We start from the raw sequence: 58,046 nt of genomic DNA, 5'->3' as shown, positions 1-58,046 counted from the left end.
AAAGACAGAGCTAATATAGAGTGAATATTGGACTTAAATTCATCACATGAACACAAACACAAATCCAAATGAATGATAACGTTGCTCTGTAACAAACATAACAAACATTCTCAAGCAAAGTCTTGATAATTGCATTATTGCCTGGAACTGCATTTTCCCCCAAAGTAGATATATTTGCATCCATTCCCTGCAGGAATAAATGTAAACAGGAAGTGACATCAAGTTAAATGTCAGTTCATTGTTTTCAAATAGTAAAAGTAGCATTACATTATCACATTAATATGTTTAGAAGGATCAGATACCCATCTTTAGAGAGCTGGACAGGTTGTAGAGAGGGTAATCTTACTTTCTGCATATTTTATTTTATTATTAATAAGATAACTGAATACTGATGTGGTTTACATAGGATGCCTGTGGCTCATAAGCATGAGCCATTGAGCTCATCCCTCAGTCCCTGTTTACCTTCTTCTGGAAGGAGCTGCTGCTGTTAGTCATTTCTCTGGTTTTCCTTCTAACAACTGATACTGACTGAAACAAAGCCTCACTGACTCTGCCAGACATCAGTCCCATTGTTAGTGATGTATCACATTCACACTCAGAGTTGACAGGAAAAATAGCACAAATTTCCCCAGAAATTCAACTAAAATGTTCAGAATTAAATTAGCTTAATCTCAGATTTAACCGTTGCCACCCCAGAATCCTCTCACTACCAAACACAGTGTTGTGTTGTGCTTGTGAAACAAATCTCTTTGGCCCGAGGTCCTGCAGATAATCTTAACTCCTGCCTTCATCCCCTAAGTAATGGCTTTCTGTGGCTCCAACCATGCAACCCATAATCTGGCCGTATGGTAAAAGGCCACATGGCAGATACATGAGCAGCGCAAGAGACTTTAAGATCCCAAGAGTCCACACCAAAATAGACACTTTATGGTCTTCAGACCTATTTCTGTCTCCCAATTTCTGAAGTTCAACTGTATAGTTTTGAGAGATAACTAGCAGGTACTGACCAGCTAAAAGTGACATATAAAGTTATTTTTGAGCATGATGAAGCTGCTGCACATCCATTCATCCTAAACATCTCATCCCACACATGAGGCACTAGCCTGATGAGGCAGTTAAACTCATTTAATGCAAACAAAATCAGAGCTGTCTGTATTCGGTTTTGATGTGTGCTTATGTTGAGTTTCAGTAGTAACAAGATGTGATGCACAAGACACAATATAGCTTTGTTAAACATGGAGAATTTTAATAACTTGGTTTTTGAGTCAGTAATTTTGATGCTGTCATGAAAGCAAAGCAACCAATGAGTTTCAAGATCAAGAAAAACATATTTTAAAATATTATTTCAAAAACTGTTTAATTTTTGGACATTTCTTGCCTTCTGTTCAAGGTCATTGGTTCCCATTCACCTCTGTACAGTATGAAATTCTTAGAAGCCGACTCTTGCTTGAGTTGTGTAATCCTTTATGATACACATCACCTCTGAGGTTGTTTGTTCTTGTTTCTGTCAAAGTTAAGACCAAATAAGATAAAGTTTATTGATATCAAGAAGTTAAATTTAAGTGTTACTGCCACAGAAATACAAGAATGTAATAGTAACTTTATACATATCATGAGTGTCTATGATACGCAGATAAAAGCATGAAATATGAAAATAAAAGGATGCAAACATAAATAGTTGCTATTAGGTGTACTGAAACAAAATATAGACAAACATAAAAAAGAGACAAGGAAGTTATATCAGTAATTAAATATTAAATACTCTACTGTTGTGAAGTAATGTGCTGCAAACTTATTTCAAATCAATCTGCTCTTAAACTGCATCATCAACAATAACGATGACACAAACTTGATAACAGTGGGATGGATTATACAACTACAGCTGAAGCAAATTTCTAGAGTTGACTTTCAAACAGTGCAGGGGTGAGTGGAAAGCAATGGCTGCCTGGAAAATGATACTCTGCAGCATGCATTTAAAAAAAGGAAACACAATTTATATTTATGTTGCTAAAACTTGAATATACACGGGAAATTCTCTTTTTGCTGTTTAATTTGAAAAATTAATGTCATATTTTTTTTAAATGACTTGAACATTAAATATTCCTCAGTCCTGGCCATCCCAGTACAGTTGCAGCAGTATGCATCCTTTCAACAGTGTAATTCAGCGTTGTACTCATGGAGTAATGCCCTGCAGTAGCGATGTCACACTCCTGTCAAGCCCAGTTTAATCCTATTACAACCACTTTCATCATCACCAAGATATCTAGATTAAATTTCCTGTGTCAACAGAGATTATACTGGGATGGCAACGGGATTGCTGAAGCATCCAGATGGGCAGAAGCAACTGGAAGTGATCAGTAATAGCATAAGTATAGATTATATAGTTCACCACTGGCTTGGGATGCTGCACAAGCCACCCGTTCTGCTACAAATACCGTTCAAATATCCATTTGAAGCAGTAAATCATATCCATGTGACTTTTCAGTTAAATTTCAAGACTGCAAAAAAAAAAAAAAAAAATTTCATCTCTTCATGGGAAAAAGAGGAAATTAAGAGAAAAGACAGGAAAATCTTGACCAGATGGTCTGGCCAAGATTATCCTCTAAACATGGCCTCGCAGTCTCTCTGAGCCCCCGATGGCAACACTGTCGTTTCAAAGAAGCAGGAGAGTAAACACATGCAGCTCTGTGTCAAGCAGGTCTCTCCGCTGGGGGGTCTCCATGTTTAGTATCTGTGTGTGAATGTGTTCCTGTGTACGGATGTGTGTTTGCTCACACGCGGTCACAGAAGGGTTACTTAAATAAGTGTGGTTTGTCTTTTGACCCAGCTGCATCGAAACACACAGCACCACCCACACTTGTCTTGAGCTGTATTCCCACATCTGTGCTGTGGCTCAAATATCACTGCTTCCCCCCACAAGTGACAAAAGGTCTTCCAACAAGCAGGATATAGTATTAAAAAACACACACAATCCCCCTCCTCTGCTGGGTCATCCTGAGCTGCAGGAACGGCCAGTTTCACTTCACTGGTGGCCATTATTTTGGCCATCTGATGAAGACAGAGAGGATGGTGTGAGGACTGTCAGTGAGCGGAGGTAGAGTGGAGCGGTTGCCACGGTGAACGTGCTCCGTTTCACCAAGCTGGCCTCTGATTGGCCGCAGCCACGGCTGAGGGAAGGAAATTCTGCCAATTGGAAACAATTGATGTTTTGTTGCCGGGCCAAGCTGTCCTGACACAAAGCTGACACTTATTGGCAACAAGATTGCTCCTCAGGTTTGAAAAGGTGACACTTAAAAAAGGGCTCACAAATAAGGCCACTGGTGCTGCTGTTTGAATAGGCAGGTTTCTTTATATCAGTGGTGGGAGCAAATATTCTGACCTTTTGCTTCAACTAGTAAAAGTATCAATACTACAATGTAAAATACATCCTGCATTCCTATTTTCTTTTTCAAAAATACAGAGCAGCAAAATATATGCATTATGCAAAATGTCCCATTTCATATTATGATATCATTACCGATGATGTATAATTATCATTTTATATTACTGCTTCATTGGAGTGTAAGCAGCATTTTAATAAGATAAGTGGTGGGCGAACACCAGCCCCTCAGCCAAATTCGGCCCCTTTACATCAAATACTTTTACATGATTTTTCACAAGTTCACTGTAGCTAATATTGCAGATAAAAGGTTGCTATCAATCCCAATAAAGCATTCAAACTGCAGCTGCTCCGCCTCGTGCTGCACCAGGTTATTCGAACCACATGAATAACACAGATAAATAATTCAATGAAGTAGTCCTTGAATTCAAACGCTGTTTTAATTCTACGTCTTTAGCCTATAGAGTAGATTTAGGTGACAGCTGAACAGAAATGTGGTGTGGATGGCATTTATTTCAAAGGCAACAACTTCAGTCATAACTGCAGCAGGCCATGTGTAGATAACATGTTATGTGCATCTGTGGTCTCCAGTGCAGCACAGAACAAACATTCAAATGCACGAGTCTGTTTCAAAAAACAGACATGTACTTTATTCCACACATATATCTGCACTGTCAAACATGACTCTTACATTACCCATAATGCAACCCCAACTGCCGACAGTTCAGTCAGAGCTTCGGGTGTGTTATGCTAACAGCGGCTAATGTAGTTTTGAACCACTACCATCAAGCAGAGATGAGGAGCAGGCTGCAGAGGTATGGCAAGCTCCCAGATTTTTTTTTTCATTTTCAAAGCTGTAGTCTTCATCGCCAACCGACAATGACTCACACGACATCACTTGAGGCAATTTGTCAAACTGCACGCAGCTCCATCTTGATCCACAAACGGATTCATACAACTTTTTCACATCACAGTAGAACTCCCTAAGACCTGTAAACAGACTTTAAAATCAGTTCAGTCCTGCTGGGTATTGATTACTGAGGGCTGCCAGACAAGAAAAAATCAAATTTCTGCATTAAGTACATGTGGCATATAAAGCCTGTGTAGCATCAAACCCCTTGAGATAAGCAGCTAATGCTTGTATGATGCATAAATATTATTATAAAGTGTTCGCTGTTGCAGGTTAAGATGCTGATCTCATCTAAAAATGACTGCTATTGCCTCCAAATTCAGCTGAATATGTCAAACAAAGCTACATACTGTATATTTCAGGTTTCAGGAATTATTTTCATACTTTATTAAATCTGTGCAGTTCATACAAACACAATCTCCCTGCTTTTAATAAAATCACATCCCTCTGTGATTTCAGGCTGTTTGAAACTGTGGGACATGAACTTTCTGAACTCTGTGCATAAGATGAAAAACAATGAGCTCAGTGTCCTCCTCCGAGGTTTTTGTCCACCCAAAATATTCTTACTTTTTATTACCTCCTTTATAACTCGGGTGTGAGCAAGAAAACATATTTACAAAGACTTTTATTTCCTTCTTGCAATGTAAAACTGAAAAAAAAAAGAAGAAGCTGATAATAAAAGCCCTCTGGATGTATCATTAAATTAAATCTTTGCTGCTCCTGGTCTCACTTACTAGATCATGTTGCACTTTTAAGAGGGCAAATTGCAGTCACGCCACAGATTTCTCCATGTGTTGCTTTGAAGGAATCTGGTGTTATTTTGACACTGTGTCTGTGGAAACTCATGCAAGGGTGCAGTAATGCAAGGTGGAAGCATGTCCTGATGTCATTCATTAGTCGTGCATCTCACACAGCCAGACAGTAATTGCCAGCTGCACATGAGTAATTGAATTGGGCGGGCGTGCTTAAACAATTGGCTCTAATTGCATTACTCTTTTGGACCATGACAACTATTGTAAGGCTGAAATTTGCCCCTTCAGCACTGCTAATTGCATATGTAAATCGGCAATATTTGGCCGTTAACAAGAGGGGAGAGTTAATGCGATAAAGGAATTCGTCCACTGAGGTTGATTTACAGCAGGACTGGCATGCGTCCGCTGGTGGAGGTTGAAACAGACCACAGGGATCAAACTGGTTCAACATTGTTTGATTAATGTACACATCAGTGTATCAATCACAAGAGGGGATTTCATTGGCTATGTATTGGGGACTGTATTTAAATTATAAGGGATGGAAAGAGGGAGGGTATGGTCGTTTTTCCTTTGGTTAAAGGGTGAGTAGTTTGATGTTTTACTAATTAGGGGCATAGAATGGTAAAGTTATGCTACAATTCCATTAAGATATAAAGTGGAGTGCACCGTCTTTACGAATTGAAAGAAGGGTTTCGTAACTAAATGAATATATTTGACGTAGTGTGCATGACAGGAAAGTTGAAGAGAGTGGCAATTAGATCTCATCATGGTGGCATACTTTTACACGGGTCGTCGCTAAATAAGACGGACAGGCACATCAGCCTGATGGGGCCTAGACACTGCTGGTGGTGACAGAGTAAAGAACACAGGAAGGACCCACTGGACTGCTGATGAAACTGGAGGTGATTGAGGTGGAGGTAGGTCAAATAGATCAGACATTGTGATGAAAACTGACAGCATCAGATAAAGGAGAAGTTTGACTCTTGAGTTAAATGAGTTAAACCAATTTTACGTATTATTTTGCGGTTTCAGTCAAGAGGAGGGTCCCAAAAAGCATCAGTAACACTGGGCAGAGCCTTTGAAAGCTCCGACTTCTCAGAGTGAGTTATGTGTCACACTGGGCGGTGCAGGGAGCGTCGAGGACGACGGGGCGGAGGAGGAGGAGGAGGTCACGTTTCAATTTCCCCGGAGCAGTCTCCCCTCCCTCTCAATCCTGCTGCACAGTTTTCTTCATCCTCTTCCTCTGGGTGTGTTGAGCAGTCCTTCGCAGAGAGAGACAGATCACATCTGGAGCGGCAGCCATGGGGCCAAACACGGCGCCAGCCAACACCACAGAAACACACACAGAAACACACACTCGTCCCTGCATGTCCCAAAATGTTGTTCTGTGGTGGTACAAAAGACTTTGTTGCTCACACTTAACTCCTTATTCATGCGTACAGGAGTTCTGAAGTACTAGACGTACAGTTGGTTCAGTAATGCAAGGAGCGGTTCTCACTTGGCTCGACAAAGCAGGAAAGGAGTCACTCTTCTTTAAAAATTCCTCCCACTGAAGTGCCCTTAAAAGCTTCTTAAATTAATCCTGAGAAATTAACATAAGCAGATACCATTCCTTCCGCACTGAGGCAGGGCAGACACTCATGCATGTTAATTGTTCACAGCTTTTATAATCCAGTCTTCCACATGTGGGACCTGATCCAGCCTGCCTGTTTCTGATTAAGACCGGCCACGTGGGACGAGCGATGCTGAGAGAGGGATCTGTGGTACATTTTTCTGGGTTTGTGGGATTCAGAACTATTGTCTTGATTGGCCGGCCGAAACTTCACTGTCATGCTCACAACTTGATTTTTGCGCATTTCCCCAACTGAATGACAATGAAACATGCCAAATACGGCCGGATAATTACATCTGTGGAAAAGGCATATTGTGCAGATCAGGATTGGTTAATTACTCTGTTTTTAGGGGGAATATTTTGATCCTGCACCACCCTAAAACCTATAGTCTTGTACTTTTATGGGAATCCATTGTTCAGGGACTGTCTATCCAAATTTGTGTCCCTCTGTGGGAATGAAAATAAAAAGTATATGGGAAGAAAATGTCTAGCATGATGGTTAACACATGTTTATGTCTGTACACTGGGTCATGAAGGTACAATAAAGAGGAAACAATGGCAAGCAACTACTTAAAAACTTGCATTTTCTTTGTATGAATAACTGACCAAGCATAGACAGTTTCAAAAGATTTTTAGCTACATGGTTAGCACCACTAGCATGACATCTTAATCATCTGGTGAGTTGGTCCCCCATTGTGGTCCAGACCGAAACATCTCAACAATTATTGGATGGATTGACATGAAGTTTGGTACAGACATTCATGGTCTTCAGAGGTTGAATCCTACTGACGCTGGAGATCCCCCAACATTTCCTCTAGCACCACCAGCAGGTTGATATTTGTGGTTCAAGTGGCTCGACAATTAAAAGCAGGATTGCCGTAGACTCTGGTGATCCATAAAATCTGCAGGTTTACATTTGAATTTGTTAATGCATTGATTTATGACCAAACACCTCAGCTATATTTTGTGTTTGCTGCCAATTATCAAATTGTTGGCATGCACAAATGCTAAAATAAGATGCTTACACCTGCTAGCATTAGCATGTTAGCACAGAGCTGCTGCATTGGCTGTGGACTCGTTTTTAAATAGCAAGTGTGGGTCCATCGTTCAAAGCAATCGTTGCAAGAAGAAATTCTAACATAGAAGAGGCAAAGATATAAATGTCATTATTGACACCTCAATTGGCCAGAATGCAATATATATATATATATATATATATATATATATATATATATATATATATATATATATATATATATAAAAACTGAAGTAAGCTATAGCTGCATGTGTTTTTCAAACCAGCCTATTCTCCCAACCTGAGCTTACAATCCTACAGCTGCCTCTGTTGTCATTGATCTAAACATATTGACTTGCATCAAGTTCAGGTGTTGTTTGTGTATATTTTATGTTGTCCTGCAAAAGGCTTTTTTGGGAACTGAAAGAAATCAGTAAGACAGTGGGTACAAAAAACAAACAACTTGAGCATGACCAAACACATATATATGAGGTCTGACCAAAGTATCACACTTTGCCAGCCAGCGCCATTTACCAAATGATGACTGTGAGACATAGTTGAAAGCTCAGAAAAAGGTAGTTGAGATGGTTACAGAAAAAGCTGCTGAAATGAATGTAAGTGACATATCATCTAATATTCTAATCTTTATATTCTCTTTTTAAAAACGGACAATAATCAACTTCTATTTAAGTATCTGAAAACTTTTCTTTAAAAACAAAGATCAATGGCTAAAGTTAGTTGTCAACTGAACCCTGCCCACTCTCTCACTCATAGTAAGAAGAAGAAAATGAGTAGGAAAAGTAAGAAATTAGATTTTTGGGACCTTTAACTATGCAATCTATTGATGCCTGTGGCCCCTGTGGCCCCTTGTTTTATGTCCCCTGGCTGTAGCCTGCATGCTGGAGGCTGCATGTCTTGGGCAGGCTCGGTGATGGAAGATGAAGAATATGATCATTAGGCAGTGCTGTTGTATATTGATGGGTCACCGGGGAGCCTTCCATCACTGACGAGGCCATCCACGTTGCCTCCGCTCTCGGGCAGTGTGTCGAGTTTCATGCACATGGAGTGGATTAGCCATGTGTGACACTTCACTAAGGCGACGTCCACCTCACCCTGACTGAGCAGTGACTGGTTTGTTAGGAGGTCCTGCTTTGTTTTCTCTGTAAACACAGTGCACATTTAAGACTTGTTGTTGCAGGATGGTGCCCATTTACTGCAGCCGAGGCTACTGTTGTAAAGCAGCGTGAGGAATGTTGCTGGAATTTGGCACCTATTGTACAGAGAAGAGTAATTTCAGTAGGAGTAAACCACCACCAGCTTGTGGCTCCAGCTTCAGGTTTTACTTTTTCTTCCCTCAAATTAATGTAGTTTGCTTTTCTTTTTGATACAACTAATCCAAGTACATTGCGGATTGAGGACCGTAAGCACTTTAATGCAGTTTTTATATATATTTTTTTGGCCACTTGGGTCAGCAGAAGAAGCTGAGAACACACCAGTGACATATTATCCCCATATGAAGCTGATATGCCAAATGTCTGAGCACACAGTTTACTCATTCAGCAAAAATGATGCCAACATTAACATTTATTTGCATTCATAACATGCATAACATTCATTTTTCAGGCCAAACATCAAACATAAGTCAAATATTCTCTCTCTTTTAGCTCTGATTTTTTTTTGTCTCTACCAACTCCAGAGGCAAATATTTGGCTCTTTAGTTCAGTAGCTAAATGCTAGAGATAACTGTGAGTGTACAGTTGTCTTAGCAGAGCAAAACAATGACCTGAAAGATGCTAAAATGCTCAGCAGAGCTAACGGAAACTGTCAGGTTGGGTGATAATTCTCTGTGGGTTTGTCACTATAAGCAGCCCCTTTCATTTTACACATAGTAATTTCATCCATTGTTGACATAAAAATATTGAAAAGTGCAACTTTAAAGCCTCGATTACTGTTTTCTGAATATCCATCCATGAAATTTCATCATTTTGTGAGGCCATCAGCCACACCACTGCTTTTATAGAAACATCAATCTGTTTTTATGCTATAACTCAGGATCACTCTGGCATCCTCTTCTCCTTACATAGCAAGGTTTACAAAAATGTCTGTGGTATGAAACACAATTGCTCCATCTAAAGGGGAATATATAAAAGGGATTAAAGCGTGGGGTCAGCCACAGCGCAGTGTGTGTTTTGCTGAAGGACACTTCAGAAACCCTGTGAGACTTCATTTAGCTTTTGTGTACATTGCACGCTGACTTCATGGTTTGCTTTCATCCTCCGGTCCTGGACTGCATTCAACATTCCTGCTTTTTTAACATACTGTAGTGACTCCAGCGTCCTTTGTGTCACAGCAAAAGCTGCTCGGCATGAATCACAAATTCCATTTATATAGACGCAGACTTTACAACCGGGGGGAAGAGTAAAACATTAAACCACGTTCAACGGTCGAACAACTCAGGGACTTTCTGCCTGCATCATGGACCACCAATGAAACCGTTTATTAGCACAGCATCAGTGAACTCCCTTTCAGAGAATGCTTGGCTGCAGTCCCAGAGCATGGACACAATGGACCTGAAACTGCAAGGTGCTCTCCCACACTACAAAATGTTGTAGTCGAATTAAATGAAATAAGTGTTCTGTGAAACTCCCATGAAGGAGGGGGAGGTGATGAAGCTGTGAGAGCTGGTGAGTGTGTCAGGAGACAGCAGCGTAACGTCTGGTGTCCAGTTTCAAGCCGCACTCGGGTTTCCTTTTAACAAACTGAGCTCTTTGCCTGCTTGGCTTAAAATCAGCGAGCCGTTGTCCTTAGGCTAACAACACAAAGTGCTTTCCAAACATTTTGAAGGGTCAGTTCACCCACATTAAAATAAAAAGGATGTTTTTATCAGTTATGTTGTGTGGTAATAAAATCAAATTTTCACATCTGGGAGCACAACAAACAGAAGCTACATTAACTTCCATCGTATTTGCGATGGCGTCAGAAACCTCAGCACCAGATACCATAAAGGAATAGTTCCACATTTTGGGAAATACACTTACTTGCAGTCTTGATGAGAGTTAGCTGAGAAGACTGATACCACTCAAACCAGCAATCACTTAGCTTAGCTTAGCACAAAGACTGGAAAGAGGGGGAAACACCTCTGTCCAAAGGTAACAAAATCCACCCACCAGTACCTCTGAAGCTCAATAATTAACATGTTATATCTCATCTTTATGTAACCAAAGTGTTAAAACGACACATTGTGGTTTTGCATGGTGTGTTGGGAACGGTGACTCCCGGAGTCACAGTGAAAAGATAAGATAGAACTTCATTAATCGAGGGGAAAGTTGTTGTGCAGTCTCAGTACAAACTAGGAAAGAGTGCAAAGAGTACACAGAGTGCAAATATACATTAAAATGTGAAACGTCAACAAGGTGCACATCCAAAATACACAAAATGCCAATAAAATAAACAGGTTAACAGTAAGGATCATAAAACTTCAGGAATTTATTGCAGCCAACAAACGAGGTACAACATGTTAATTAGTGAGCTTTAAAGGTGCTGGGGTGTGCATGTTGTTTTACCTTTGGACAGAGCCAGGCTAGCTGTTTCCCCCTACTTCCAGTCTTTGTGCTAAGCTACACATGAAAGAAAACAAGCATATTTTGCACAATGTCTTGAACTCAAAACTTTTCCTTTAAGACTTTTCTTTTAAATGATTTAAGCAAAGTTGCACCTGATAATTCAAATCTAATACACAATATAAACATTTGGAGTAAAGAGAAAAGTGCAGGACTGAATCTGAAACAGAAAACAGGAAGAACAGTGTTCCAGCAGAGCAGTTTGCAGCCTGATTACAATCTGGGATATAAATCTTTAATAATCAGCAGTATAGATGGAAATGAGGTGATCAGCCCTGCAGAGGAGTTTTCACATTCTGCAGCACCCGGAGGATGAAAAATTGTGCCTTTGTCACTTCCCTGTCTATAACCCCTCTCCTCCACGTCTCCACGCTGCATACATAATAACAGGCTGAACTCAGTAAAGCCAACTGAAAATAGATAATGATGTGTTATCTCACTCGCTGAGGCTGTACAGTATGTAACCCTGGAGAAAACGTCAGCGAGGATGTCTCACATTTCCATCATGTTCCTTTAGATGCAGCTACGCTCTGCTGTGGTAATATTAGCGCTGTCTCATCAAGTCATATACGTCTGTAACAGTGTCACAGTGACAGGATGTACATGTGAAGGAGGGCACAGCTAATGCTGGCTGGCGTGGGATCTTTGAAGCGGGCTTATGAGTGACTCAGAGATGGTTATCTTTCGCTCGTGTTTATTTCAGGGGCGTAAACATGAAGATGAGGTCATTCACGTTCTCAGATTCAGTCAATCTCGTGTAGCACGAGAAGGGTCAATTCTACGCCCTCACACAAAAAAAATAGCTGCTCATGTGTTGTCTCGCCATGCGGATGGTTTTGGATTTATTCCCACAGGTTTTGAGATATGTTTCTGAGATTTCTGCCTGCACCATGGAAGCAAACAGACTCCTCTTTGTGGAGCTTGCAGCGCTGAAATAGACCTATAACATTAAAATTCAATAACTTGTCTTTCCAGAAACAGTGTCGTGATTACTCTGGATAATCCACTGGAAAAAAAAAAGATGGTGCTTGTGAATTTTTAAAAGTGTTTTTTCGTTATTATGAGCACCACAAACTGGGTGGAGGCAGAAATCTCAGAGGCAGACACGTTAAAACCTCAGCAGTTAAAACCAAAAGACCAAATACCACCAGAGGAGTGTGATACAATGTGCGGTTTTTGGATATTTATATGCATTTATTTATATATTTATAGCCAATTCCAAGCATATAAGAGTTGATTATTAGCATTCAGTATTTCTGTTGATGTGTGTGGTGAGCTGCTGCATATAATTGATCTTACGGGGATAAATCAAGGCACAAGTGTAGACCAGAAGGTGAGCTATGACATGATCCTCAAATTTAGTAACAAGTCAACCTCGAATGGAAGCGACAAAGCCTCTTAGCAGCCGTAGGAATTACAAAGCATTCAGAGACCGCTGTTCATTTCCCCGTTTCCAACCGCGAGCTAACGTTGTCTCTTTTAAAGCGTGACCAAGATTGTCCCTGAACTTTAGAAGAAGCCATTTTAATCCAAACCATGATCCTTTCCCAAACCCTAACGTGGTCGTTTTTGTGCCGAAACCTAACCAAACCTCAACCATACGATGTTGCCACATCATAAAATGCATCTATTTTTCAACAGTGATTTGTAAGCTCTTTGTAAGGCTCAGATCAGATCAGAAAACGCTTTGATGCGTCGCTGTCGAGGGCGCAGACAGGCACGCGCGATGCATTGTGCTGTTAAATTTGGAGGATTTGTCAAATTGCTGAAATTCTGTTATTGTTAATCTCTCCCCATATGTGGAGGTGAGGAGTTCAGCCTCTTTCGCAGGGATCTTTCCAACCTATAGCACATAATAGTGAGAGTGAGAATTCAACAACTGCATTTTAGTTTATCTTAAAGCACTTCATGAATCATATTATTAATTTATATAAACCTTGTTTGAGTCAATAAAAAGCACTAAATATGGCCTCTTCTTACAACATAGAATTCACCTGTACAACAGTACGTTACATTACAGGCATCATAAAATTTGACTTAATGGAGTTGGATTGCATTAGACTGTACTCTGCATCATAAAGTGGCCACTGAGTCCATTACAGCTGCATTAATTAAATTAAATGGTGAATAAAGAATAGTTTTTGGTCTTACACCAGATACAGTGATTGTTCACAACAGTCATTACTTCACCTTTAAGTTCAGGCTCAGGCTCTACATGAACTGTCCCACTGTAGCTGTCTTTCATGAAGATGTAATTCAAGATTCAGTCTTTTGCGGCAACCGCAGATTGAAACCATTTCACAATGCGTTCACAGTCTTCTCTCTCGCCTCCTCTTAAAGATATATGACACGTCTTAAAGCCACAAGGGAAAAGGACGTCGTCTCCAACTCAAACAAAGACTCCACTGTGGGCATCTCTAAGAAAAGGTTATGGTGGAAGACGCGACTGAATACTCAGCAACTCGCCAGTACATCAAAAGGTGGCGAGAAATTAGGACAATAACGTTGTAATGGCCTTGAGTGGATATAAATCTCGGTCCGCTGAGCCTTTTGAGGCAGCTGAGGATGAAGGAGCTGAGGTTGGAAGGTCATGAACTGTCTTTATGAGCTTTGTGGTGACAGACTAAATAAAGATAGATGATAGGTAGAAGAGGTGACTCACTCCTCGGCCTGTGAGTCAATCCATCTTCTGTCACAGTCACCAAAATAACAGTAGTTGAAGCCAAAGCCACTCCCCCTAAAGACATGAGTGAGCAGTTTCTGAGTAGCGCTGGAGGGGGGGCACCTGACAGAAAACACCTAACATTATCATAATGATGCAAAGATGAACTTGTGAAATTCTCCCTCGAAACAAAACAAACTGGATTATTACCTGTCCAACAGGAACGCACAACCCCATGCCTCACTTCCTTCACTTCAGATCCTGAACTCTACACTGAAAAGCTATGTCGACTCTGGTTGGACCGGTTTCTATATGCAACCTCTTTTTGGTCATAGCCTTTTCTGCTTCTGTCTTTCTTTTCTTGGTTTGTGTAGCAGTGCAAGCTGTTGAAGGTAAAGGTGGAGCTGGAGGGAAGGTGGCTGCACTGCGACCAGCTCGACACAGCTTTAGCAACATATCTGCTTTGCCTTGTGAGTCAGTGAGTGCATGGGCTCAGTGTGCACAGGTAGGCATGTATGCTGGACTTATTACAGCATTATTACATTGTTATTGATTGCTGTTCGGATGTAAAGAGATTTTCTTTAACACAATGAAACCTCTTAGCTGGGCAGAAGCAATCAGAAACAGAGCAGAAACCATCGAGGGAGGATGAAGAGTTGAAACCTAAGCTGTTGGTTTGATTCCAGCTTGCAGATGGATGCTGCCCTTTCCTCTGGCTGGCAGGGAGGGACCTGACCTTTGACCTCAGCTGAATGCCTATTCTTACAGGGGGGTTCCTCCCTGCTGCTGCTGAGCTGCTGTTTTGACAGCATAAGGAAAAAGTCTTCCGTCAGGGGAAACAGCCATATGTCTTTTAAAACCCCCACCCCAAACACCTCACATCTTCATCTGCTTGAGGCAGGACAGTATTGATTCCCTCTGAAGAGATTTACATCATGGGTCACATGTGAATAAGATTTACGTGATGGCAGTCCAGTGGCTGCTCTGACAAATACGCCTCACAGAGAGATTCACATGGGCCGTGTGTTCCTGTAATCTGCAGGCGAAATATTGAACAACAGGGTTGGGATTGAGGAGATAATGCCGTAATCCCCACCTGCAATTTTGAAATCCATTCAATTCAGGGTAATCCTGGTTAAAATGCGGAGTTGCGGGTTCGTGTAAGCACATCAAAACATTGCTATCTGTTATATGTTTAACCAGTGTGACACTATTTCTCCCCATACAGAAAGTCCCGTCCTGCATGAACAGCCTTGTTGTGATCTTATTTCTCCACTGACCATTCTACTTTTATGTTTGTGTGTCAACTTTCATTTTTATTTTAATCTAATTTAAGAATATGTACAATATCTAGTTGCATTAATGAAGCTTTAAATCTGGGGGAAGTGGGAGGATGCTGTGAACTTGTTAGCTAACACTCATTTGGGCTACGCATCCAGCAGTGATGGAGCAGCATTGGAATTCATTTGAAGTTGTATTCTCTCTCTTTTATCTCTGGTTTTGGTCTCTACCGACTGCTGAGGGAGGCATCTGGCTGTTTAGCAGTGAAAAGTTCACCAACTAGTCGGTAACTGTGTCCGTCTGTTGTTTTGTTTGACAGCTGCCAACTGCAGCTAAAAAAGACACTAATGCCAGGATCACCTGCATGATTTTTTTCATCTTTGTCGATGGTCGCTGTGTCAGATCTAACAATCGCGGCGCCATAAACTCTCGCCGTTTCCTGGTCGGGTGACTTGCAAGACTACACGTATGACCCCGACTAATCGCAGCACGTCTTACCTCACGATCACGCACCAGTTCAGATGTCATCAGGGAGGCGGTGAAGCAACTGTCACACTGACAGAAGCATTGTGTGAGATGCTGGCTGGTCTTTGGGACCAAAAAAAGAAGGAAAAGAAAGACAGTGGATGCGCTATAACGTTAAAAGCAAATGCAACAGGCAGTGTAAACTTCGGCTGTGTGCCACATCAAACAGGCTACTTTAGCATTAGATCTGGAATTAATCATAATTAACCTTTTTCCTGCAGTGAGGACTGAGGATAATGTTATGACAGCATAGCCAGCTGCCTGACATTTGTCTTTTTTGACTCGGTCATGGTAGTCCATCAAGGAAGCATCAAACAGATAAGAGCACTGTTGCCACACCTCAATGAACCTTTCCTCTCTTTCATTGTCCCACCTGACAGCAGCAACCTCAGCATCCCTCCTCCTCCTCCTACTCTTCGCCATGGTTAAATGACTTACTGTTGCTGGCTGTAGTAAACACAAGTAAAAAGTTTGTCAAAGTTGGGACAAACACGTCTTCATTTTAGAGGTCAAATTACATTACAGCCACCACAGATATCAGACGAAAAAGATGATCTTTGGGGCAAAGTTTGGCTCACAGCTAGCTCAACCAACCTAATTAACCTAATGATCGTTACAGCAGCAGCTTGATGTTTCTGTGGTGAAACTTTTTACAGGCTCTGACACTGAACTTATCAGTATGATGATGCGGATAATTAAGTTATACATGATTTTTACGGGCTGCACGGTGGCTCGGTGGTTAGCAGCGTCGCCTCACAGCTAGAAGGTCCCCGGTTCGATCCCGCCAGGGGTCTTTCTGTGTGGAGTTTGCATGTTCTCCCTGTGCAGCGTGGGTTTTCACCGGGTTCTCCGGCTTCCTCCCACAGTCCAAAAACATGCTGAGGTTAATTGATAACTCTAAATTGTCCGTAGGTGTGAATGAGTGGTGTGTGTGGTTGTATGTCTGTATATGTAGCCCTGTGGTAGGCTGGTGACCTGCCCAGGGTGTCCCCTGCCTTCGCCCGAGAGACGGCTGGGATAGGCTCCAGCCCCCCCGTGACCCTGCAAAGGATTCAGCGGTGTATAGATAATGGATGGATGGATGATTTTTACTTCACTGGTCCGAAAAAATCTGCATGAATTAAAGCACACATTTTCACCAAACTATTACAATATAATGTGAGTTGGATTTATTGTTGTTATACTAAAATTTCCCATATGTCATGATAGTTAACTGGTAATTTATCCAGTGATTCCCAGACTGACCATTTCCCCACCTGGACGTGTATCGAGGTAATCTCTCTGTGAGGTTCACGAGGACCTGAAGCTGCACGATTACCTCTCTGTGTGAAGCACCACTTCACATGCACTCAGGCAAAGTGCAGCAGCTCGCTGAATAACATCACCGGTCATGGACGACAGCACAAAGTGTGGACAAGTACTAAAAACAAGCTTTCACACAAAAAAAATCCCACTACCTTCATGTTTGCAGCTGTCAGCCTGCCTTGTGTGTGTGTGTTTTTTTTCCTCAAAATGCTTTTTGCTCTGCACTTATGTCACCGACCTCCAGCGTTAAATAATTGAAGTGGACACATTCTGGCATGTAGTCATGTAATACAGGGTTTTTTTTCTCCTCTGATACATTTAACTTGAGCGTTAAAGCATCAGAAGGAGTCGTGGCCTCTTCATGAATTAAACATTGTGCCATCAAAGCCCAGAGGGAGTGTTACCTTGCGATTCGCAGCAGCGGAGGAGCGGCCGGGTCTGTCTGTGCAAGACTCTCCAAACTTTAAAGTCAGACATCGCACTTTAGTTGCATCATCTCACCGACTTTGGTATTTATAACCCGCTGTAGTGCATCCTAAGGCTGATTTGCAACATTAAGCTTTATGAGCAGCCTCAGCACTTCTTCCCCCTGATTAACACACAAGATCAGCACTTTCATACCACACACTAACTTTTGGCACACTTTCTTTCTCTCTTTGTTATTGCAGAGAGTTTGCTGTGGTGAAGGTGCTGCTGGTGGTCCTGGTACGCCCGCAGCCTTTCCTGATGGCCCAGAACCGTGGGGTCCTAATGATAGTAACTTACCGCTGAAAGGCTGAGGGAGAGAAGCAAACAAGAGACGACCCAGCGGCCCAAACCGTGAGAGATCAGTCAACACAGTGGTAATATGTCAGTGTCAGCAGATACAGGAGACGGTGGGGAAGAAGGACAAGCGCAACAGAGAAAAGTTAAATACACACAAGGTTTGGGTTCAGAAGTCAGAGGTTCTTCAACAAGTAATGCTATTTTCCACAACTGTAGTTAAATAAATCTACAAGATGCAGCTTGTGGTGTTTTGGTGAATGAATCAAACTGAAACTATAAAAGTGAAGGGGGCAAACAGAAGATTTTGAACAGTTAGTCCCTGGAGGAAATGATGCTCTTGATCTCACAAACTGAATCTCATGACTGATTTCTTGTCCAGCATCTGTCTACTTTAAGTTAATGATTTATGGCTTAGTTTCATTGAAGAGTTTCAAGAAGGTTTACTGTTGGAATGTGTTTTATGTGCGTGAACCAGTGAGTCTTAAGGCCATGCTTGTGTCGCTGTGTGCTGAGCAGATAAGCAGACTGTTGAGAGGTTCAGTGCATCCACGGGGCTGTGAGGGAAGTCCTCTGGGTTATACAGGAAGCATGTAAACTGAGCTGGAGTACAAACAGGAAGCGGGTGATGAATTTCAGGTTTTGTTGCAGCGGAGACAGGAAGCGCTCGAGAGTTCCTCAATCGCCTCAGCACATGGTCGAGTTGTTAGAAAGCTGTTAAGTTGAAGGAGTTTCTGAGCTTGACTCAGAGGGTCACAGGGTCGCACCATGCAGTTCTTTAATTGATAAGACTTTGTACTTCAAGTGTTTTGTTTTGTTTTTTTTGTTATTTGAATCATGAATTTCATTTAAAAAACAAAAAATTTTACCAATAAAATATGAAGACAGCTGCAATTGTAGGAAATACTCTAATACTTGTACTACAGCAGTGTTAGCAGGTCTTGGTGGTCTAGGGGTCGTGACCCCCTGGACTGCAGCAGAGACAGGTGCTGCCACATTTTTCTCATCCCGATGCATCTGCTGCAGACAGTCATCCTCAAATTGAAGCAACCGTCTTAATGTGCGACTGGAAGTGTCCCCACATTCTCACCTCGAGTTAAACCCTTCTGCATGAGTGTTTCATTTGTTTGTCAAACTGTCTGCACCCATTGTAGGTGCTGTTGTATGATTTTACTTGAATATTATAGTCCGTTATTAATGTTCAAGAGAAGAATTTCCAGTCAAGAGTTTGGGATAAAGGGACCTTAGAGAGGAAACAAAGGGCGAGAAAGGGGAAGTGACATGCAACAAAGGTCCCTGGTCGGGCACCAAACAGGCGACTAAATCACTATCCTGCCATGATGTCACGATAGAAAGTGTTTTTTATAGTAACAAGCAACAACAACAACAACCTCTGATATTGCCATGGTATTTTCATTGATTTTCAGATATGCATTATCTCCCACTAGGTGCCTCAATATCACCGCTGTATTGAATACAAACTGGTTCACACTGAAAGCTGAAAGAGCACGAAACATAACTAGCCGGTACCTTCTGTAATCATCTGGAATGAAACCAATCAAAGTTGTCAAAAAGAAAGTTCAGCTTGTTTAATCAGTAACTTCAGCCGTTTTTTTTTTTTTTTTTTTTTGTAGTCAACAAAACAACCTTCATCATTAGATTGAACAACAAATGATGTCATTCGTGTGCCAAGCAGCTTCCTCTCAATTTCAACGAGTTGATTATTTGTGATGAATTCAGGATCTAATTAAATTTGGTTTGTGCGAGCCTGAGAAGAGAGCAGGAATCTGAATGGAAGGCTGATGCTGTCTTTTTACTGTCAGGGTATAAAAACACAGCTTCATGAGCTCTGTTTCAGAGGATCAACAACTGAGCCAAACCCACTGATGAGACAAACAGAAAACCCAGAGGTGGCTGGAGGCTCTTGATAACAGTGCAGCTTCCATCCTGGTTAATGTTAAATGCACCCATTGTATTTGTGCACATTTCTTTATCCCTTGGCTTGTATTTCTATACTTATATATGTGCACTGGTAATCTGTCTGGAAGACAGAGAAACACACCGCTCAGTCAAGTCTGACAGTTTCTGAAGCCTGCAGGCAGACACCTGCATGTGAGCTTTTTGTTCACATAGCTGATGAGCTCTCTGAGCACTGACTGTGCTTCTTTACCCTCAGTCGGAGAGTTCAGAGGTCAGATTCATACCTCTTTTTTACTTGTCTGTCTCTGGTGTCACATTCCCCTGAAACAGGTTCAGCTGACACAAAAGGTGGACCCATTCACAACTGACACACTAACTCACACACACCGGATTTGTTCTTTTTGCAATCAAGCACCTAGGATTCTGCTGATTACTATACAATCCACTGGCAAAAAAGAGTGAGTCAGTATCTCCTGTGGGAGCTCTTGCTCACGTAACCTGTTGCCATCAGTATCCAAGGAAGCAGTACACACTGAACAATGCTGCAGCAGGAACCTACCTGCTATCCTATTACAGTGAGTAGCATAATAATGACTTTGAGCATATCTGCGGCGCTGTGGAGGTAGATGCACATCCATGCTGTCTCTGACACGGAGAAGGATGAATGTGCATGCCTGCACAGTCCCCCTGTAATCAGCATCCTGGCTGCTGGAGATAAGACACAGTGGCACAGTGTGCAGGCTGCGGCTGGCTCTCTGCCAGGAGACTTCAGGCCAAAGCATCCACACCAGCAACACCACTGTGGACCCCTCTGCCAGCGAAGATAGTCGGACAATATACTGCTCCTCCACCATCATTATCAAGCACATTCCACCACCGTAACGTCTTTGCTGTATAAAATAATTACTGAAGAAAACTCACACAAGACTAAATCAGTCATCTAGGTCAGTGATTTGCAACCAGGGGAACGCTGCAGGGCACCTTTGCAGCTGCCAGGGGATACATGCAAAGATTCTCAGCTAATTTGAAAAGATAGAGATTATGATTTCATCAAAAAAAAAAATGATATCCGCACATTGAGTCAGCCACAGTGAACATCACTTGTTGCGATTGAGAATGGATGAAAAGCAGCTGGCAACCAATCCAGCAGGTAACAGCTAGTTCGCTACAATGGATGGACAAATGGTTGAAACGGCTAAAATGAGTAAATAACTGAAGCATTTGGCTTCTTGACAAATAAAAATGCAAAACTGGCCTTAATTTACACTGACAGTTTAATATGAAAGGAATTACTCTAATAATAGCCACTTTTAGATAATTACTATCAAATGAACACATCCAAACGTGTCGTCGATGAGAGGTCTGATATGGCTGTGAGGGTAACACTAACAAAAAAGGTTGTGAATGGGATCGAGTTTCTTTCCTCCCTCTATTATTCCAGTCAGTAAAAGCTGGAGATGCAGAATTTGTTTACCGTTTCCCCCAAGCAGCAATGAATTAAATTTTTTTAAAGAACATCTTCCAAAGATTTCAGAATTGGCTGACCGACAGCAGACGATTCACCGCAGTCAGACACAAAGGCTTAATTTGATTTTGTCATTTTCTCTGTTGCCACTGTTTCATCACACCTGAGTTTTGCGTTTTCATGTCAGTGCACGCATTATGATAGGCTGAGCTTCCCGTCCATCATCTGACGCAAGAAAAGAGAATAATCCCTCAAAAACAAGCCACCTGACAAACCTTTGTCTTACTATTTAGAGCATTTTGTCACCAGACATCAGTTATTTTTCACTCATAAAGTTTGCATTCATAAAAACAGCACACAATGAGCACACTAAAGGATCTATATGTACTACACACTTAAAAAAGTGTAAACCACATACAGGCTGTATGTGTTACTCAAATTGACACTACTATTCTTTAAACAGGAGGTTTGTGGAGCAAATGAAGAGCTTCAGTCATCTCTCCGAAACAGTATCTCTGTAAAACATCTTTTAGCACCTCGAAACAGTCATCTTTCCCCGCAGCTTTGACCCTAATTTACTTTCAATAACTTCCATTCCTCTCTGATTGCTGTTGGACGATCAGCACAAGGAGAGCTATTAGAAAAACAAAGCCCCGCTCCTCTAGCTTCACTTCAACAACAGCACTGTGCTATAAATCAGCTCCCAAACCCCTTAGTCAGGGAAAATACACTCCATGTGGAAGTTGTACTACGTTGCATCAGCCAAGAGAGTGGGGGGAAAAAAATGTTTTTTACATGCAAAGAGGGCTCTGTGTGGTTGTGTGAGCCAGGGGCAGCTCTTCAGCCAGAGCTCCATCTTTACGAGCCCACAGACACAATCACACTGGAACATGTGGTTTTGATCGGCTCACGTGCAAGGCCGAGGCCAGTTAAAGCGCCAGTACACAATGATCACTCACTATGCTGCAGCAATGAGAACCACATGCCAGATCAAACCCAAACGGCCTGATCCCAGTCCCTGTTTTCAGTCATGTCCTGTCCCGTGGGAGCCCTGTTCCCAAGCTTACAAACAATGGCTCTGTATTCATTCAACTTTTTCAAGCAGAGCCCCTCCCAAACATGTTTTATTGTGGTTCTGGATTATATATGACTGATGTCTTGAATATGGAATTTAGTAATTTGTCTGCCATAGTTTCAGGATGTTTTTTCTGACATCACCACACCTTTTTATCAATTAAGGTATTAAGATGATACTGGAAGTTAAATCAGCCTGACTGTGTTTGCCTCTGTGAGTATTTTCACTGCGAGATCAGACACGTTGAATCCAAATCTGACAGGCTCGACAACCCTCTGCTCCTCACGCAACAACAAACATGACGAAATCATTGCTCACCTGTTTATTGTACATCTGCCTCATTCGTGTCGTCCAGCCAGATATTGTTTAATCCTGCAATTAACAACTTTTTGCAGAAATTAATTACAAAGACTGTAAGCAAACAGTTGCTTTTTTACTCATCCAGCAGTTACAGGACAATACTTTTACACATTTGGACTTGTGTTTCTGTTTCCATCTGGATCTAACTCCAATATTCACTCTCATTTTAGCTCTGTTTTGGTCTCCAGCAACTCCTTAGGGAAATATCTGGCTCTTTAGCTGCTAAAATGCTTCACTGTGTTCACCAGCTAGTTGCTAACTGCGTCTGTCTCCGTAAAGAGGAGCAGCAGATTCAGGTGATAGTTCTCTGCAGGTTTAATCGTTATGACAGAGCGAGATCTGTTTCCCCCTCTTTATGCTAAGCTAAGATAACTAGCTGCTGGCTGTAACGTCAAATCAAAGAACAACATTTGATATGTTTTTATTATGAAAACATTGATCATAGCAGCTTTAAACACACGGTTTATTTCCAGTTCTTCTGCAGATGTGTATAAAATGAATGTGTAACATCCGGACATCCGGAATATTACATATTTCAATATTTTATGGAATTATTTAGTCATAAAAACATGGCTTCTTAGTTTTGAGTATTTACTCTGTGTAACACCATATAGTTTCAATGAAGTGTTGCAACAAGCTGGCAAGCAGAGCACATAATGAGTGTGCCAGACAGTCTGGATATAAGAGGATTTTTCCAACTTAAGAGCCCTTCCAGAGTAAATAAAAGTGGAAAAGTGGATGTTAAGGGGTTAAGTCAGAACAAATCCCAAGCCTTCTCTGTTTCCAGCTCCTCGAATGTAAGTTTTTTCTTTATGCTGCTATTGTATTTCACTTTTATTTTACATTACATATAATTATTATCAAAAATGATATAGTACCAGTATGAAAATCATTAGTTGCATCCCTAAGAGGCACATGAAATGCTGTGTAACAACACAATAACAAAACATCACTAGTAGGTCAGTGCCTCACATCACACCTTCTAACTGTACCACTGGGATGTACTAGTACATTCACCCCATTTGCCCCTGTCTGGGTTGTGACGTCTGCAAGTTGGTAACAGCATGTCATTACACTGCATCCACTGACCACAAGCAGATTGTTTCAATAGCACACTTCGTACTCTCGTAAACTGTCAACTGGGGAGGAAAAAAAACCTTCAAGTTCCCCCACCCAACAGCTGGCTAATCCCCTCCAGTGATCTGGTCCCACAGAAAACCCACAGCGGACACCCAGGCTGAGGCCAGTGATATACGTTTCTGCTGTGTAGTAGAAAGTGGCAAAGCCGACAGGTCGTAACCCTGAACTGGTGGCTGTGTGGGAATTCTGGTGATGTCTCAGCGACATGCCTCGGTCTTCGTCTTGCTGTCTCTGTCTGCCTGTCTCTCTCATGCTGTTGTCACTGCATTCCTGCTCTGACCCTGACAGCCATCCGCTGCTCGCTTCAGCACACGTTCGCTTCTAAAGAGCAGGTGACAACCAAGAATACTTTCTCTCTGTTGTCAAGCTGCGTGCCACTGTGAGGGGAGAACATAGTGATGACACGACACATATTTAGCCACCCGGTAAAAAGAAGACATTATAGATTAATGCGAGGCTCTACATGGTGTCCAATGAGGTCATGCAGTCACGCTCTGAGGATATTATTCTTCTCATTGAAGCTGTAGCTTGAGGGCTCAAGGCCATTCATGCTCCAGCTACAACAGATCAGCCTTTTATAATAAACTTTTTACATTGTCCCGCGTGACCCATCACTGTTATTTCTGTCCATTCTCCCAAACGCCACCATAGATAATGCATAATGCACGTCATCATTCTTTCCCCAGATTAAGCCGAGGGGTATATTGTGTTAGGGAGCCCTCTCCAATGCGCTGAGACCCAGGCAGGCTGAATGGGCTGCAGGGAGCGGGACTAAAGCAACAGGCCTGTGGAGTCTCTCCAGTGCGCCGCTGGGAGAGCCCGAGTGTGGAAACCATCAAGGCTCCAGCAGCTGATGCCTTGTGACAGTGTTGTGGTAGATCCGCTCTGCCGTAAGAGGTACATAGGAAACACGGTGTGGTTCACATGGGGAGCTCTTTTTCCATCCACAGCTCGGCCTCAGTGGGGTACCTCGTCTATGTGTGTGCCTGTGTGTGTGTGGGTAAGGCAACATTTCCGCATTTCAGCCACAGAAATATCTCCTCTTGGCTCTCCCATCATTTTCCCATTTCCGCTCTGCCCTCGTCAAAATTTTTCCTGCAGTGGTGCAAAGTAACTAAGTGCTTTAGTGCAGTTTTGAGTTAGTTGTGCTTTATTTGAATGTTTCTGTTACGTATATACTTTTTAATCCACTGCATTCATCTGACAGCTATAGTTACATTTAAGTTTTAGAATTTACATTTCAAAAAATGTATATGTCTATTAAAATTCAATAGACTGTTAAAGTGGTTCATAACCTCTTTGGATCGTGACACTTTACAAGAAAAAATCAGCATGCAAGCATGCTAACAGTGATGCTAACATGCTGATGTTTTGCATGCATAATGTCTACTATGTTGACCACTCTTAGCTAGCATGCTAATATAATAATATAATTAGCATTAAAGACAAATTACAGCCAAGGCTGATGGGAATTTGTTTTCCGGAAGTGGAATTTTGGATCACCAAAATTATTACAATTCGTGCTCAAGGTGATGTGGATGTGTGTACCAACAGTTGTTAACACATTCCCCTAAAAACCACACATGTCTAAGCAGGGTTGTTAAAGAAAACAATGGACTGAACAAGTGAAGTGAATACAACATATTTAAAGAGGAACTAAGCGGAATTTGCACTTCGAAGTCTGTTTACAGACCCTGAGCAGTACGACTGCATGTGTGAAAAAGTTGCATACAGCCTTTTGTGGCTCCAGGGGGCGCTGCATTAAGTCTATTATATTACCTCTAGTGATGTCACTTGAGTCAGTGTCTGTTGAAGACTCCAAGTTTGCAGCCATGGTCCTCACCTTTGAGGCTAGCAGCTTGAGGCTACATTTGCCGCTACTAGCACAACACGGCAACCAAACTGCCAATTGTTGCATTGTGCGTAATGAGGCTCCAGGTTTTTACAATGAGGAAGAATGGCTGCAACAAAAAAGACGATATCTCTGGTTCTGCAGCGTTGATTTTGATGCTTTGCTCTTTATCAAAACTCAGTCACAGCAGGCCATTTTTCTGCTGAGAGAGAACTTTCACTTTTCATACTTGAAGAACATTTTGCTGATAATACTTTTATACTTTTACTTAAAGGTCCGGTGTGTAGGATGTAGTGCCATCAAGCGATGAGGTTTGTTTGTGTTTGGTCCACGCAACATGGTGGACTCCATGGAAGCTCACTCTAAGGTAACAAAACATACATCCTGGCCACAGATCAGCCTAAATCTCATACACTGGACCTTTAAGTTGAGTTTTGAGTGCATGACTTATAACCGAGCATTTTTACATTGTTATATTTGTACTTAGGTAAAGGATCAGAGTACTTCCTCCTCCGTTGTCCTGCTCCCCAGAGTGTTTGAATTAACTCCTCCGGTTCCTCAGACACTTTGGATTAAACTTCCGAGCAGACCTCATGGAATTCCAGTTTGCCGTGCTGAGGCTGCACACATGTTTTCTCAGGGTTTGTGTGTCGAGGTACACCGCGTGGGAAATCCCTGCATTCCACACCCACTTGTTGACCTCCCTGAACTCTCGCTGTGCTGATTCCTCGGTGTTACCTTGGCCGTGGGGAGAGGATGTCCACCGAGCTCACGGGAAGGAGGAACATATGTAGGGGGGAGCCTCTCGCTCAGCAAAAATAAACTGATGACACATTTGTGTGGGAGTCATCTGTTTTCATTAATTTATTCACATCTTACACTGCTTGAGTGATTTGTAGATACTGAAAGAAGTGAGGTCACTCTGGATCATTATTGAAATTTAAATGGCCCTCGGTGCAGAGTAATCTTCATTTGTTCAACACCTCATGGTGTTGCATGTCATGTCCTTTTCAATCCCACTCAAAACTGTCATCTTAACACAAAGCCTACATGAAAGCACCACACACAACAGCAAAATGAAGTCCAACAGCTGCTCCCGCAATGATAAAAATGTGATTATTATCTAGAGTTTGATCAACACTCTCTGTTAAAATATATCTCTGTCCTGAGTCACTTTGCACCACGTGAGGATCTCCTGAGGGTCATTGATAGTATGTTGAACTTCTCTGTGTGGCTCCTTGGTCACATTGTGCTCCGTACCATAAAAATCTCCTCACACAGCAAAGATTAGTTTATGATTAACAGCAGGATCTCAGCTGATTGTAAACCCTGTGTAATCTCCACAGGGTGAATGAGTGTCACTTCATGCAGTTTTTTTGTCACTTCATGGAGGATGGATGATATGAGGCTTACCAAAGCAAGTGAAAAGTCATGAGTTCAGTTTCACTGAACTAAGCCAGGGTACATGCCAGATATTAAAGAGGTACTCCAGTGATTTAGTCTTACACTTCCATAAGGTTGGGGGATTTTCAAGAGAGAGATTAAAAGAGGAACTGTCCAAATTAATGCAGGAGAGTCCAATTATCCTGACTTCTGGACCCTAGTTTGGGTCAAGCTCCAAAAACTTTGGCTCCTAGGATTCCCATAATGCAACTCAATAGCATCTCTTTTTATGTCCCTGTACTTTGGGTTTAATTACAGTGAAGGTTAGTCATCTATGTCTGCTTGGGTTTTTAGGTAATTTAATATCATTAAGCATCAATTAGGAGGTGGAGTGCCCCTTTAGAAATGGAGGTAAACTCCAAATGTTTAAAGTGCCCTCATGCAAGGTGTTTCATCCCTGTCATCCTTCAGCCGCTGTGGGGGCGATGCTAAAAGACAAATTCAACTGTCTGCAGAACAGCCAATCATGAAAACTCCAATAACTTTCTATAGACTTCATTTGCATATTAAACTAACATTGCATCTATAATTTATATCTCATTATGGGACATCAGATTTTTAATTACCCTGCTACCTACAACTCCACATCACGCCGTCACTTTGTATAGATGTTTGTACTGTTTATAAAGTGAACATTTAGAATCAGGCTTCATGAAATGTTACAGACTTTACTGTGAATTACTTTCACTTGGAACCGATTCAATTGTTATGTATTCAATGTCTTAACGGTAGTTGCGAGTGCCACAAAAATATAATCAATAGGTCCAATAAAGTTTCTTCCCTGGACACATACTGTAAAAACAAAACACTTGTTTTCTCAAAGTACAATTAATTAATTCTATTCAGTATAGTGACAACAGAAAAAAAACCTTTTCCTGTGAACACAGCAACTGTATGTTAATTAGCGGTGGTGCCCAGATGGGGGCAGGTACCCAATAAATCTGAGCTGAAAGCATCCTTCAGAGAGTGATTATGCAATTACTGCTGAAATGTCCTTAATTTCAGAGTAAAGAAAGATAATTTTCTCTGCTGACCTTTACTCACGAAAGCAATTTGTAAAGCAAAGCTCTCAACATGTATGTCCACTCCAAGCAACCATTCATTGCGAGGATATCGACGTTGTCCAGGTGTCTCCTCCTGTTGAGTTTTGTCTGAACTTATTTAAGAGCTTGTGTTCATTTCACTAATTTTCTTTATTTTTTTCTGTTTTTAAAGAGCCTTAATCTTGTTTCAGACCATTTCCATGACAGGAGCAGTTTAACTCTTTTTCTTAGCCTCTAAGGCGTGTGCCAGATGCCCTCTTTTCTTCGGAGGGGCCCTCATATTCAAATCACAGCAGCTGGGAAGTGCTTTGGTAAGAGGCAAAGGAGTGGGCAGAGACTAGGGGAGTTTTTAAAGATGTAATGGGGATGGGGGTGTGCATTTGTTTGGCCGGTGTATAATGTGGCACACGTCTATAACAGAGAAACCCCAAGGCTCTCAGGCTTTGATCCACATAAGCAGTGTGGGGCCTGCAGGCCGGGGGGTTTGCCTGGTCTTTCAGGCCTTTTACTCTGGGTGTGAAGGCACAGGCAGCGGAGGGAGAGGGAAGAGAGAGAGGCACTGTGGGTAGGCGGGGGTGGCATGTGGCTGGAGAAGACAGCAGGTTGTCTGCCCACAGGCAGTGATGCTGCAGCAGGGGCCGTTGTAAGGGAGCACACATGTCACCCTGTGAGCCTGACATTATTTTCTTTGTTAGTCTCCATGTGGATAATGGATTCTGCCTTCATTCACTGCCAAGATGTGATTTTATACAGTATGCTCCCACATATGCTGACCCTGGCATTTCAAATTGGCTTCCAGTGACAATTGTGTTTTATTCAAGTCATATGGAGGCTACAGCACTGTCCTCATACAAATTGGGCTGCAGCAAGCTATACACTACACCACATGGCCAGAAGTAAGTGGACAACCCTCTTCACATACTTTTGTATACTTCTTGTGAGTTTTTCATGATTTAGCCTGACCCCTTAGTTCAAATTCAGGGACATGTTAATGCGACAATCAAATTTAGACAGCAAAGTTCTTCCTTTGCCGTGGAAGAAGTGGACTGGCCTGCGCAGAGCCCTGGCCCTCACCCTAACAACACTTCTGGTTTGAACTGGAACACTGAAAGCAAAGCCAGGCCTTATCACCTGACTAGCAGCACATTAACGCCCGGTGTTTTTGAATGAGATGTTCAGGGATCTCTCCTGGATGAAATGTTTGAGTGTCCATGTCGTTTTGGAGTTTTTTCATGTTTAAATACAGGGAAGATCGTCACCCACACACAATTTATATCCCCAACTGTCACACAGAAAAGAGAAGTTCCTCTTTTAAAGATAAATAAATCATAACGCTCTCACAGGATTGTTAAACAAACCCTGTTTCTGGCAGTAAACTGGAGATTCCACCGAGAGGGAAAGTACAACTGTCCCTTTATCGTGCACAGTCTGTCGAGAGGCCGCTTGGTCGTTACTCATGGATCTGCGTTGCTCCGGGCTCTCATGCCAACTGAGTCTCTCCCCAGAGGTCTAAAGCAGCCCCAGAGGGTCAGGAGATGGGACGAGGGGCACGCTGCAACTGAACGCACTTGTCACTGCAGATCGTCCTCAAAGAGATGGCTCAGGGTAACAAGGGGAAAGGAGAACACTCGGACTGAACCCAACATTTGCAGCTCTTACTGAGGGCGTTTGCTGTGTAAAATTTAACCATTAATATAAAGCATACATTAAACATTTTTGCCATCAACTATCATAAAATCTGAATAAAATTCCTCCCTCGATGTCGTAAGGCACACCTTTGGTTGTAAGATGATGGGCCTATTTTGACATCACTATTGTTCTGGTGCCAGCGCTCATCCTGTGAGATGCAACTGTTTCCAGCTAGCTGCTGATGTCACATCTGTGCTGAATCAAAGGGTCATTTTACCCAAATCACAAAAAGAAAACATACTTTCTCGCATACTTTTAGCGGCTTTGAGGCATGCAGAGTTGCAGTTTTATGTATCAAGGTCTTGACATATTTTGTTTTGCCAGGTCCCCTGATGTGCACCAGGGGTGTCCTTGAGAAGCAGGATTTATATTTGATTCAGGGGCCAAAGCTGGACATAGACACTGGAAAATATCATAGCTATTTATTGCATGAGAGTGAGCTGTTTTAAGCCTTTTTCAGGGCAAGCAGCACACCTGAAAGTCATTCTGCACTGGGGTGGATTTTATGGAGGGGGAAAACAGCTACAGAGCATGGGGGTGTAATGTAGTGCAGTTCAGAATCCATCATCTGTCTGTCCATTATCCAGCCTACTACACAGTGACCTAACCGAGGCTCAGGTGGTGGTGTGTGCTCAGAGAAAGACAAAGACAGACTTGCAAGGCATTCATTGTTTTCTTAACAGAAGTGGTACAAGATCGGCACCCTGTGGTAGAATGGAGAATGACAACAGTCACTTTTTTCCTTGAAGTATGATGGAAGTTTACACTATTCAGTGAAAAATTGTAAGTGTAGGCATTTAAAACACACAGTATTTCTTATAATGATGAAAGGGCATGTCCCTAATTTAAGTCGATCCTACTTCAATGAAAGGAGCCTCACACTAGGACGATGCTATGTCAACAAACTGCTTCCTCCTGAATGATGTGAAGGAGAAAAAGCACAGAACGGATGAGGTGAATGCAGTTTGTGAAATCATGAGCTGTGTGACGGTTTATTATCCAGTGAGAACAAATAGTACAAACAGAAATCTTTTGTCAGTAAACAGTCGCAGAAATTAATGTGGAAAGCCTGCAGCCTCAGAGGTACCTTACGATCCATTTTGGCTGGACTAGCTTCGTCTTCCTGATCAGGCTTACTTGCAAACATTTAAAAACAGAGGAAGGAACATGATGAAGCTAGCAGAGAGTGAGGGAAGGGAGGATGAGGTGAAGGTCCTGAAGGCAGGATTACTGGCTACAGCAATAAGATCTGAGGGAGAGGGACATAAGCAGCAACTAGTCAACTATTTGACGAATTTGAGAGTTCATGGAGCCTCCCCTGCAGCCACATTTTGGCTGGACGGGAGGTGCAACAGCAAAAAAAAAATTGGGACAATAGAGTAAAGAGTTTGGCCTGTAATGATAGCCTATAATCACAGTGTGTGTGGAAAGTCAGGTATCATAAACTGTACAACATGTGCATGACAGTTGCAGTAAAAGTACCGTTTAAGTAAAAATACTCATACAACAATCTCAAAATACTCCATTTCAAGTAAGGGTCCTCCATTCAAAATACTTACATATTAATGCATTAACTAAATGCATACAACTTTCTGTATGATTGGGTAGTTTGATCCAATATTATACATAATAATTAAGTATAAACAATTAACTTAAAATAAAGTACAAATACTTGAACACTGTATTTAAGTACAGTACTTGAGTAAGTGTTAGTTACTTTCCACCACTAGGAAATATATATCAGAAAGACTTGATGGAAGAAATTAAAAGATAAGGGCTAACAGAGCAGGCTTGTGGTGGAAATGGAAAAGGCACAAGATAAAAAGGTACAGAAAGGAAAAAAAAAAAATCCGACAAACCGGAAACTGCAGGAGTTAAATTTCTCCAAAAGATGGCAGTACTGTAACACGAAGAATGCGAGCTACCGTTAAACCTCAAAGAAGAAGAAGAACTCGCCCATTCTGGCATTAGTTTTATTTAAACATTTTCCTATGGACCGTCTGGCATCTTTTGGAAGTAAGTGTTGATAGCAATGTATAGTAAGATGCAGTCGCTGCAGCTTTACACTTAATATTCCGATCCTTTCTGGAGTTTTCTCTCTAGTTAGCTACATTAGCTTCACTCTAGCTACCAACGGTTAGCTAACGTTAGCATATAAGCTAGCTATGTTTACATATATAACGTTACATATTTGTCAGTCTTGGAATATGTATTGTTGCTAAAGCAGCATATGGCGTGGTTTCTTGTAGAATAACCTTCGGACACGCTGTGCTATAAACCCGAGATAGTTAAACCTAATGTTATATTAGCTATCATTAGCAGCGTTAACATGGTTAGCATTGAGGATTTCATTGTATGCGGTTGTTTGTTTACCATTTTCTCGCTTTAACTTTAGACTCTTTTGCGAGGCAACTGTAACAATAGCGTTTCCCACCTCATACTGAATTAACTATTTAGCTTAATGTTAGCATGATAGTTTGTCCTGTAAGTCAGTCGTAAGTAAACATTAACCACGGGTTTGTCCATTTCAGATGATCCATTTGATAAACCACCATGCAGAGGCTGCTCATCCTATCTAACTGAGCCCTACATCAAGTGTGCAGAATGCGGACCCTCACCTTTTTTACTCTGCCTCCAGGTTAGACCGTGACAAACAAACACAAATATTATCTGAGCTCTTGAGCACTCTGTCTAACCGAAATGAAACTTTATTTCAGTGTTTCACCAGAGGATTTGAATACAAGAAGCATGAGAGTGATCACAAATATGAAATCATGGTGAGTAAAATAAAAATTGCCTGCATGTACTGTATGTAGTCTCAAACACACCCACCACACACTCACTGTTTATCCTCGCTGTTCTCATCGGCTCTTAATACAGACATCAGACTTCCCCGTACTAGAGCCTGGATGGACAGCACAGGAGGAGATGGCCCTGTTAGAGGCGGTCATGGACTGTGGCTTTGGAAACTGGTGAGTGCTTTTTCAGTTTGTTCATAGCTGCTGCTTCTAACTTGCATGTCTTGGTCAGATGGTCTCCAAAAAAACAACTTAATTTCATGAAAGTGTTGATGCCCTGATGAAGGCTAAAATATATTACTCAAAAAGCTTCAATCATGTTTGCCTTCTGTTTTTTGTTTTTTGTTTTTTTTTGGAACATGCAGCCAGGAATATTTTTAGGACTTATACTGTATGTTATTATGCATTTGACATAATGTTGCCAAAAGTAAACACAATTAAAATATTTCATCATATAATACAAACTCAACCACATGCGTTTACATCAAGTGACCCAATAATCATGGCGATGCACTGCTGCGCTCCTGAACTGCCACTGTTTGTTCACAAGTTAAATGTTAAATGTTTGACTAACTAAATTTGAATTTCTAAATCTAGTTAAAGCGCTGCCCCAGACTGACAAATAATTAATGATAATGTTTGGGACATGGGAATTTTAGGACATTATAATTGGCTCACAGGTTATGAAATCCTGGCCAATCTGGTTGCAATTTAATTTAGGATTTATGATGAATGCTGTGCTCTTTCATCACAAAATTGGTCTTTTAACAAAATCTGTTTATGGACAGTCTGTAGAGAATTATATGACCAAAACAAGAATTTAGCAGGCTTAATTCCATTCTTGGATACCTTAAGTGGAAGGCGTTTCCAGTTTTTATTAAGATGAATAAGATGATATTAGGATGACTGAAATATGTTATGAAACAACCTCAGTCTACTATACTGTGAGATATGTATATATTTAGAATCCGTTGGATTTATTCACATAAATTGGCAAATTTTCTTAGATTTTTTGTTTGTTTGTTTGTGCACAGTAACAGTTTTTATTTGTGCCATTTTTGTTCTGCAGGCAGGATGTGGCATATCAGATGCGCACTAAAACCAAAGAGGAATGTGAGAGCCACTATATGAAGAATTTCATCAATAACCCACTCTTCTCCTCAACCTTGCTCAGCCTCCGGAAAGCAAAAGACTCTCGCTTTGCAGAGGGCGCTATTCCTTTCAAACGTCAGTATCTACATTACCTACCGTCATCTTTGTTTAAAGTTAATCCTTAAAGTTATCTTTTCTCACATCTCCACACAAGTTTAGGAACAGACAGAATTTCACAGTAGTTGCTTTATCTGTTGCCACCTCACACCAGTCATACCACCAGTCTTGAGTGCTGTCTGCTATTGATATTAGACAGTAGTCGGTTGAAGTTTAGAAAATGATGGTAGTGTTGATTATGGGCCTGCAGAGCAACCAGAAGAAAGATTTGCATTTAAAAAACTGAGGCGAACAGTTGGACAGAAGCAGTTGGTCAGTCAGGAACTTGTCTCAGTTCCTAGTGGGCTTCAGGTCTCCATCTGTCACAGTGTTTGACGAACATTTCACTGTCACACAGCAGTTGGCAAACTCGGGGCAGAGAGAGAAGGTCGTTAAGTTTCCAATGCAGTTTTAAGTAGTGGAAAACCAAATCTCGGTAGAGGTTTGCAGATGGCACATTTTTTGTTTTCATGCTTAATACAAAAAAAATGCGATGTATATTTAGCTTTTGATGTGTATTTTTCTGATGTTGCAGCCACTGATGACCCCCCTCGGCCCACATTTGACTCTGTGCTGTCTCGAGATATGGCCGGATACATGCCTGCCAGAGCAGACTTCATGGAGGTGAGGGGATACATGTGTGCTTTACTTTATAGTGTGTGTGTGTTAAGGTACCCCGTTAACATGAATAAATAATTGAATTGGCCACTAGATGGTTCATTATTAAATGTTATTGAAACACTGACTCATGCCCTTATTGCTGACTCACAGTGATGACTCATCCCATTGTTGGCTTATACTCAGAAATTGTTTTCGAATATGAGCACTTATCTGGGGCCATAGATTGGATTCATGTGAACTTGGATCAAACCGACAAATGACAAAAATCATTTTTCATTATCCTGTTAGGAGTTTGACAACTATGCAGAATGGGATTTGAAAGACATCGACTTTGTGGATGATGACTCAGACATCCTACGTGGTGAGACTTTTTTTTGTTTGTTTGTTTTTCATTGGCAAGTAAAAGATAATGGCGTGAACTACAACATTTACAATATGCTCTTGATGGTTTTGTGCATGTTGCTCTGTTTCAGCGCTCAAGCTTTCAGTTGTCGATATATATCATTCAAGATTAAAGGAGAGACAGCGGAGGAAAAAGTAAGTCCCTTTTTAGTTCACTTAATAGGGTACAGTGTTTATTTTTCAGCATCATGTAATGACCCCTAATGATCAGTAGATGGCATTGTAAGCCTCTATATTGGCCTTTGGAGCCTCATTCCCCACTGGTACTTCTTGTGCTTTCAGGTTGAATAAATTAATTTCATGCTGAATCAAAATGTACATTGCAATCATTTTTAAGCCCCTTGTCTGTATCTCAATATTAATGAATTCATAATGCTAATATATATTTATAATTTCTAATCTAAACTTTTTAATTAATATTTTGTTCAAAAGTCTTTAAATACATGAGTCCTATGAGACTGGGATTGTTGGAGTCAGCAGCGTGATTATAATTGCATATTTAAGCTTTTTTTCAGGCTCTCATTACGAGCCACAGGGAGTCATTCAGGTGCACCTTACAAGCTGCGGGAACATCTATCCAAACCTTGGAGTATTTTTGGAAATGGGGAAAATGTGTCCGTCTCTTGGTGAATGCTGTGCATGCCAGACTGTTTGCCTTTTTGCCCAGTTGTAGACTGACAAAGACTGGGTACTCACTGCAGGAGATTTGGAAATATTTTAAAAGCCCATATATGTATGGCGCCCATATAAGTATGTAATATATACATATGCATATTTTATGCATTTGCATTTCACATAAAAAGTAATGCCTCACTATAAGACTCCATATTAACAACTCACTTCAAGTTTAAGTTCAAAATGCACCATTAATGACTTAATTGGACACCTTTTATGCACATTTGCCCTTTGAGAGCTGAAACAATTGGTTAATTAAACAACAATTTGATAGAAAGAAAAATAATCGGCAACCGTTTTAATCAACTAATTGCTTATTTTGCAAACAAATATGCTAAATATTTCCAAGTTCCGTCTTTATGTGATAGTGACAGTTTATTAGTTACAGCTATAAATACAGCAGCCCTGCAGTAAAAGGCAGGACTGTGATTATGAAAGCTGAAATGTTCAGTTTTTATAATAAACTGCCAACAGAGTGTAGTTAATTAGTGTAGGTTTTGGATGGTTGGTCAAAGAAAACAAGCCGCCTGAAGACGTCACCTTGGGCTTTAAGAAATTGTGATTTTTCAGTTTTTTTTCTGTCATTTTATAGAGTTAATGACTAATCAATAGATTGATGGATGATGACAATACTTGTTAGCTGCAGCCTTTTTTTTGCATTGTTAATTTTCTGTAAAATACCGAATTTGCATTTGTTACCCTTTCCTTTTGAAGGTGCTGGTCAGAGAGTCTGCTTTCTGGAGAATCTCCACCACTTAGCTCTCCACTTAGCTGTCTTTCTTGGACATACACAATCAGTCCTTGCTGTAATGCGTCCACAACCAAATCAGCTTTAATGAGTTGGCCCTCCTGGAGCATGGAGGAATGGCATTTTCTGGCTTGGGAGGCATGTGTGTTTTGTATTTCCGTCCTCCCTCCATGACACTTATTTCATCTCTGTTAACTTGAAGCCTGTCAGAGAGGCTTCCAGGCTGGTGACACTGGCCAAGACCCTGAGCTCTGACCCGTGAGCCTCACAGTGCACTTTTGAGGGAGCCCATTGCAGACCTTTCAAGCTATTTGACTTTAGTCTCGAACCCAATTATAGAACAAATTTCACCTAGCTGCTGTGTACAAGACATATGTATATATTGGGTTTTCAAACGGCATAATGACTTCATAGACTGTATCAGCCAAGATAATTGCTTATATGAGTCCGTGCCAGGTTTCGTTTTTCAGAGACACTGCAATCAGAATATTAATTTGCATAATAATAAACCTACATCTCCATTTCTCCCAGGGTTATCCGAGACCATGGACTCATCAACCTGCGCAAATTCCAGAGTAAGTCCTCTCACAAAAGTCACACTGGCGACAGTATTCATAGCAACTCAGGGAGTCATCTGATCTACCAGCCAAATCACCGCTGAGAGTTTCTATGGAAGCATGCAAACACCTCCAGTGTAATAACCACTGTTAACCTCTGTGGCCCCTCGGGCAGCCGAAGTATGGCTACTGACGGTGCTCGTATTTACGATCAAGGCTGCGAATAGTCTACAGGGGCTGCGTGCCGCGGCATAATTGCTTCACTGTGACTGGATCCCCGTGCGATGAGCCCTGCGGCCGTGATGACTGAAATGCGAAGGGCTTCATTTATTGATCTACCTGTCACAGGTTGGATTTCATCGAGCTCAGTAATGTAATTCTTTGCATCTCTCGGGTTTTTGTATTAGAGGCCAAACAGACAGCGAGGGGCTGTATTTCTCCAATTAAACTCCCTTTTTTCAAAACTAAGCCCGACCACCCAGCCCATCGTTGTAGCGCCACGTGTTGCTATGTGAAATTGGCTGTGGTTTTGGAGTTGAAGAGTTCTCCCGTCATGTTTTATTTATGTATCCTCCAGCCTCCAGTTAGCCCTCCTCCCTTTTTCCCTCCACTCCCTTATCTCCCCAGTCTTTCAAGACAAAAGGGAACTCAGAGTTGCTGTAGAGCTGCAGACTGGTTGTCATGGAGACTGTCAAAGATTGTGTGTCTCGACTCTGTGTGTGTGTGTGTGTCGCATGCAATAATGGAAGCAGTATCCGAGCCTGGGAGGCTCACAGTATCATGTCTCAGTAACCGCTGGAGGCAGGTTGGCCAGTGTTGTTGTTTTAGAGCAGCAGTCTGTCTGAAGTCCTGTTAGAGCTTGTTACATTAAATGATTCAAGTCTGTTCTTTTGTGTGTGTGTGGCTGTTTTTGTTTGCAGTCAGTGTTTCTGTGCAACCACTGAAAAGTCCAGCGTTCATGTCTCCTTGGAGATGCAGACAACGTTGTTCTGTGTGTCCACTGTTTTGTTCAGTGTATGACTTCATGTGTTAAGCCTGAGATGGTGGCTGCTAATTACCGCTCACATTCAGGAGCCTGATGAAGGAACTTCACACACACAAGCAACCCTAACCTTTAAGTCTTCACTCTAAAATGTAATGAGTTATGTTATGGCAATGTGCGTTTTGTCCACCGTAACATAAGCAACACACACACACACACACACACGCAACCACTCCTCTCACACCCCCACAACAGCTTTCCTCTCCGGCTTTGACACTTGTCTGTTACTCAGCGACATGGGTGATGCTTTGAGACGAGCACAACAAGCTCTTCAGAGTGTGCATGCTTGTGGAGTGAGTTAAGTGGTGGTGAATACACATCTGTGACCTCGGAGAGGGGCGTTGATGCTTTTTCATGCAGCATGGTTGCTGGATCTGATGGTTTAATACATTTTCCCTGTTGTGCTCTTCAACCAGGCTCTGAATTAGACAAAGAAAAAGAATCTAAAAACAAAACACAACGTAGAACACTTGGCTCTCGCTCTCTTTAGAGATGCTATTCTGTAAAAATGGTCGATGATGATAATGAAAAGAGACGCTAAGAATAAGAATATGAACTTCAGGCTTGAATTGAATAAGTGTAAAAAATGTTGTCACTACAACCTCGTTACTCATAAAATCTAAGGCAGAATTAAAGCAAGTTAATGAGTAATGCATGTTTTTTAAGGTAAAAAAGATTTGTCTGCCTGGTGCATCCTAATGACAGCCAAAGCTAGCAGATAGCAAATAATATTCAATGTAAACACTGCAAAATCAATATACATAAAGCTGAGTTTACTGAGGGAGTAAACTTCTGGTTACTGTGTTTTAAAGATGCAGTACATAGTGTTCAGAGGTACCAGGAGTGGTGAGAGTTTAGTGGAGTGTAATCAGTGGTTTGGATAAAATGTACAGATCCAAAATCCAGTCTGTAACTCTAAGAGCTCTAAACACAGCGCATCCACAGAATTACTGTGATAATAGATAGTAGTAGTCATATTTCCGTGTGTACAAAGTGTTGATTCAGAGGTTCATGTAACGTCTCTTCTCCGGTGGTGATGTAGACAATGCAGCATGGGGGAAATCTAAAGAAATAAATGACAACACTTCTCCTCGATTGCACTGAAAACCACAAACTATCAATGTGAAAAAGTGTCTAAGGGGGTGGATTTTTCTTTCATGTTTCTGTGTTATATTTGTTTGTATCCACTGCCCACTCAGTTCTCTCCCCTCTCTCTTTCAGTGCTGGAGCGATGCTACCCAAAGGAGGTGCAGGAGCTGTATGATGTCATGAGACGATTTGCCAGAGTGGTTGGACCGACCGAACATGACAAATTCATCGAGAGTCACGCACGTTAGTATCTGGCTGGATACACATGGATAGACTCTGAGAATGTGTGCAACAGGCACAGGCACAGAAAATGAATTTAACCAGTTCTTTCCAAACTGCATCAAGATTGCCCGATGATCGAGGCCTCGAAAGATGTTATTTTTAATTTATGAGCCAACATGAAGTGTCGTCTTGTTGGTGAGCCTTCAGAACAGCTTCAGGCCTCTTTTGATTGATGGTGGCGAGCGCTTTCTAAAACATTGCTCCACAATCTTTTCAGTTGGGTTGAAATTTTGGAAAATGTGATGTGCATTGCTTATTAAGATTCACGTAGTTTTCATTGTGTGTATTCATTGTGTTTCCTTACTCATTTATTTGAGTTTTCCTTTTAAGTAAAATGAATATATCCATTTGGGGAAATTTGCTCATTTGTTTTTCTTGTGGAGAGTAAGATGAGAGGATTGATACCACTCATATCCAGTAAATATAAGGCTTAAGCCAGCTACCTTATTTTAGCTTAGCTTAGTTTAGCATAAAGACTCTGTTCAGCAGTAACAAAACACCTCTAAACCTACTGACAATTCACTGTTTAGTGGACAGTTTATGCCAGACTATTTCTTTGTTCTGATAAGTTGTCTTTTATTTATTAATTTACTGTATGTGCCACCTGGCAGCAGCGGAAAGAAGCTGTGAACACAACATTGACATACTATCATCTTTTAAGTTCATATGATAACTTGTTAGCAAACAACAACAAATGTAAGTCTCCCACTCTCCTTTAGCTCTGTTTTTGGTCTCCACCAACTCCTGGGAAAATACCTGGCTCTTTAGCTGCTTAATGCTCCACTGTGTTCACTAGCTTGCAGCTGCCTTTGTCCCTCTGCAGTTTGGTGCTGAACAAGTCGTGTACAGTAGATTTTTAGAGCTTTTTTGTAATAAAAGTGTCGCTATGAGAGCTGTGAGAGTGAACCGTGAAAGTAAAGCTCCAGACCAGACAGCTAAATAGTGACCTCAAATGTCATCACAACGACAGAGCCAGGCTAGCTGTTTCCCCCATTTACAGTCTTAAGGCTAGGCTAAGCTAACTGGTTGCTGGCTGCAGCTTCAATGTTTTCATCTAACTTTCTGCCAGTAAATGGCTTAGCTTGTTTCCCAAAATATCAAACATTTCCTGTGAATGTGTTTATAATCATCAACAACATGCACACTGTGCATGTAAGAAGAGATATTGGCAGCCTAAAATTCGTATGAACTCCTTTTGAATCGACTAAACGCTTATTCATTGTGTTGGATGAAGTGTCGAGGCTGGCGAGACCTGAGCTCTGGTTGTGTCAGACAGAGTTCAGGTAACTCTCTTTGTGACAGCATGTACAGATTTACCTTCATCTCCTTTCCTTGCAGTGGAGTTTGAGCTGCGGAGAGAGATCCGCAGGCTGCAGGAGTACAGAAAAGCAGGGATCAAGTCTTTCTGCAGTGAGTCTAGTCTGACCTTTTCACTCCTGTGTTCAACAAAACTTAATTTTGAAGTTGCAAGCCTCAGCAGGGAAGATGCGTTTATATTCAGATTCGAGCTATGCTGCAGTCTTTATTTTGAGTTAGGCTCTAAGTTGTTTTAATTACTTTTTACAGCAGCAGCACAGTGTATCAGGTCTTTGCATCATTTTTTGGAATTATGATGTTTGGCTGGTTTGTTGGCACACAAAGGAAAGCGCAACTGAATATTTTATTGAGCTGCTATAACAGCTGCTCTTGGAATAATATCAGAGAAGCACTGGCAGAATTAATGAAGGCGTTGAATATACCCTTTACATAATGAATTATTTCAGTAAATCTGTACTTATTCATTCAAAACAATGTTGTCTCACCTGAAAACCGCCGATTATCACACTGAGTGTGATAACCCCACTGTTGGGCTATATTTGACACAACACGCTTTTTTTGAATGCTGTCCCATGATGTTTCCACTGACCTCTCTGTGTAACCACTATCAGGTGCCAAGGTGTATGAGCGGGTGAAGCGAATGCGGGAGGATGAGCGGAGGAAGCGGACCATGTTGTGTGATGTGCTGCAGTACATCCAGGATGGCAGAGCCTGCCAGCAGTGGCTCAGTAAACAGGCTGCAATGTGAGACTCCAAACTTCCTGCTTGTTACCCAGCGTGTAACAGAGGGGCTGGTGAAGTCGTGCTCCCCGGAGACGCTGACCTCTATCATCACGCACAGCACCAGGCGTGCTGAGATGAATAGAGCAGATGTTTATATTACTGCGCATCCCACTTCAGCCTCGGTCTCTTAAGTATTTTTAGTCTTTTTAACGTGCCGCTGCTCTTGTTTTTTTCATCCAAGGCCTTGTCTTTGGTTGGCATCCAAGTTCTTCTAATTATTCTACCTTAAAAAAAAATCTTGAATGCGATGATTCATCTTTTTTGGATGACGATCTTGGAGTGAGAATAGTGAACAAAGCCCAGAAATGCTGTGTGTAAGTGGGACGTGTGTGTGTGTGTGTGTGTGTAAATATGATTGTAGACATGCTAACACTTTTCTTTCTGATTACAGCGATGCTGGCATCACTCCAGCTGTCACAACAATCACAGTGTCAGGTACAAAGCTCCTCTCCACCTTTCCCTCTGTACTCCCTCCTCTCTGTCGTCTTGGCATGGCCTCAGGCACAGTCACATTAATGTAGACGCTCCTCCATAAATACACTCGAAAAATAGGCCCCTACATGCATATTTATCTTGCTGTTTTTCCTTTCAAATAAGCTGCCGTTCCTTAACCTCTAGAGCACGAACGGGACACACACTCCCACAGGGCTATATTTACACAACTTGCACACCGTAGCTATTTATTCCCTTGTCTCTTCTAAGCAAAGGAATTACCTGCATTTTGTCAGCATGCTATTAAGTTATCTGAAGTGTGGACCAACGCTGGGGTGTCGCATGCCCGTTTAACTGTTGTTGAACTTCTGCTACACAGCAACAGGTAGGCGGAGCGCCCCTCCTCTCAACCTGACCGGGCTGCCGGGGACAGAGAAACTCAATGAGCGAGAAAAAGAGGTACAGCTACAGAGTCATACAGACAGACGAAGGCCTCAGTATGCTTCAAATGACGAAGGCTGTCTGATGTGTCGTCCGACTGCGTATAAAAGCAGAACTGTTTATAGTCATTAGGATTAAATTAAATTGGTGGACACACCCCCAGTTCTACCAGGGCTTCATTAGACACTGTTTAATGCACTTTGTCTGAAGCACACTGACGCCTTAAATGCGCTTTCAATCGCTGATGTCTGTTACTAATTTGTTTGCATTTGTTTTGTGCTTGTAGTTATGTCAGGTGGTGCGGCTGGTGCCAGGAGCCTACCTGGAATATAAGCAGGCCTTGCTGAATGAGTGCAGGCGGCAGGGCGGGCTGCGGCTCGCGCAGGCCCGGGCACTGATCAAGATCGACGTCAACAAGACGCGCAAAATCTACGATTTCCTAATCAAAGAGGGCTACATCACGAAGGCCTAGGAGCGTTTGATTGGACCACAGAGGAGAACAGACTGTGGTTTGTGGTTAGTGGTTTTTTTTGTTTCCTAATTTTGTAACATGGTTACAGATTATGTTTTTGAGAGGTTCATATTATTGCTGCTCCATTGAAATTTTGTAACATTTGTATGGTCTAGTTGTGTTTTTGAGTCTAAAATGTATTAAAATGGCAAATCTCTTTGTATAAGTCTGTGTCAGAAGAACGGGGGCTCATATTACAATGAGAATGTATTTATTTCTCCTGTCATAAAATGTTTATCAAAAACTGATTTGGTGTGTATGTTTGTATTTTAATTAATACAAATTAGGAATGTGCGGTAACACTTTATTTTACAGGTCCTGTAGCTTGGTACACTTTTAATTCAATACTTTCAGTTAATTTAAGTCTAAATTAAGCATCTTCCAAAACAACACAAATTATCTTACTGTAGCTGATAAGAGCAAGCTGGAGAATTAATGGATGTGAATCAGACTTGACAACAGAGAAACAACTTTATGAATTCACAGAATATTGATCCTCTGTAGCTATAACGACAGCTTTAAACTCGATAACAAGTTGCAAACTTGTCATTTTCTGTATAAAGTACATTATCGTGGGTTCCTGTCTGTGAATGGCCAGCACGTGTTTCCAGATGATGGATGATAGAGAGGCACAATCAGAGTCATACAGTTCAGCCTGATCAGTGCTGCTCTTGTCAGCTTTTTTTGAACGATGCTCCGCAGTGACACAGACAGCGGCATCGGTGACTCGATCATTTCTGTCTCCCATCTGTGGATGTGTGGGCGCGGTGTGACGTGGGAGAACTGTGACGAATCTAACACAGGCGGGAGGCCACCGGCCTCTGACGGGCTTATCTGAGCGGAGAGCAGCCTTCACATCAACCTCAGCCAACAGCCTGATTATAACAGCAGATTCAACCTTTGATGATAAGGACGGGACGGCCGTGAAGGGATTGAAGAGAATGTGAAAGGGAAGAAATCCAGACTTTTCTTACGCCTCTGTGTGGCTTATCAAATCAAGGTTCCACAACAAACAAGAAGCAGCAGAGTAAATTACTCCCTTCACTCCTGCTTATTTCACAGGATGCAGTTTCCCTCACGTCACACTTGAAGTCTTTACCCAAGAATCCAACCAGCCTCAACAAACTGGGCTGCGATCGATCCTTTCGCCCTTTTATTTTCCGTTTAAAGCTTACGCTCGCGGCAGTTGGTGTTTGGTCTGTGGTAAAAGCTGACGAACAAATGTGACCTGAATTTTCCGGATTCAGAAGTGAAGCACTGCAATCTGAACAAACTGATGCGCTGTACAAATGACTGACGAGGAAGCAACCACACAGTTTTTTATTATGCAATTACACGTCCAATTCTGATGTCGCAGTAGAACGAAAACATCCAACTGTGGTGTGGCAGTGGATCAAACGGGTGTGCAGTGAACTAACCACAATGGAGTTTTGACACATGTAGCCATGGATAATATAGTCATTGCATTAGCCAAGTAAAGGGTGTCAGTGATGGATATAGGTGACGCACATGATTGGTCCACAAACTAGAGAAGTGCATCTATGGGAAGGTACCCTAACTAGTATCGGGGAAGTCTTTTACCAAATTGTGGCTCTTACTGAAATCATAGGTGATTAACTCAGTCCACAATCACATTGTTCTTCATATTAAATCTTAAATATCCCTCTAATTCTTCTTTCTGTCTCTTCATTGTTGGCTTTGAAATCAATTTGTGCTAATTCCTTTTCACCTAGTATTTCCAAATCAGGTGCACAAGTCTGATTCAAGTGCAGCGAAAGAAAAGACGTAGCACTCTCAGGTCACGAGTTAACTACCTTTTCGACGCTGCACTAATGGCGTACTTATTCACCATCTAGAATATGTCTCATATTGCCAGTCAGGATGAGCAGACTCCTCACCTGTTTCACCCAGCACATGTTGTGTCACGCCCCCCCCCCCCCCCTCTGTCACTGCGGAGTCTGTGCTGTAAAGGCAGGAGAAGCAGATGGAGCAGATGTTAGTGTCAACGCTCTGCATGTGTGCAGAGATGCATTTCTCAACCCGCCCACACGCTGTCTTCTTCGACACACTGTTTGCCTCCTGCTCTCTGATGGTCTCAGTCTCCCTGCAAAGGTACATTGTTGCGGACTTCCTTAAAGAGGAAACTCAGGTGTGGATGTTAATGTTATGCTGAGACTCAAACAGGCTCATTCTGACAGTTTTCTGTCTTTCAAAATCTGAAACGTCTCAGCGGAAATATGGATAATCAGGGTCATGTGATGAAATGATAATCTGCACCAGGATTAATTATTTTTTCCCTCATTTGCCAGGACTCTGTGTTGTCAATTAAAAGAAACAGACAAATGCTTTTCAGGTGGGAAAATGATCAAAAATGTTATTCTTGTTATGATGAGATGGAAGCTTTTATATATTTATTTTGGTTTTGCCCTCATGTTATTGACTGCTTGATGATATTCAGAAGAGGAAGCCCTCTTGTCTTAAACAGTGCTGTGCTAGTGGCAACAGTCATTTTGTATGTAGGCGATAGAAGCTGAATGCTGTTATTTTTATCAATGATGAAAAAATCTCTAACACATTTCACAAGATCGGCAGATAATCAGGATCACAGAAATTAATGATAATCTGTATCAGGATTAATTAGTTGTTACTCTACAGAAAACAGAGGAAGGATGGCACACAGTATGCAGAGGAAATGATGTGATCTCGACTAAGATTTGTGACAGTTTGCAGTTAATTATATCTCCATTTAATGATTTGCATGGTTACAGTTACATATTCTCTCGTAATGTTGGAGCTGTTTGTGTTTTTTAGAGGAGCAAGTTTTGGGAATTAAAAGGAAAACACAACCCTCCTGAGAAAAATCAATCCATTGGTTTTAGAGCTTCTCCTCTGCCGGTGTCTTATTGATTTTTAACTTTGCAGCTATTCAGGGAAAAGGGAAAAAGATGTCTTCAACATATTTGCTCTGTGTTGTTGTAACCCTCTTTGAAAGGGCAAACTCCAACACTCACACACACACACACACACACATATATATATAATGTGTGTGTGTGTATATATATACACACACATATACATATATACGTATATGTATATATGGGTGTGTGTGTATAGAGAGAGAGAGAGAGACCCACCTGCCCCTGCTTTAGCCATTATTGCTGGGTAGTGATTAACACAGAGGTGAACCCATCAACACAAGAGGTTACCTTGGCAACCAGGTCTGTTTCATACTGAAGTCTGGGAGAAGACACATTCGCCCCGTTGCTCGTGCTCATTTGCTGGACAGAGGAGTCGTGACTAACCAGACCCCCCACCCCCACCCCCTTCTGTGTACGTGCTTTTTCTCACTGACTCACTATCATGACAGAAAGGCAGCATGTAAATGCAATCCATTCAGCACTCAGTGATGATAATAATAATAATGGACAACGATGAGATAACCTCCACTGTATTTCGTTGTCCCTTTGTGGATGGATGTTGACAGGATGTGTGTCTGAGCCGTCGTTCCTTTTGCACGGCAGCAAATGTGTTTGTTTGATGTCAGAGCCGCGCTGATCAGAGCGGCGGGGGCAGGGGGGCTCCATGCTGCGCCGAGGCTTCTCACATGTTGCCACAGCAAACACTTAGATCCCGTGTCTATTTACCGCCGTCACAGCTGGCGCGTCGGGGGCACCTGTGGGATCAGCAGCAACTTTATTTAGACAGCCCCCCCCCCTTTCCTCCTCCTTCTCCTCCTCCTGCACGGTCGAGCATCTCCACCACCACCGACCACAAAACACTTTCCACTCTCCTCATCTTACGGCCCCCCGACCCATCAGTCACACACATCTACACTGACTGACATAAGAATAGCAAAACAAGCCACCTGGGATCATCCTGGACGTTTACACTGCATCTTCACACACTTTGGCTGACTCTCTCTGGGATAGTCATTCATCAACTTAGCAGACGACACAAATACTCTGATAATCTGAAGCTCCGATCACACGCTCCTCAGGCCGGACTCTCGGCTTGTGCCAGCATTTCCAGACACAAGCGTGATTTTCTGATCCAGCTCTCATTTTCCGACGCCGACTCTAAAGTGAAGTATTCGCCAGCACTCTCCCTTAGTGGTTTTTAGCAGCCTGAGCGGGTCCACTGTGCTCATAATTTACTGTTTGGATTAACAGATCCCTGCTGGCTCTCACAAAGAGTAAATAAGTAGCCGTGGCTGGACAGCACAAGTTATTGAGGGTCCATACATTTGAGAGATGTGCAAGGGATTTTACGGTTAAATCACTGTGGCACCCTCCGCGCTGTCAAGCCCATCAGTTATCTTGTGTTACAGGCAGTCAGGGTTAATCAATGTCACTACCCGCTCATTCGGAGCAGACAGCTCCTTCAGAACGTGGCTGCAGGTGCTTGTTATTACGGTGATGGTGTCATTGTAAATTTTCAGCCTCCATGGCAGACTGTGGAGCCATATTAAACAGGAGCGTCTTCCCAGAATGCCTCTGACTCATCTGACATTTCAGTCTGAACCACAGTCTCTCCAGCCTGCAGCTCTATCGCTCTCCCTCGCTATCTCTCCATCCATCTGGCTTTTCACTGTTCTAATTCAAGGTTACAACTTTTTCAACATCCATCATCCCCTCGTCTTTTTTTACGTTGACTCCTTGCTCGTTCCGTTCGCAGACGCTTTGTGTCACCATTTCCTCGTCTCTTTAAACATTCATCAGGTGAGCTTCAATCAACATGAGCTCTTATCTCTCCCCTGTGCTGTAAAAGGGTGTACAGCATTTCAAGCCCAGGGTCAAAAATCAGCGTCAGCTGTCTCCTTTTCTTCCCTCATTCTGCAGAAACAGTCACCCTCACACCAGTTTGTGGTTGTGCCGCCTGGTACTGCTGTTTGTTTCCAGCTGATTGAATTTGGAATGTAATTAGGAGTGACTCTGAGGCAGGGGCCACGGGTTTATGGATAGCGTAATATCTCCCCCAGGAGCCCTTTGAAATAGGATTGACTTTGGAAGGCATGTCTAATTATGATTTTGTACACGGATATATTCACTGAGGGCGGCAGATGCAGCTGCAGTCTTGAAGGTCTCCGAGTTGGGGCCATATAGACGGTCAAAACGTCTCGCTGTCTCGAGGTCTGCGAGGATATCAGGCTGTTTCCTCCAGGGCAGGGCATAATGAGATTTGTAATAGCAGACCTAAAGAACAGACAGTATATTTGTTTTCCATATACGCGTGTGGTCCGCCAAGCCAGGGCAACATTTAAATTGGTAATGTGTGTATTTGTATGTGCGCTAAACAAGCGCACAGAATTAGATTTCAAGTCAGGAGCACACTGCAATGGAAACATATTGCCTGAGCCACAGCGGAGTGTGATCCTGCATTGTTTATGGCATCTGCAGCTCTGAGTTTACTCTCAGGCTTTTATAAGTTCAAGACCCGAAACATGATCACAGAGGTCTCTGCAGGCGGTCAAATAGACAGCTGACATTGGAAGTTTAAGCTACTGTATCAGTCTTTTGCACGGTCTGTAAACCTTTAGGTCCTATTAGGACATCAGTGTCAGTGGAGTTTAGTGTCTTAATGCTAAACAGCACACCAGGACGCTGAATGCATGCTGCAGCCCGAGTTATTGTACCAACTGCAGGTCATGTTTCCATACACTGTAGTACTGTAAGACCTGCGCTGCAAAATACAGCTTTTTAAACTGAATTCTGACAAGATAGCTGTCTATGCACCGGTCAGTCTATCATAGTTAACTTATCTGTCTGAAAATAAATGCGTAATGTATTTATTCAAAGGAGAATGTAACCGATAAGCAGTGCTGCACCATTGAGGACACCAAGATGTCCAGTATTTCTGGGAATTTTGAGGGTCTAATGTGCTTGAATGTGTGATTCAGACTGTTTTAAGTCAAAAACAAAATAAAGGGTATCAGCATAGAGGAGTCTTTGAAACAACATTCATGTTATGTGTAATTGGGAAGTCGGATTTCTTAAAATATATTAATTTTTTACAGCGTTTTGTTGGAAGCTAGTCAAAAATGATGTAAGTGGGTTGGTTTCAGCTCGGGGACTTTGGACTCATGACCTCTGTGTTTCTAAAATAGTGTCTACTGCCCTGATGATGTGCTCAGTTGTACGGTTTGCGCTCCACTAACCTCTGAGAAGAAGCACCAGCAGCATTTTGAGGAAAACAAATGGCCTCTTGTTTGGAAAGATTCAGAACTGTGAAAGCCAACAAGATGCAGTTCAGTCAGGCTTTGATGATTCTACTCATAGACAAGAGGTTTGTTTGTTCTGTAGTTGCAGCTCACCAATAATTTTCAGCATTGTGCTCTTGGGAGGTGCTTGATCCTCCCATCGCTTTGGTATGAAGAGTAATTGATGCCAGGGAGAAAGAACAAGCAGACTGTCTACAGATTCTGTATGACAGGTGCTTGTTCTCTCAAACCTGTACATCCACTCACCTGACTTCAGCAATTTCAACCAAAGATCAAAAAGATCATTTCAATCTCTGTCACAGCCGACTACAGTGACAGAGATTAATGACAGTCAAATGTTGATAAAAAGCTGTTTAATTTGCAGCTTTGTGTGTAGTTAGCACACTGCAAAGTGAGGAGAGAACAGAGAAACCATCACAAAAACAGAAAGCACAACCTGACACAGAAATGCTGCAGCTAGCAGAGGAGACTAAATAGTGATGAACACAACTGGGACACACTTGTTGTTGCCATGGTTTCTGACCCATGAACAAGCAGCAACCTCCGGAGGCTGGTTCCAACAGAGAGTCATTCCCCATAGACCCCATATTAAAATGGCCAACTTGACAGAAGACATAAACATGTTTACAGCCTGGTACAAAAAACTGTTCTGCTCTCTATAGCTACCTTCCCAGTTCATGACAACTGTGCAGGGGTGATTTTTTATATAAATAACATTTTTAATTATATCGAGGCTTAAAGTTGTGCATCATTATGCGCATGGCTGCTTTGAGTGACAGCTAGCTGCTAGGTTTCTGCAACCAGGCTTTATTCAGCCTGCCTCAGCTCCACCTCTTTGACCATTTTTGGATTAGCTGGCGGTTTGAGCTTCAAATTTGCTCCTCAGAAGTAGTCGCAGAGACTACCTCCATGTTTAATGGTCTGTGCTCATGAAGTCGTTAAAGTCAGCTAGCCTGAAGTGGTCTTAGAAAATGAAAAATGTTTGTGGTGGCTCATGTTCATCACTTTTTTCAGATTGTATAATTGTTGCACATGTGTTGTCAAATTGGTGAAGATGTTTCTTAACTTGTGTTGTGTCTGCCTGTATTTTCTTAAGCTGCAGTGTGTTGGGCTCTCAGGGCCACCGTACAGCTCAGATAGAGCAGAAACCTCACCTTTGTGCAGCTTCATGAAGTTTTGTTTTCGAGTGTGGAATGGACTCATTATGGAAACATTCAGAGGACCTGCTGTTCTCACGAACCATCGAGTAACTCCGGCCTCAGAGGGCGGTCGGCTCGGGTCACCAGTTTGCGGTGCGAAGGACACCATGCTCTGAAACCACCTCAGCAAGCTGCACAAAGATGAGCTTTATGGTTATATTCAGCTTTTTCAGTTTAACAAGAGCGAAACCTTCAAAGATGAGAACTAACTGGCTAGTTTTGCTGGTTAACCTTCTAACCTGTGATAAATAGCAGCACTCTGCAGCTTGACTGATATTTTCTGCAGGAACCATCCAGGACCATCTAAAGTACACCTGAAAAGCTTAGACAGACTCTCGACTCTAAGTTGCATCCTCCATCAGAAACGCCTGGACACACCTGCATATATGAGCGTGGCCCTCCCGCCCCCTCCTGCGTGCGGCACTGATCACACCTCATAGAAAGGCAGCGCTTCTGTACACGCCGCTCCTGGCAGCGGAGAAGCAGGCGGATGCACCGATGGCTCGTATTTCTGTTGACTTTCACATTATGTTGTTGCGTGTCGCGGTTTGTCTCCCAGCATCTGGCCTCTCGCCATCCCGCTGGCCGTCTGCATGATCGGACTGACTGCAGGTGTATGTCCGGAGTGTGGGAGCAGCCTGCCGGATCGGTGCAGGCAGTGAAGGCGCTTTGAAAACCTCCATCTCTGGCCGGGAGTCGACTGGTAAGTTGAGTTTTACATCTGATGGAGGCAGTTTATCGGCGTCATTTTGACTCAACCACAATTTGACCCAAATCAAACAAAGCGCTGATATTTGAACAAATAATATTACAGCTATTTACTGGGCAGGTTTTATTCTGATCAGTTTTATGATGTAAGATGGGTGAAACTGAAGAAACGAGCGCACCTGCCGCCTCACTTCTACGATGCCTTTAAAGACATGTTGCTGAATTCGGTCGTGTTGCTTTCAGGTGTCAGCATGACACTAACCCTAGCCTGCTTTTTTTTTTATTACTGTTATTTTTTTAATTTAACACCCATTACCAACTTGAACTTGTTAGCGCACGCACAGCTCGCGTCACGCGCACGGGGACGAGCAGCGCGTGCGCAGAGGAGCAGCCCTCATTCAGGGCTCAGTCATAAATTATTGAACTTGTGGAGTCATTCACTTAAAGCTCCACATTTTCACACACTGTGGTGGCGCGCTTTCCGTCCACACAGAGGCGGCCTGCAGTGTCCGAAGTTCAACAGCAGCAGTTATTTTAGTTTAAGAGTTAGTGAAATGTCCATTTAGTGATGCATGTGTCCACTATTACAGCTGCAGCCATTATTTCCATTATCAAGTAATCTGCAAGGTATATTGTCGGTTAAGTGATCATAAAGCAGTGAGAAAAAATTCTCCCAAGCAAGGTGTCATCTTCCTATTGTTTTTTCTTTCAGATCAACAGTTCAAAACTCAAAGATAGTGTGTTTCTTATCAGAGGTGACAAAGAAATTAGCCAGCATGCTTTTTCCCTTGGCATTTTTGCTTGAAAAATGAATTCAACTATTGATTAATTTTCAAATTTCCTAATTGTTTCAGCTCTATTTGATATTCACCGCCTCTAGCAGCAATTATGGGAAACGATGAGTCTGTCTGATTAGATTTTTCAACAGCGTGTCATTTCTTCATTGCTTATAAGTAGAGCAAAGTAGAGTCACTGCATTTATCTGTCTCTAGCGGTGGTTTGTTCCCACACAGAAGGCTTGTTTGTGTGACATGTCTGAGGAAGTGGAAGGAAAAAGGAATCGTCTGTATGTGCGCTGTCAGGAACACACAGTGTGTACGCTCGCCATCTCTCACTGCGTGACATGTGGCCTTGTCTCAGGCTGTTCGTGTGCGGTAGGCTACACGTGTCAGCATGCGACACGGTGAGGTGTGACACTGTGGACTGAGTGAGCGGCACCCAGTCGCTGCTGTGGCAGGAGGGTGCCGAAGCCGAACCCTGTCCTCGAGAGTATTTTGTCACTCCTGGTTCTACACGCGTTAACTCTACTCCTTCTCGACCTTTTGCAGCTGACAATCAAGCGATCTTGTCGTTTGTGGGTCGGAAAGCTGCGCCCAGTTGCGTTTGGATGAATGTGAGGAGCCCACCTGCAAAGAGAACCACCCTTGTCATTGCTCATTGTCTCCTGATTATCATCTCGACTGCAGGCAGCAGAGTCACTTTCAGGGATCGCTCAGACTGAACTAAATGGATTGCCTCTGATTGAGAGACAGTGCTGAGAGCAGCGTGTCTGCCGGTGCCTTTTCCAGTTATCTCAGCGCTTTCGCTCATCTCATTCTGTGGGGTGAGGGAGTGTTAGGCGGAAACGTGTTCTCAGCCAAGTCCAAGTCCCAGCTCAGGTCCGGTTGACGTTAAGTGTGGTGAGAGAGTCGTTGCCGTCAGATCTAGTTTTCCCGCAGGTGGGTCACGTTTCCAATTTGCGTTAGTGGAGGTGGAACCGGACCCCTGAGGAATTTCTCCCCGCAGAGATGGGAGCAGAGACATGCGTAAGACGATTTGCGAGGGGGGGGACCACCTGTTGGCAGGCTCGCTCTGAACGGCGTAGAAGAAGAAGACAAAGAAATGCCGTTTGGGTTGATTTGCCACAGGAAGAGTAAGAATGTGCAGTAACACAAGGAAAGCTGCTCCACTGACCCTCCTCACTGCCTTTTTTTTTGTAGTCCTCACAATGTATTTGATTGACAGCAAGCTGCAGCATCACCACTATCTCCAGCATTACAGTAGATTTTTCTGTGGTGACAGCCTCTGCATAATTCCTCCTCCTCCTCCTCCTCCGCTCTCTGCAGCCTCACTCCTGCCCTGCCCGGGGTATAAATAACCATGTGGATGGAGCAAATCTCAGCAAAGCCTGGCGCTCTGGTACATCAGTACTTTGAAGAGGGCCAGGGATTATTTGGTGCTCTCACATTCCTCATCTCTCTGTTGATGTTGCTGATGTGACTGTCTTATACTGTGGTCAGTAGGTTGTCACAGCAACACAGTTTGTACCTATCTCAGCTGATGGTATATAAATATATATGTGTGTGTGTGTGTGTGTTAGCTGTCTCCATGAATTAGTGCATCAGCTGTGCATCCCACTGAAACAGAAAATGTCTTGTGTTGGTAGTTCACTTTTTCAGTTTTAGCAAGATGTCACAGTTATTGTAGACTGATACCAGACTCTGAATCACTGCCCACATACCAGATTTTTTTCAGTGACTCAGATAAGCCTGGTGTTCTCGCTGACTACGTTTACAAGCACAAAGTATCCGGTTTTTGCCCATATACTGAAAAAGACAGTTTACAGGGCGAATGAATTCCACTCATCTTCCACATTGATAATATCCCATTTACATGCAGCCGTGCATACTCTGATTAACGTAACGACGTGCGTCATGTTGTCCTTTTGTTGCTTTCTTCCATCAAAATGGGATTCTAAAGCCTCTAAAGGTGGAGGACTTGTTCGACAGAGCAAACACAGCCTCCCTTTTTCATTCTATAAGCCACCGTCTTGAAAAGGTTGCAATATTTGGGCATATCTCAAAAACCTGCTGATATCCAAGTCTTTCGTAATGTTTGAAAGTAGGCCTGTTTCTTCGTCTGACCAGAAATGTGGGCTTTTCTTCTGTGCATGCATCTTGACCCCAGCCTGGCAAACTGTTGGCTAGTTGGCTTGTTTACCACACACAGAAGACAGGCAAGAGGCCATGTGTCGCAAACCGTGGTTAAAAACCCCAACTTGAGATGCAGTGTGAAGAACGCTCCTAAAACCCGAATAATATTGGCATATCCCACATGTCTTAATCGGAAATGCTCCATTCAGACTGAGGCCTAATTGGGAAAATCCAAATAAAATATGATGTTTATATGACCCCTTTCAAATCTGGAATACTGTTATATTCAGAATAATAGTGACAAACTAGTGTGCATGTAAAGACAGTCAGTGATTGCAATCGAGCTGATCAGAGTTTCGTAGGTGGGATCAGGGCAGCAACACACAGCTATATTGATTGTTCTAACTTAAAAATACATCTGAATTGACTTATTTCTACAGTTTGACGTTGCATGCATTCAACCCGCAGCAATAGAATCACTTGGGGGAGCACAGCACGCTGTAAACCCACTGTACTGTAGTGTTTTCTTTGCTGGAACCAAAACAATGAGCTGAAAGAGGCTAAAATGTCAGTTGGCAGTTCTCTCTGTGTGTTTATCACTGAGAGTACACTTTTCATATTACAAACAGAAGAAGTTTTCCATTTATTTGCATAAAAATATGGATTTGTGCTGCTTCAACTGCTCCGACAAACCGCTGCAGCATCCATGTGGACTGAAGAAGTATTCGTCAATGACTAATGATGGATTAGAGCAGGATAACACCCTGAACAAACAGGAAATGGCTGATATAAACACCATGTGAGAGTGAATGACGAAGTGGAGAACAAATGGCAGTTCTGTCTGATTATCAGGCTGCAGCTGTTGTTAGATTTGTACTCGTGCATTTCCTGTTTCCACATTCCATTTGGTCCATACAAACGCTTTGAGTGCTACGTTGCGGGCTGCAACTAACAATTATTTCATTGTCAATTAGCCCGATGATTATTCTCCAGATGGATCAATTGATCATGTTGTGAGTAAAAAGGAAAGAGTGAAGAAAAATGTCCTGATCAACAGTTCAAAACCCAAATATCACTGTCGGATAAGACAAAGAAAAGCAGCAAAGTCTCTTTTATCACTAACAATATTTTGTCAATAGTCTAATTGACGAGTCGACTGGTGCTCTCAGTCAGAGATATTTCTCCTACTTCGTTGTCATGAAGTATTTGACGCCTCTTGCAGAAATCTCTGTATCTCTGGCCGCCTTCTGCTGCGGATGATGGTAAGACTCGTTTCTCAGAGTCTGGCTCACTGTAACTGTTGTCTCGTCACCGGTGGCGACCAGTGCGGTGCAGCCACGGCGACCATTTCAGAGGCAAAGTGCAGGGTGATTGGCAACCGGGAGCGAGCCAGACAAACAGGGAGGGACACACTCATCATATGCCATTTGATCTTTTTTTTTGTTTTTTGTGAAAGAGAAGCAGACCCGGCTGAGGTGGCAAAGCTGCGATCAACAGGAGGAGGGAGGCTGCAGAGGAGATGGGCGAATTTCTTTATTCCTTCAGGAGATTAGGCAATAAAACCATTAAAAACTGAGGTTACAACCTGTTTGTTAGGTAGAGGATATCTAGCAGGGAAAAACAAAAGATTTGACAGCTGGTGTTTTTATTTTTCACGTTTTGTGATATGGTAACATTTAAGGCAACCATTAAAACAAAGGCAATATCTACTTGTGACCCTTCATCACCATTTGAATTAAAAAATGACCTTTATCCAGTAATCCATTAGAAAACTCTGAAATTTTGTGTAGCAGGATTATTTTTCAGGTTCCTATCTTGCTAAATAATACACAACCGCCTGCACTGATTTGAAATGGTATAAACTGAATTAAACTACAGTTTAATTAATAAGAAGAATCCCAGTCTGTCTCCGCGGTCTCTTTCTTCACAGGTGACAGCAGGTGACTTCTCTCTGCAGGTTGAATTCCAGTTGAAAGCAGTTGACCCGTGTGTCTTGTTAACCAGACTGTCGCAGAAAAAGAAAGAAAAAGACCTGCCGGCCAGACCGGTGCACATGGTGTGGATGACGCACGACAAGTGCAACAGCGTGTGCAGTAGCGCCTGGAGCTGTGGGCTCTCTGCTGATAACTTAAGTATTAGCGCAGGAGGCTTTTTCCATCATGTACAGTGCAGCCAGCAATGTCACATTACGGTTCCTAATAATATCTTTTTCTTCACAATCAGGCGTCTTCATGTTCACGCTGCAGCTCATAAAGGGAAGATTATTTAGATCAGCCTTTCTGGAAAAAGAAAACGGAATAAGATGAGGAAAATTTTGTGCTTAAATGAATTATATTATCGGCACACTTTGGTGTGAACGTGCAGTGTATGATTACTTTCCACCCTGCCGTTTGGTGCAGTCCAGAACCACATTAACAGCAGCAATAGGCAGAGAGGCGAGAGATGTAATCTGTATGTGTGGGTTGTGGATGGATGAACATGAGATGAGGTGAGCGTATGCCTCCAGGGGGTCGGCGCTCACATGGCAGGGGGAGGCACGTCTCAGTGTGCAGCACCGAGGCCGCCCGACCTCGATGTAGAGAGACGTACAGCAGAGACAGGCTGGTCTCTGCTGGTCTGTAGATAGTCAGCCGCAGCGACTGCTCTTTAATTGTCTCGTCTGTGTGGTGTTTTTAAAGTTTAAAGACTCAGACTGCAGGATAACACTGTCTGGAAAGCGCGTTGGAGCCTTTGCAAACCGTGGGGATGTTGCATAATTGTGAGGTGTTTGTACATTTGTCAGCCTGAGTGCTCAGCCTACAGTGAACTGTTTAATTTAGTTTCATGTTGAAAGTGGAATCTGTTTGTGTGTTCCAGGAGCTGTCTGGCTGGTCCCGCTGCACTACTATGACTCTGAGCTCCTGAAGATTTTGCTCTTATTAAAAACAATTCGCCGTCCCTCTTGCAGCCCACTTGATTCCTCGATGGGTTCCCGCAGCCAAGGCTTCTTCCACCACCACCACCACCACCACCACCGTAGCTCCATGGTGCCCGCTGCGGTGCCGAGGCTGCTGCCTGAGAACGGCAGCCTGCTGGGCGGCATCGCGCAAATCACCCCCAACCTCTTCCTCAGCAGAGGGAACGTGGCGTCCAACCGCAGCCTGCTGCTGTCCAAAGGCATCACCTGTGTGGTCAACGCCACCATCGAGCTCCCCAACTTCAACTGGCCTCACATGGAGTACGTAAAGGTCCCGCTGGCCGACATGCCTCACTCCCCCATCTCCTTGTACTTCGACAGCGTGGCTGATAAGATCCACAGCGTGGGACGAAAGCGGGGGGCGGTGCTGGTGCACTGTGCAGCGGGGGTAAGCCGCTCAGCCTCTCTGTGTCTGGCGTACCTCATGAAGTATCACCGCGTGTCTCTGGCCGAGGCCCACGCCTGGGTCAAAGCCCGCCGCCCCGTCATCAGGCCCAACGGCGGCTTCTGGCGCCAGCTCATCGAGTACGAGAGGAAGCTGTTCGGTAGAAACTCTGTAAAGATGGTGCAGACGCCCTACGGGGTCATACCTGATGTTTATGAGAGGGACCGCAGGAGCCTGGCTCCATACTGGGGCCTGTGAGGGAGGCTGCGCCGACCGTCCACAGCGAGGGATCGAGGAGGAAAGTGAAGATGAGCCCTCTTGTCCTCCTGGACCGCAGGTTCAGAACAGGCGAAGTGAGACGAGTGTGAGTGTACATCTGTGTGAAGCTTATTAAATACTGGTGCGTTTGGACAGAGGGAGTCTAACCACACACTGGTTGTTGATGGTGCTGCTGTTCATCCAACCAGCTGCCTCCATTAAGCCTTTGAGTGGAAGCAAGGCGACTTCAAGCCCAGAATCCTTAGGACCAAAGGATCGATTTGGACCACAATGATGTCAGACACCAAAACAAGATGAAACGAGTGCAGAAGTCGGTGCTGTCTTTCTCCTGGTCCGTTTTTTCCAGCTCCAGTGGAGGACGAGCGCCGTGTGAAGGTGTTGGCTGAGACTCTGCAGCTCTGACAGCGATGTGACTGAAGTCCTTTTCCTGACGTGATGTCATGTGGTGGTATTGTGCCAGTTTTGCAGTAGTCTTTAGTGTGGAGGGCAGCAGCATGCTCTCAATTTATGGTAGCATTTAAGATAAGTGTACAGAAAAAAAAAAAATATATAGACAAATTATTTTATTGGAATGTACTGATAGTGAGCAAAAAATGATTATGGCACAGTTTAACTGAACATTTAAAGATGTATA

At 42.6% G+C, this 58,046-nt stretch overlaps 2 protein-coding genes across 2 annotated transcripts; both read left to right on the top strand.

The window, feature by feature from the left end:
• The first annotated feature begins 31,697 nt into the window (after positions 1 to 31,697).
• Positions 31,698 to 43,004, top strand: tada2a (transcriptional adaptor 2A). Its single transcript, XM_041940372.1, has 15 exons — positions 31,698 to 31,826; positions 32,342 to 32,448; positions 32,528 to 32,587; positions 32,691 to 32,782; positions 33,678 to 33,835; positions 34,392 to 34,480; positions 34,766 to 34,838; positions 34,951 to 35,014; positions 36,834 to 36,877; positions 39,123 to 39,233; positions 40,611 to 40,682; positions 41,201 to 41,333; positions 41,764 to 41,807; positions 42,184 to 42,263; positions 42,532 to 43,004. The coding sequence occupies exons 1-15, from the start codon at positions 31,802 to 31,804 to the stop codon at positions 42,715 to 42,717; spliced, it is 1,338 nt and encodes a 445-aa protein (XP_041796306.1). The 5' UTR covers positions 31,698 to 31,801; the 3' UTR covers positions 42,718 to 43,004.
• A 7,775-nt stretch (positions 43,005 to 50,779) lies between these two features.
• Positions 50,780 to 57,391, top strand: dusp14 (dual specificity phosphatase 14). Its single transcript, XM_041941289.1, has 2 exons — positions 50,780 to 50,875; positions 56,649 to 57,391. The coding sequence occupies exon 2, from the start codon at positions 56,756 to 56,758 to the stop codon at positions 57,389 to 57,391; it is 636 nt and encodes a 211-aa protein (XP_041797223.1). The 5' UTR covers positions 50,780 to 50,875; positions 56,649 to 56,755.
• Positions 57,392 to 58,046: the final 655 nt, after the last annotated feature.

Source organism: Chelmon rostratus, chromosome 7 (genome assembly GCF_017976325.1).
Source record: "Chelmon rostratus isolate fCheRos1 chromosome 7, fCheRos1.pri, whole genome shotgun sequence".
Lineage (NCBI taxonomy): Eukaryota > Metazoa > Chordata > Actinopteri > Chaetodontiformes > Chaetodontidae > Chelmon > Chelmon rostratus.
Note: the sequence above shows the minus strand (reverse complement) of the source record. Positions and strands in the feature narration are given on the sequence as shown.

Coding starts and splice junctions, on each gene's coding strand:
- tada2a (XM_041940372.1), top strand. CDS start 31,802: ATGGACCGTCTGGCATCTTTTGGAA. Junction 39,234..40,610: donor ATTCATCGAGAGTCACGCAC/GTTAGTATCTGG, acceptor CTTTCCTTGCAG/TGGAGTTTGAGCTGCGGAGA. Junction 42,264..42,531: donor TCAATGAGCGAGAAAAAGAG/GTACAGCTACAG, acceptor TTGTGCTTGTAG/TTATGTCAGGTGGTGCGGCT.
- dusp14 (XM_041941289.1), top strand. CDS start 56,756: ATGGGTTCCCGCAGCCAAGGCTTCTTCCACCACCACCACCACCACCAC.